Source organism: Megalops cyprinoides, chromosome 6 (assembly GCF_013368585.1).
Source record: "Megalops cyprinoides isolate fMegCyp1 chromosome 6, fMegCyp1.pri, whole genome shotgun sequence".
Classification (NCBI taxonomy): domain Eukaryota; kingdom Metazoa; phylum Chordata; class Actinopteri; order Elopiformes; family Megalopidae; genus Megalops; species Megalops cyprinoides.
Genome location: NC_050588.1, coordinates 37,439,716 through 37,511,187, shown reverse-complemented (window position 1 = coordinate 37,511,187; position 71,472 = coordinate 37,439,716). Strand labels below are relative to the sequence as shown.

Here is a 71,472-nt window from a genome sequence, read left to right as displayed (position 1 = left end):
CCCTGTTCCTGACCAGGGGGCGGTGCCGTTCTTCCTTCGTGCCACGCCCACCGCAATACCTGTGCCGCTCTCCACTCTCACTCTCCGGCCCCTCCCACGGCAGGTACTCTCTCCTGCTGGCGGGACCGTCCTGTCAGGCAGGTACAGAGAGAGGGTGAAAGCTGAGAGTCAGCGGCACTTCCAGGTGCCGGGCTTGCCTGGGGGAAGGGTGGTGGGGAAAATTTGCAGTTAACCTTTGAAAGCTTTCTTCTCTCAGTTCCCTCACTCAGGTATTGTGTGGTCCCCTACACCTTTTACAATACAGTCGGCCATGATAGGGGCATGAAATATATATTGAAAGCACTCAAGTACAATGAATGGGACTCCCTCCAGTAATATTCTAAAACAGCGGCAAGGCATTCACAGATAGTTTTGACCACTTTAAAAGAAATAAGTAAAAGCAAATCGTTTCTTTTAAACTTCCTTTTAAAGCTTTTCATTTGACATTGTCATTTTATCAGATTCATTCAAACCTACACAAGTTCTGCACCCTTATCGATGGGGCAAAGGTCAAAGAGGGATTCCCATGTACCTGTAAATGCATGAACTGTTGCAACGTTCACCTGTGATACTACCATTCACTGTTGCGTGAATAATGGTGACAGTGTCATTTTTTAAATCCCCTTCAAAACACAGGTACAAGTACACGTAAGCTAATGAATGGCTTCCTTGTGCTTTCATGCATGTGGTTTCAGTTATTGTGGCAAGAGTGGCTTGCAGCGCAAGGATTGCTGCACTGTGAAATTGTTCATTGTTATTTTCTATCACAGATGACATTCAGACATTGCAGCTTGCAGTAAACAGTTGTCCTATAATAGCAGAGAGGTACAGTATGTGCAGGAATATGTAATACAGGCTGGGCTCACCACACAGCTCCTATGCATCTGATTAATTTTGCAGCAGTTCCACAGGTCGGGTGTGGAGCTGACAGCAGACAGAGATAAGCCTGTGTGGCGGGTTGGGCGGGCTCGTGGTTCTCATTTTTTCGCTGAATGATCTTACATTAACGCCAGTCTGATCGGCCCGTGGACAGCAATGACATTGCAGAACAGAGGGTCCAGCGTCAAACCGCGAAGGCGTCTGATTTAATCAGGGAGGGTGCTGCGCAACGCGGCAGCCCAGGGAGAGAAACCGGAAAGCTACCACCCCCCCCCCCCCCCCAAACCCCCCCCCAGGGAGAGAAACCGGAAAGCTACCACCCCCGCCCCCCCCCCCCCCCCCCGGAGGCGGGGCTGAGGAGGTGCAGTGCAGGGGTCACAGATACGGGGGTGACCTTTCGAGTGACCCCTGACCCCTCTCCTCTCTGCCGACGCATGCTTTCTTGCGCAGACGGCATATGTGCGGTGACCATTGTGCTGTAATACGGCGACATCACACAGCTGGGAGGAGTACCACACATTAGGGCTGGCTGAGGCAAGTCGTCCCCTTTCACTGCCAGCCTTGAAAGAGGTGATGTAAATGCAATTCATTTTTTTTTATATAAGAAAAAAAAACTGAATGGATGAATCATAGCAGCGCAACAAAGAAAAGAGAAGGAGGGAGAGACAGACTTGAGAGTGAGAAAAGCTTTTTCTCATGAGAGAGAGAGAGAGAAATATGAAGGAACACCCTTCTTTATGGAGGAATGTTTTTGGCACCAATAAAATCAGGGGGGCAGCTCCTCTCTCAGCAGACCTGGGGGCCCGATGACAAGGCTCATGTGGTAGTACTATTGGAAAAATGTGGTGATGCTGCAATTTGCACCTACAAAATGGGCCCTCAAAGGAACGAATCAGCGGCACAATGCAACCTTTCTCGTTGGGTGACCGGGAGCTCTGAGGGGGAAATGTCTCTGTGCATCGTCGCAATAAATCAGCTTTGTCTTTGTCTTCACAGATGTACTAAACCTGTCCTATAGATACATAAACAATGACAGATTATAAGGAACACTTAGGATTCAGCAGCCGAATATGTACAATGCAGAGTTACGCAATCTGGAAGGTGGTATGTGCAATGTGAAGTCAAATGAAAAAAAAAAATCTCCTGCAAAGAAGAGATATTTTGCATGGGTTGTAGTGTCATCAACATTACCACTGTGACCAACGTGGTGCAAACTGGTTAGTGGTGACCTCTTATAGGAAAGGGCAGTCCCATGAAGGACGTCTGGTTTACTGACAGACAGTGATTGAGACGCTGGTTCTGCAACCATTGGACCGCTCAGGAGCCTCTGTGTCCGTATCAGTTATCTCACCACGGGAAACGCATCTCTCCCACATACTCACACACCTTCCCACACTGGGCCACAAAGCTCACATTTATTCAACTTCTGACAATCTAAGAAGCTTCCGGACCAAGGCTGCTGATTGCTGGTGCTGAAACAGAAAAAAGGAAGAAAAAAAAAAACATAAAAAGAACAAAAGAGAAATACTCATTAACAAAGGAACAATAAACGGCAGAACAGAGAGAGAGGGAGACTGAAAGATAAAAAGAGAGAGAGAGAGCGAGAGAAAGAAAGTGCCCACAGTGTGTCTGGGGCCTGGGTGGGGTGCCATCCTGCAGTCTCTGTGCTGGGTGTGCCACACCTTCTTCTTCTGCCGGGATCTCGTGCCGTCCCTCGGGCTTAGCTGGTGCACAGGGCACTCTCTGTGATTCCTCCAGGACCACCCAGATCCTGCAGGTTGGGGCAAAGCAGAGGCGACGGGCTCGGCCCCGTACTCACAGGTTAGGAATTCAGTCTGGAGGCCCGAGACAGTGAAAGCCTTTGGGAGGAAAAGGATTCCCTCGCTGTAGTAAGTGTAACCTGCGCTGGTAGGAGCAGGCACAGCGTGTTCTCATGGTAACAGGCCGTGCCAAAACAATGTGAGCTCAGAGCCCTGCGGGTTACATCATGGGAAAACAGGCATAAAGCAGAAGGAGCACACTGCGGAGAAAGCCGGTCAGAGAGAGAGGAACGGCGCACGGGAGAGCGTAGCTGCATTAACCCCACGGGGGACGAGGTCTCAAAAGGGCGTAAATGCCTCCCTGAAACTACACACTTCTTGGCGGGACTGAGAGAAAAATTACATCTTGCAGAGATGAAAAACAAAGGAGGTGCTGCAAAAACAAATGAAATGAGCTGCCAAACCTTTCTGTCTTCACCTGGTGATTTGCCCAGACAGGTCTGCTGTGAGTGTGTCATACTACGCTTCCACCTCCCCACCTTATGTGAAAAATTACAAATGAGAAACATGATTTAAAACATGATTTTTTTTGTTTGTTTTCATTTTGGGCTTTGTCCAGGCAAGCCTGCTTTATATGGGCCAGGCTTATTTTTTGCCTAATGCACTGCTGCATAAAGGAAAACATTGAAAAGATCAAAACGGGCAGAATGGGGAGGTAGCTCTGTCGAGTGGGTTGGCACTGCGTATGTTAGCAGTTAGGCTTGCACTCCCAGTTCTGGCTTGTGGTTGCAAGTTGCCGTGGGGGGAAAAAAAAACAAGTAATTTATAATCACTTCACAACATTAAAGCAGGGTTGTTTGCAGATACACTGGCACCAGAAATGAAATGGAGTCCAATCACTGCTTCTGCCGTTAATCATGCCCAAGTTTGTTTATATAGAATTGTCACCTGTAAAGAACTTGTTTTTCCTGCCCTCTGAATGCCTCTTTAAAAACTCTGTGTACTCAATTATGAAGTTAATGCTAATCATAAAAAACATGAAAGTTGATGCTAATTGTCAGTGTTTCTGTATCAAATATGCAGGCAAATCAAATGTCATCTAAGTGCAGGCTAGCGTCCCAGACATGGCTACATCACTGCGGGCTTCCATGGCCTTTGGCTTTCCACTATAATGTCAGAGCACCGTTGTCACGCTAAATGACCATCCCTAACTTGAACAACCAGTGCTCTGTGACTGGAAACACAGGCCTGCTTTGGCACGCTCATGCTTACGATGTTACAGTAACCTTTCCACGTTATACTCCTCAACAGATTCAGTACCTGAACTGAAGTGACCTCAGTGGGGAGATCAACGCAGGTGGGGTGGAGCTCACCCACCCTTAGCCCCCCCCCCCCCAAATCTCCTCATTACAGAGACCGTGCCGTGCATTCCCCCTCAACTGCAGAGACCGCGCCCCTCATACCTTTACGAGGTGTATTACCTAATCCAGAGAACCTTACCAAGTGGATCTGATCTGACGAACATAGCACAACGCGTCTCCTCTTCCATTTCATACTGCGCTGTGTGTGCGCAGCATGTCTGTGTGAGCGTGCACATTGCTTGCGTTGTAATGTTTAAAAAAGTCATGTTCATATCATTTACAAAATACTGACAAACAAATCATCTTCTGTAAATTCTGTTTGCACATAAAAATAATGTCTGGCGGCACTCTAAAAACAAACTGCATTTGTTCTACAGTGCAGTAAATGAATGGATGAATGATGATATGAATGAATAGAATAAATAAATAGTTAAAAATTTGAAAATACGACAGCATAACTTCATATGGTGTGTCAAAGATCTAGCTGAAAGTTTTCCACTGTGAACATGTGTAGTATAATGAATGAATTGAATGTGCCTACTGTATTTACCAATCGTATCTTTCCCACACAATAATCAGGAATTGACAGTCAGGGTTTGCCAACGGCTTTTTGCTTTGAACTTTAATTCTTTGATTAAATTTACGATTACCGTGAGGCAGGCATGTAGGCTAACACTAAGGGGCAATCAGCCACACCTGTCTTTTTACTGTGCCACATACACAGAGAGCGATATGCACACATACACACCCAGGCAACATTAAGCAGAGTCTCGACAGCAAAGAGCCCAAGGCCCAGTTTTTAACCTCACCACAGTGAACTCTGGGCGACAAATTTAAACAATGGCTACACATGAAAATAAATCAGTTGTACTTTTCAATCAGTTTGGAAGCTACCAAAGTGGTAGTGCTGTAGTGTTGTGTAGGAGCAATAGGACTGCCTGCCCATCACCGTTACTGTACATGAAACATGTGGCTGTGTGGGAAAAGAACTTGGTTCTTTTAGGGCTCTGTAATTGAGGTGTGCAGGTTTTATATGTGGAAATGTTTAATAAAATAGTTGTTATGCTTTAATCTCGGTGTTTTAGTGATGCAATCTTTACTACACACAAGGGCAGTGATTCCAACAAAAATCATACAGAGTGAACACTAACTGCTGCAGGTAAAAAAGAATATTATTTCTCTTTGAAAGCAACAGGCTGCAAGTCGTTTAGACGTTTGCACTAATCTAGATGGAGGCTTATCGAAAGATCTGGATATTACGTTTCAGAGCAAATGCAAGTTCAACAGATTAACTCCACGACTTTTTTGGGTTTCTGTGGGTGGATCAGCCAGCTTCCAGTGTAGCATATTCAAATTTTTTTTGCCTGTAGAGTAGACAAAGTATGTTTTGTCAAAGCAAAAAACAAACAAACCCCCCCACACCCCAGCCTGTTTAGAATGAACGGCATAGCTGTGCATCAAAGCATGTGAGAACTGGGCGTAGGCCTCGTGACTCATACCTGCCTGGCGCTGATAACAGGTATTCATTCAGAGATAGTCACTCTGCCACTTTATTCCGGAAAGAATGCACCTGAGCACAGGTATTCCCATGCTCCAGTCAACCTTTGGGAACTTCTGCAGCAACAGACACTTGTGCATCTTGAGTCACAACCACAACAGACTAACCTTTCCCTATTGAAAAGCCAGAAAGGCTTGTGAAAAGAAATGATCTTTCGAGTGCCCTTTATGCAGGTCTCTTGCCAAATCCCCCTGTAATTATGTTTTGAGGCTGCAGCAAAGACCTCCTGCTCAGGCAAAGGAGTGGCAACAGCAAACTGTCATAGGTTACATTACGTTATTGTCATTTAGCAGACGCTCTCATCCAGAAAAACTTACACAAGTTACAGTCTCATCCAGTTGAATAGCTGGGTAACTGTGGGATAAGTACCTTGCCTAAAGGTACAGGAGGAGTACCCCAGCAGGGAATCGAACCAGTGACCTTTCAGTTACAAGCCCTGCTGCTAACCATTACGCCATACTGCTGCCTCTAGGTTTTGACATGTCTGTCTGTTTGGCATCATGAAAGTACCATGTGACAGCACTGATGAAAAATAACAGCACACACATAGTAGCATAAGAGAGATTTCCAGAGCAGAGTTGCCTTCAGCAGAGAGAGAGAGAGAGAGACAGACAGACAGACAAACAGGCCTGTCCAGATTGTCTGTACTTCATGTTTCAGGGGCTTCAGGCAATTTAGGGGTCACCCATTGGGGGAAACAGCTCCTTGAGATGAGCATTTCTGCCTCCTGCTACACGCTGACACCTGCTCATCATCCTGTCACCCAGAGCTGGCGCGTGGAAAAAGCTGAATATGGAGAGCGCATCGAATGCACGAATTACGCTGATGTGTAAGCTCACTCGGTGAGGGGTTTTAGGTGGAATGTTACTGAGACGGAGTGGAATATCACTGAGATGGATTTTTATATGTGGCAGAAAGTGAACGTTGTTATTTATACAAAAAAAAGTTATTAATAGGGTCTGATAAGGTGGAATGAGGAAGTCTGACTGTGTGAAAGTGGAGAGTGAGGTGCGGGCACAGAAATAAGATTTCACTCTTTCATTGTTCCTCTTTATCATTTACCTTAACCATTTAACACATGCACACGCACACACACACACACACACACACACACACACACACACACACACACACACACACACACACACACACACACAGACGCACACATGCACAATTACAGTCACACACACACACACACACAGGCGCACACATGCACAATCACAGTCACATGCACACAAGTACATGCTTGCAAAAATAAATAACAACAAAAAAACACAAATCCCAAATTCAAAAAGTCATACATTTCTAAATGTGTAAAAATTGTCCCTTTCATGGATGTAATTTTACATCTTTACATTTTACATTTTTACATTTACAAGGACTTATTCAAAAATATGCATTCTGCAAACATTGCATTCCATTGCATGAATGAAAGTGACAACAGCTGGTCTTTTGGACCCCATATCCTGACCATATATCATGATATGGAACTTTTACAAGGGCTCAAACCAGCAGACCCGGCCAGATGCAGTTTTGCGAGTGAAACGAGTGTTCCGAATTCATTTCACTCAAAGATTAAAGGTTGTCAAGGACCTGTCATACTTTAAGCTCGGGGGCAGACCTGATCTCTGCTCCGTGAATAGATTAGAGAATACCTGAGGACAGGCCAGAGGGAAAAGTCACTTAACAATAGCATAACTTGGCAGAACCAGTCTGTCACTTTGGCTCATTAATGCTACTGCTCCTGCAAAAAAGTCTGCTAGTCACTTTCACCCTCAGCAGTCGGTCCCCCACGAAGGAGAGCACTAGAAAATGTTATGCACTCTTTCTTAACATTCAGCAATTCTCGTTTGCCCACCTTTTCTTTGCATTACTCTGGCTGTGCATTGCAAATCCATTTTCCCCTATTCATTTAAGGCAATCATTTCTGCTAAAGTCGAATAAAGACTGCTGTTTATTGTGTGGTACTAGACAGCTGATCGAATAAAGAAATCGCCACCTTGCTGGAAATAATTCAGTTAAATCTCTAAATTTCTACCATTCTTCCACTGCGGGACTCCTCAGCTTGTGTCAGCAAAGCTGCCTGGCAGTTTACAGCGGTTCATGGTTTTGAGGTAATGCATTTTTACCTGTAAAAGAAGATGAAAATACAGAGAGTTTTTTCTAACAGACTTCACCGGCCGAAGGGTTCCTTTTCGGGCTGCCTTGCAATTTGATTGTGCCCTTTAGTGTGTAGATCATTTCAGCAAAGGTGACACGAGGGTTTGGGACTTTGACTTCATCCTGGCCTTAACCATGAAGATGCTCTGATGTTTAATGCGTGATTACATCCGCCAATTGTGTTTGTGAATGCAGTACATTTGCATTGCTCCTCCTCTCCATTAACCTCTCCGGTCTGCCATGGTCCTGCTTTGCTCTTCTAATATGCTGACACCCACTGAAGGGGGGCAAAGTCACACATATCATAAGCATTATGTTACATCACATTATTGTCATTTATAGTCATGAACAATCTGCCTCAACATTCGCGAACCCTTTGGAATTATCTGCATTCATGCATAAATGTGGTCTGGTCTTTAACTGAGTCATAATGAGAGATGAACACAATCTCATTAAACAAATAACACACAAACAATTGTACTTTCTCTTCATTGAACTTTGGGAGCAATTATTGCAGGAATGCAGGTAATTCCAAAGGGTTCACAAACTTTTTCTCTCAGCTTTATGCCATACAAGGGTTTCCTGGTTCAAAGCGCTTTCGAATGCTTGTGAGCCACTTCACACAATACTCTTCCTGACACAGTTAAAGTTCATTGAAAGAGTCCAATACAAATAACTAAGGCTTTACCTTTTCATAACCGCCAACACACCAGTGATGACAGGGGTCAACTTTAAATAAGAACGCTTCAACCAGCTGGGAGACTCAACTGGTAAAAATGTTTGCAATTCGCCTGCCTACAAAGGCCGTCTCAGCTGCGTGCGGCTTTCCCAGGGTTGGAGGTGGAGGGAGTGACCCAGAGCCAGATTGAGTTATTTGCTGTTTTCACTACCAGTGTGGCACACCCTTGCATTGCATACTGGCTGCAAGTGAAGCATTCAAACAACAAAAAAAAAAAAAAAAATGAAGGTTTGTTTTGAGCCAGGCCGCTCCCATTGTGGGTGTCCAAGGAGCGAAAGTGAGAAAGGTTTTGCTATATGTAAATTATGATTTGAAATGTTTCCAACTGCGAAGGACAATGGCTCTGTGTGTCAGTGCTGAATGGCCCTCCTCTGAGCGTGTGCAGACAGCTACAAATGAACTCAGGACACGTCCGTTTCCTGAAGTCCGTGTGCTCTGCTGAGAATGAATGAAGACCACAGAGTCACAACTGATCTGCTGAAGGTTTTGTGTGCGTGCATGTATATATGCATGTGTGACATACATGTGTGTGTGTGTGTGTGTGTGTGGGTGTGTGTGCATGTGTGTGTGTCCGTATTTGTGCATTTTGTTAACGCATGGATGGGTTTTCAGGAACATTAACAAGGGATATTACCAGGACACTTAAAAATAATTATAAAATTTATAATTATAACTTATATATGATTAAAATCATAAACTGATCCAAGCTCCAGATACCCTGGGCTGAATTTTCCAACTAAATGAGATGCTTATCATTTTCAAGGCCAACACCCATTGTTCTGACTTTCCAACGAGCCACAACGCTTTGTAGTTTGTCCAGTTTTTTTCAGTCTTCATTCTGTGGGAGGGTACTAGGTTAGCAGCATTATAAAAATAATAATGACAAAAGAAAACATTTTTACAAGCAGGTTAATACACGTTTGGTCGATTTTGCACTTACATAAGCAGGGTAGAGAGGAAGTCTTGTGGAGTTGTGAATGTTTGAGATATTTTGCCTGTTGACGGAGGAGGACAAAGTGTGTGTGACCACAGAAACAGCACGAAGAGGATAACACACAACTCTCATTTCCCTCACGCAGAGGTGGGTAGGTGTACCCGGCCTGCAATGTGTCATGCAGTGTTTGTGCAATGAAGTCAGTGTTTGTCAATGAAACACTCACTGTAACTTGTATGGAGTGTGAAACATGAGCTGCTAAAATCTTAACCCCTTGTCAAAATGACTTAGTGCCAAAGATCAGCCGCCCATCAGCATTCGTGGGCTGGGTCTCGCTAAAACCGACCGAGCTGTTGCTGTTTCTTACTCTGCGTTGCCTAGCAACCGTCATAACTGAGTTACGAACCTCTTAATCACAGGCCCCTGTACAGTGAGCTTTGATCACGGGCTAAGCTCAGACTTATTGCCGTTTCACATGCTGCAGACCAACGACTGTCAGACAATCGGGCGTGGCCAGTAAATGTTCTCATCCCCACAAACACCTGTGTTCCGCGAACCCCGCCCTCGTTGCTCAAGCTTGGTAGTATGAGCGTGAGTTTCCGTGAATTGAAGGCGAGGCAAACTTCACTTTGGAACCCTGCCACTGACACCCTGATGTTGAGCGTGGTTTACGCGGGGGGGTGGGGGGGTGGGGTGCCAGACAGTAAGCACAGAAACCACCACCATCCACCAGCATGGGGTTTTCTGTAGCTGTATAAACAGAGGTATCCAGGGTGTGTCCAATCCACCCCTGCTTCTCTCTAATTCTGTGTACTTTCAAGAATAATGGCCCCTCTGAAATGGTTCAAACCTTTAATACCTTACTGCTCATATAGTTATTGTTTGCTAGTTAGACAGACATTTCCATCCAGGCAGAGGAACTCAAAGAGTCAGCATCGTAAAACCTTGTAAAGAAAGATAGAACCCTGTAGTTATGGGGGAGAAATTAAGAAGGATGTTTTCTGGAGCAACAGCTGCCAAATAAACCTTGTTGTTTTTCGCAAATGGTCTGCTCTTGCCCCAGTGACAGATCGGATATTTATGAGGCCTGGACTGAATCCAGTTCAACCAGTAAAAACTGAGACGGAGATAGAGTCACTATAGTATCGGAGTGTTTTTTTTTTTTTTAAATCCTTCCTTATATGGCAGGAGCTCTTTCTCTGTCTCTCCCATCGGTGCACACATGGGCGTAAATTACGGGGGGATGGGGGGGTTTTAACCCCCCTAATAATCAAAACCGGCCAATACAACCCCCCCCCCCCCAAATAATCATATTCATGGAGACATCAAACCCCCCCCCCCCACAATGTCCAACCCAAAGTCACGCCCTTGAGTGCACACACTCGTACCCACCCACCCTGTGCCACACAAACTCAAGGCTCAGAGTGGGCCCGGTGCCAGCCTCCAGCAAATTATTAATGAAGGCAGGTAGGGCCCCACCCTGCCCGTGCTCGGAGTCTGTACGCTACAGGGGGGATGGCAGTGCGCCTACGCAACCCTCACGGAGAAGCCAATCCTCCGCTCCTGCCGACTGAGCGGGGCTGGCAGCGGAGACGAGCCAACCCGCGCCGTGCCCCATCATTCGTGTTAGAGGACCGATGCACAGGTGTACAGGTGTACAGGTGTACGGGTGCGCCAGACACGGAATGCACGCTCCAGTAGTGTGCATGCATGAATGCTGCACAATTAAAAGCATATTTGGACTCTGTTAAGAAAACCAAAGAGAATTACTTTGTAAACCGGGGACATCCTGATTTTAATGAGGCTGTTGAACTTTCGTGGGAGGTTTTTAAAAGGGTGTGCTTCAGACAGGCAAACAGAGCAAGCAAGCCTGATCTATCACATCAGATACTCATTCAAGCTTAACAGTATGCTATTCTGACTGATAGCAATAATCGGTGTGATCTCAAAACAAAACAAAACAAAGATTTGTGAGAAGGAAGTCTGAACTAACCAAAAACAAACTTAAAAACTAAAGTCAGGAACAAATATTTCTACCATTTTAGTGTTTAATGTTATTTTGTATTCTTTTTTAACTTCCCTTTAAACCATTGCATCATTGCATTTTTTTTCCTCCTCGGGTATTTCTCTTTCTTATTGCGCTCTGATAAGTCTGAGCTTCCGAAGGGGCAGCTCCTCCGGCAGGCATGTGGAATTTTGTAATTGGATGCAAATGTCCGCCAGTCACTGGAACTCATTGTTCATTTCAGAACGCCCTGTTCCCCAGCTGGAACTCCAGTGTGGGATAAGGTGAAGCCGACTGTGTCATGTGACTAACACAGACAGCTTGAATTCCGGCCAGCATTTCCTGCATTCTGCAGCTCAAGCTGGAAACGTAACCGTGATTGGGCTGATCGTCATTTTAGTTAGCAAATGGAGCCTGTATATTTTTTCTTAATTGAAGGGGTCATTCATTTATTTTTTTTTATATTTAGCTACACTGTGCTGAATTTACAAGTCAGGAAGCAGATTCTTACATAGAACAGATTTCAGATTCTCAGAGCAAAAGAGATCTAGTCAGATATCAGCATTTATAACACAATTTTATATAACTCGTAGTGCTTAGCTAGCTCATTGATTTGGTTTGAAAATAGTACCTTAGAAAGAGGTGGCACTTGCTGAGTAGAGTAGATGCACAGTGTTGATTGAAATCAGGCAGAAACAATATTAAATTGTACCATCAAACACCCATATCAGACAGTCAATTTGATACACCTGCTAAAAATACAGAAGAACAACACTTGAAATGACCCTTTCAAGGCACCATTTCAAGATCTTCAAGCTTGGCTTTGATCTCAGAAACTCCAGGTCTTCTTTTTTTTTTCTCATTTTAAAGCTTGGGTTTCTTTTTTCCTCAGCAGAGTTCTTTTTTTTCCCCCAGCTGCCCACTTCTGTTTTTTAAGTTCATCCTTTTTGATAACAATACTGCAGGCTGTGAAATGACTTATAGATTCCATTCAATAGAACTGTGCTCTACAAAAACATGTTTTTTCCAAAACAAAATGGCTGAAACAGCTACAGCTTTAGAAATGTCATAGTTTTGCGTTAACGGGTGTATCTTCCATAAACTCTCCATAACTTAACAGTAAGAATCCACATTGAGCATTCCATTAATTGTTTAAGACAAAAGTCAAATCAATGTACAGCAAATACAGATACAAAGAATAAAAAGGAGAAGGAAGAGGTAGGATCACAGCTGACATGAGCTTATTACAGTCTGGTGGGTGCTGAGCAGAGGGGTTATGAACAGGCAAGCACAGAGATGCACCAGTTTCAGCTCTCAATGGGACATGTCATTCAAAGCACACCCAGCATTTAAAAGGCTGACCTGACAGGTTAAAAATGTTTAAAAAGTGCAAGTTATGTCAAGTAAGTCAGTTATACAGTAAGTACTTGTACAACAAGTAACCTAAAGTGGTCTGACCGCCCAGTCTGAGGGAGAAAGTGTCCTGGGGTGGAGTTAACAAAGGCATGAAGCCATTCGTGTTCCAATACCCATAATCCCTCTGGTACAAACCCAGATGTACAAAACTACATAGCAGTTGAATTCAAGAGGCATTTTAGCAAGACATGAGTGCTGAAGTGTTTCCGTTCAACTGTTACACTCAACCCATTGTAATATACTGAGATATATGTTGTTCAGCACAGGAATATTTTGAATATACAGTGAAAATACATTAATGCAAAGCAGAAGCGTATTTCTATATACCAAATAGCAATAATTCATATATTTTAAATATAGTGATTGAGCTAAAATATTTTCTAGATTGTCAATATATTATTTTTGCACGGCAAATGAAATCTTGTATCTGAGCCAAAACAGAGAGAGGAAAAACTGATTTAAATAAACTGTTAAGCGGAGTTACACCCAGGTTTTTTTCCATGCATGCAAGCATTTGCTGGGTGTGTAACCACAGGAAAGCACTTCAGTGCCTAAAGAGAATAAAACAATAAACATGTTTGAGATTATTCTCCCTATGAAGAGAAGTGCTCCTCAGTGTGACTCTGCCAAAAAGGCTGTGAAGTACAATACACCCTGAAATTAAACAGGCTTTTATGTCAAACAGAAAGTCAATATATTCTTTGATATCAAATACAAATGCTCATGTGTTTAATATATCCATTCTTTCAAGTAGTCAATAAGATTTAACGTAAGTAAAACAGCACTCTAAGAACTATATTGAAAATAGAAGTGTGTGTAAAAGTAATATGAAAAATTAAAAAGACTGATACACAAGAGTACATAACAGAGTAAAAAATTTAAATCAGAACAAAAACAGCACAATCAGTGAAATCAGTAAAATCTCAAAACAAAAATGTAAAATATTTGAACAAATTATTTTAGCCACATTTTTTTTCATTTAAAATTCTATTTTGTTACACCTTAGCTGTTACATCTTAGCTAATGTTAAGTAAACTTAATACAAGCATATTACAGAATTGGGAACTTTTACAAGGACTATATGTTGTGGAGGAGGGATGTCTGTCATATGATTAATGTCTGTTTAACACCTGTGGATCTGTAGTATATCAGGAATACTCCGGCTTTCCAACTACACACCTGGGCATACCAATTCTCCTAATTTACCACGGTCTTTTGTTGTATTGCTTTAACAGTTTTAATTAATGCATCCAGCTTATCAAAAAGAGGAGGAAAGAGCTATCCAAAACAAGCAATTCAACAACAAAGGGAATTGTTGTATGACATTTTTGCTTCATGAGATGTCGACTGAGAATAAAATAATAATAAAAAATAATAAAAATAATAAATAAATAAAAAAGGAAACTGTGGAGCCAGAAGCGTGGTGTAATGCTAAGGGACAGGGCTTGTAACCAAAAGGTTGTTGGCTTGATTCCCTGCTGGGGCACTGCTGTTGTACCCTTGGGCAAGGTACTTAACTCACAATCGCATCAGTAAATACCCAGCTCTGTAAACGGATAAAACTGTAACCTATTTATGTCAGGGTTCGAGTGTCTGCTAAATGACAACTATGTAATGCAAGTGACTTTTGCTGTATCTGGGTCAGGGATGATTCCATTAGATCAGCGTTTCTCAGCCCTCTCCTGGAGGACCTGCCCTGCATGTTTTAGATCTCTCTATGCAATGTCTGCATGTCTCACGTGGTGACTGGGGGTGCAGTCAACAAGTATAGGCTACTGCAGTGTAACAGCATGCAAACCAACTGATTTAAGTGATTTAAACATTCAGTTACAGCATACCAAAAACAGGGGGGAACAAAAATAAATGAACTCACTAAACACTGGATTTTTAGAATAGGTCAGAAACCATTGGCATTGTCTTCCCTCATTTGAATCAGAATTGCAACACATTCCGGGGTCTAAAGCATGTGTGCGGACACTTTAGACAGCATTTTGATGACACCTGATACAACCTGTTTTCTTTATGTTAGTAGCAATGAAATCACAATGGTATAAATGGCCTCTTTCTTCCTAACTTGAAAGTTGGTGTGACTGCTAACTGACGGTACACTACAAAGGATTACATCATCTGACATTCAACTCTGATTGAATTTGAGCAAAAAAAAAAAAGAAAGAAAGACCCAAAACACCTTCACTGACTTCAATTTACGCATATCAGATTTCTTTTCTGGAAAAGAAAGAAAAGCAGGAATACAGAGTGTTCATGGCAAGTGGAGAAGGGTTTGCAGAAAGGGTGTGGTCCCTTAATCATAGCCTTGTTTGGGTTTGCACTTCATGTCCATCAACCCTCTCTCCTGTCTAAACACCCTCTTCTGCCTAAAGGGGTGGGGGGAGGGTTGGGGGGGGGGGAGTGAAGTCATAGCCCCAGCCCTAATTACAATGTGCACACCGATCGACAGATAGGTAGGTGTTGGAAATTAGCCAGGGAACGGGTAATAATACACCATTTTGTCAACCTGCAGCGGCTCAAGGTGAGGAATTCCAGAACGGCATGTTTAACGCGTCCTTGTGAAACTCACATAAAAACAGCCTTGTGGGTGAAGCACTGTCACGGCACCGGAAGGTTGTGGGTTCAGCAGGAGCCAGGACTGGATTGCACCGGAAAAAAAAATTTGCGTGCAGCACCTCTCTGCTTCCCACAGACAGGCAACATGTTTAAGCCTTTCGAAACCAGCATCACCAAAAGATTTACATAATGACCTCTACATACCAGTAGTTACATTTTACAGAGTATCGCATACCAGCCATATTTGCGGAGCACAAAGTGTAGGAGGATTTGTTTTTGACTGTGATTGGGAGGTTGTTCTCATACACATAGAGCTCCAGGACAACATTCAACCCATAACTCATGGGATTAATGGTGATTGTGACTGGCCTATTTTCTACTGTCAGTCCAATGTAGAATCTGAGAAAACTTATAACAACAGGCTAATGGGTCCCTACAATAACATGGTAATAAAAAAAAACTTACAGGCTGTGTGTAACATCAAGGGGGAACACATTGTTACATAACTTGGCCATTGCAAAATGCAATTACATAAAGGGTCAGGGTCGGGTTGGGTTAGGGGTATAGTATCGGATTGGAGTTAGGCTAGGGGTGCAGACTTGAAGTCGAGGTTAGGACTAGGGATATTTATATAATTTATGTGATTATGTAAACCCAAAGATTTGTGATTGATACATGCAGTTTTTATATGCATCTACTTGGTAGGCACAATGTAAGCACATTGGTGAATTACCTATCCAAATATACATATATAAAAATATAATTCCAATATAGGTATATAGGTCTAATACTGTATAGTAGGTATATTCTGACATGCATGCCTGTTTCCACGGTTTCGTAGTTAATCACTATTCCAGCCAAGTGATTGCTTGTTGCCTGAGTGTCAGGGAAACATGCACATTGAGTTTCCTTAAGTTTCCTTGAGTTTTCCTTACCTCTCCCGGACTTAATGTGTGCTTGAGATTTCTAGAACCATCCACAGGCTCTGAAACAGGCAGTACAGGATGCGTAAACCAGCGTGCTGGCACTTGCACTACAGAAAGTCCCTGAATTTGGGGGTGTTAGGACTGGCAGTAGATGGGATGGGCGTATGTGGTTGCTTTTGTATTCACAGAAGCGAAAGCATTATACTGGGATTTGCAGGGATTTCTCTTTCTGAATGACCGATTGCCTTTTGGTATCCATATTGTAATGTAATTAATTAACATGACAGGTGATACATGACCTTATTCGCAGATGAGGCTGTCATTTCTGATCATGGGAACCCAGTTTGCAGTCACCTGTGTGTCCAGCCCCGGTAGCCGGTGAGAGCAGGTGAACATTATTTACCTTGTCAGTAACTCTTTATCAACCCCAGCAGCAGCAATGGAAGTGGAGTAGAAGGAACTGGAGAATGGGGCTGCAGGGAGGCAGAGGGGGTCAAGGGAGTAAACACCCTGCATGTAGGAAGGACTCATTGTTGGGAAGAAGGTCTGAAACTGAAAAGAGGGACACTTTCAACAGCCAGAGGAGCGAATGCTTAAGATCCTGAGGAACACCTTCGCCTGCCTCTCCCTCCCTCCCTCTCCCTCTCTCCCTCTCTCTCTCTCTCTTTCTCTCTCTCTCCCTCTTTCTCCCTCCCTCTGTCTCTTTCTCTCTCTCTCTTTCTCTCTCTCTCCCTCTTTCTCCCTCCCTCTGTCTCTTTCTCTCTCTCTCTCTCTCTCTCTCTCCCTCTTTCTCCCTCCCTCTGTCTCTTTCTCTCTCTCTCTCTCTCTCTCTCTCTCTCTCTCTCTCCAAGCCTCTGTTGGATTTAGAGGCGTTAACTAAAAAGCTGGCAGTGGCATTATACATCAGGCAGTGCATCTCAGCGCCAGAACTCTTCCTTATTTTCTGAACTGGGTGGGAAGTGTTATATGAGAGGAGCTTAGTCCCGGTCCTTCACAACTGTACTCCAGCACATTGGTTAATTTTACACTTTAAATGCAATTTAAATTTTATATTTCAACTCACATTTCTTTTTCAGAATTGTAGCATATCTTTGCACTGCATGTTGATGTTGGCCATTTATATATTTTTCTCTAAAGAAATAACCGCCCAATGTTTTCTGTCTTGCTCTATTTATTGTGTCTAAACAGACCAGGTCTTTGCCTTACCAGATGCCAGGAAACAGTCCCAGCCACAGAAGTGAGGGTATATGTCACAGGAAGCTAACTTGTTGTCATAGGAACTAAAACATGTTGCAGAACACCAGCCGAGCATTGAAAGATTGCTTAAATAAACAAAGTTTTCCACTCCTCCCTTTTGGTTTTGAATAGATACAATCCACATCTTGACAAGATGTAATGCAACCTTTTTTTGCTCTGCTGCTGTTGTATTAATGTTGCACACCAACTCCAAACAAAGAAGAAAAACTTGCCCTGATTGCAGGTGGGGGTCTGTTCTCAGGGTTGGATCCATATGGCTGCACAACAAAGCTTGGAAAATTTAGAATGCTCTGAACATTTAACATGTTATGTTTCGCTATCTGCACGACAGAATATCTTTGCAAAGTTATATGGATATATAGATAGAACAGATATAATGGAGTATGGATAAAACTCAACAACTTGCATACTCACCAAGTTATAACATTTTCTTCCAACAGTCATTGCTTTTTAACACACGCTGGGACTGGTCAGACACTGGTCCGCTAATCTTTCAATTACATGAATGCATCAGTGAAATTGTCGATCTGCAGTACCAGCCAATCCACATGATATAACGAATGATGGTTCTGCAAAACCCCTGGAAAGAAATGATGGTTGTATACTTCATCTGTAAGACCACGATAATGTACTAGTCATCACTTCACAGACAAATCTTACATGCAAATCTCAATAGGGGTGGTTTAGTGGGTGTTGCCGTTTTTGATGAAAAAATGTCAAAATAGCCATGAAACATTACGATTTACATTTTTATATATCACTAAACAATGGTAACTGCAGTTCCTTTTTATGTTTTTTATGCATCAGTTCTTCTTTTTGACATATTGACACTGTAAACGCTCTTTTAAAATTTAGTAATCGACCCTGGAGAGTGCCTTGGACGTTTTGTACAAGTGAGCTTTTTGAAAAAGTTTTGTATTTATTTGGATTTCTACTCATAAAGCCATCATTCATACTGAATTTATTAACGCAGAAAGTCTGCTATTATATACTAGCATATAATACTATTCAATGTAATGACATTTTTATAGAGAATAGCAGTCATTGCTTTTTATAACTGTCTTTGCTATTCAATGACCAGTGGCTATGAGTGATTTAAGAAATAGCCTTATCACGGTCAATTATAAGATCCAAAAATATCTATAGTTAAAAAATATAATGTAATTAGCACACTAGGCTAAATTACCAGCTAATGGGGGAGCAGTAGTATAGTGTAGTGGTAAGGAGCAGGGCTCAAGGTTGCTGGTTCGATTCCCTGCTGGGGCACTGCTTCTGTACCCTAGGGTGAGGTACCTAACCCAGAACTGTGTCATTAAATATCCAGCTGTATAAATGGATAACATGTAAAAATTGTAACACGTATAAGTTGCTCTGGATAAGAGTGTCTGCTAAATGCCTGTAATGTAGTGTAATGGGCTGCCGTGTGTGGCAGTAACCTGACACAGGGCACTGAATCAGGTTTGGCAGCTTTAAGGAGGAGCTGAAATACCTGCTTTCCTGTTCACGCTGGGAGATTAGCCACACCTCTTCCAAGCATCTACAGCAGCTCATGGAAAGTGATCGCGTGTCTAACTGCTGTGTGACCACAGCAAACACAAGGATTCAGGCGCCCAAGTGTCAATCCTGTTTTCCTGAGACACCACGAGAAATTAAGCCCTGTCTTACTGTGTGTTGATACTGGAGACCACAAATAAGGAGAGGAACTGGGCCTGGCTTTCTTAAAACTGCATTATAAGTGTTTATGCAGTGTGGCATTTGTCAAAAGTAATTCAATGGAACCTTGGACAATTCTGATTGGTTGACTTCTCTGTTCAGTCAGCTCCCAGAGTCTCTGACCTGGAGAAGCTGCTTACATACATGTCTGTGGCAATTATAATTTAAACACCGCCTGTCTGCCAGCATGCCAGTATAGTGCTGTGGTCTGAAAAAGTGGTCTCTTGAGATTCAGTTGACGTTTTTACTACAAAAAAAAAAAAGGATAACAGAAGCTATTTCATTGAGAGATCTACCAACAGAACAAGAGGGTATAGGCATAAGTTAGTTAAAGGTAAATTGCACTCTAGGAAGGTTTTTCCCCATCAAGAGGATTTTTAGTGGTATAGTTTTCCAGCATTTGCGAGAGAAGCACAGGCACTTGTATTGGTCAAGACAAGGTTGCCGCAGAGCTGAAGACGATATGCAGAAGACATCAGCAGAAAGAGCAAACATGCAGAAAACAATAATGCATATAAAGATTTAAACAAAAAATGGGGGGAAAAATAACAACGAGGGCCACAACTCAGAGTAAAACTCATCAAGAGGCCTCCTGCTTTTTGGCCACACCTACATTTAACAGGCCTTCAATTGTGCAGGTGCAGCCCATTAACCAATGGCTGGCTTTGTTCAATTAAACACACCTACACACAGACAATGACGATTAAAAATTGACCAATCAACAATTAATATGCTCAGATGCCATTGAACAAACAAACAACTGCAAACAGTTTCTGGGAAAAGCTGAATGCTCTCTTTCAAAGTTATGAATCATGATGACACAGCACAGAACAAAGCATAACACAAAATTTGCTACAGGATATAATAATCCTCAATACTGTGATAATACAAATAAGTTGCATTGCACGCTTCAGCAAAGTAGTTAACCTAAAATGCTTATCCTAAATATCCAGCTGTATGAAATGAATGACATGAAAACTAATCTCTGGAAAAAGCAATGATGCATACCAAACCAAAAAATGTCCTTAATTTTTAGATAATTTTCTTCAAAATACATTCAAATTGATCTCATTAAGCTATGTTTGGATGTATGTAAACATTGATGAGAAGGTATGAATAGATCACTTTAAGTGGTGCACTTTAAGAGGCATTATACATTTACACGGCTGGAGATTTAAAGCAATTGTGGGTCAGTACCTTGCCCAAGAGTACAAACAGCAGTACCATAGCGGGGAATCAAACCAGTGACCTTCTGGGTACGAGCCCTGCACCATCCCGCTACACTACATTGCTGCCTCTTTTGGCCCTTTAAATGCACCTTAAATCACCTTAGGTTTACGGTGCATGTGGTTCAGTTAAGGTTTCCATCTCTTGCTTAGAATTATGTTCAGTAAACCATGGCACACAATTTCTTTAAATTCACAAACAACATTTGATTGCTACTGTGGGTAGAGTTGAGCAAAGGTTGAGCATGGTTGAGCATGGTTGTTTACGTCAAAATCTTAACTGTAGACACCATGTGGCATTCATAAGCTCTGCTTTTCTTATAACCAGGAATTCCAGCAACACTCATAAATATCTATAATATTAAAGCACTGTGCTAGAACCAGTCCCAGGTATGAGTTAAAGAGGACAGTCTATTGTATGTGTTCAACAGAACGATACATTTGTGGCATGGCATTTGTGGCATCTTTGCCACTGGTATGTCCTGGTACCCCTCCCTCTGTCCTGGTCTCTGTGGTAACAGCAGCTGATGGTATCAGGTCCTACGGCATCAAAGGCTGACAGAAGCTGATAGAAGCTGATAGACAAATACTAGCCCCAGAACATGGAGAGCACCAGGCCTGTGGTCAACCTGCATGCCTGCCTCTAACATGAATGCTCACATTGGTCCCCAACTTGGAACATGCGAGGAAGACGATCCACAGGTGCTGGAAATGAAGGAGGATTTCCTCCCTGCCTGTGATCCAAAAGTGGCCATGGCTGAGGGCCTTGCCAACTGATACTGTTATGCTATACAATTTTCTTTTCAGTAAATGCTATACCTTGAATGGGCATAACTGCACCAGTGTGGTGCAGTGGAAAGGAGCAGAACTAGTAACAAAAAGGTTGCTGGTTGTATTCCCCCCCTGGGTCACTGCTGCTGTACCCTTGGGCAAGGTACTTAACCCTAAATATCCAGCTGTATAAATGGATGAAATTGTAACCTATGTCAGTTGCTCTGGATAAGAGCATCCGCTAAATGACAATAAGGTAAGGTAAAGTTAAGCGTCAAGCTGCCCAGGAATATTATGCTGGTTTTTCTACATAGTACTGAGATGGTACTGCCTCTCTACAGAGCTCGCATTTGCATGTAACCTGATGTACTTCTCCCTAAGGCACATTAATGACACAGAATCCTGATGCAGAAGCTGATTGTCTCAGAATGCGAGAGTGAAGCACTCTTTGTGCTTGTACAGAGTCTGTCTGGAAGGACTTCATTTTTCTGCTTACCGTTTCTCCGAGCCCCCCTGCCTTCCTCATTGGACTTCTCAGTCTTGTCTCAGACCCTGACAGACTTTGCATTTCTTTGCATGCCAGGCGAATGGCATGCTTCGCACTGAAGTATTTGCCCTGTGGACTGGGAGCTGCCGGGTATTGCTGTGGCAGTGAATCGCCACAAAAGCCGTGATGAGAGATGCAAGGAAAGTGGCTCCAAATTAGTGCATTCCACAGTTTGCATTGGTAGCAAGGAGCAATGCGCGGCATCTGGTTTCGGGGCAGTCTGGAGGGTGTGGGTTTTGGCATCAGTCCCCCCTTGCAGACCGAGAGTGCATGTGAGTCGTTCTTGGTGGAATGGAGGTGGCATTGGGATCCAAGCTCAGGTGGGGCTTGGTGTCCGGCCCGCTGATTGCCTGCCTGCAGAACCTACAACATTGATCCGTTTCCCAACAGCATTTGTAAGATTTTACATTAGATTACATTATTGCCATTTGGCAGACGTTCTTATCTAGGGTAACATACATATGTTATCCACTTATACAGCTGGACATTTACTGAGGAGATTGTGAGTTTATTACCTTGGCCAAGGGTACAGAAGTAGTGGCACAGCGGGGAATTGAACGAGCAACCTTTTAGTTATGAGGCCTGTTCCTTACCACTACATCACACTGATGCCTATTCTCCCTTGAATTCCATCATCACCTAGAAAAACATCATTGAGTTGTCATTGTTTACCAACACAATACATGTTCCAGCAAGTTTATTCAATTAAATGCTGTCCAAACAGTTACTGAAATTTCTGAAAAATAATCTGCAACCTTTGGAAATTAGCGTCATAGGCATCTGCTTGCCATGGTCTTATAAAGGATAGGGAGCACTGGCAGTCTGTGTGCCCATGTGCCTTGCCTGGATGCTTATGAATTGAGAGTGGTTAGCTAATCCTGGACACATAGATATACAGATCTTCAACACAAATACATGCACATCCTTAAAATTTGTTATAGGTGCAGAACTGAAACATAATGACCTCCCTGAGAGTTGAAGTGATGCTTTGTATTTTGTAAATAAAATAATTTGGGAGCATTTCGGCTGCATGCAGACAGCATGCAACTGCCTTGAAAGCAAGCCAGCATGATTCATGTCTGACCACAGCTCCGCTCTGGGTGAAACCACATCCACTGGTGTTTTAACTGCATCATCAAGCTTCCAGCTAACAAAGGCTTCAGTTCATTTCACACAGGTCACAGTGGACACACAGCATTATACAACAAGCTTCCAGCTAACGAAGGCTTCAATTCATTTTACACAGGTCACAGTGGACACATGGCGTTATACAACAAGCCGTGCTGAGAGCGTTCCTAACACATAAGCTACGAAACTTAATTTGGCAGTGAAAAAATAGAGATGAAAACATTCACATTCAGACATTTGTCACTGTCCTTCTTCAGAGAAACCTACAGTGCAAATGGCACAGAAACACATACAAGGCAACACAAGGCATCGATGCTGGCAAAGATGGCCACTGTGCCTGGTGGTGATTGGAAAAGAGCTCATCCAATAGGAAGTGAGTTTTTCTGGAGGCCCTTTATCTTTCCCACTCTGGGCACAAGTCAGAGGCAACATAAACATGAAATAGCCAGTGGGAATGAAAACAACCAAAACTAAACATTTTAACCAATGAGGATGAAGGACGCTGTCGAACAGCGGTCCACATGGACGAACATTTGGGCCTATACTACGCTACGCTATATTACACTACATCCATGCTACTTCACCGCAGGCCCCATTGGCTATGCCTTTATAAAAGGCCTAACAAAAGCAACAGGCAACACCTGGATTGATAAGCGATCAGTCTCAGCTGAGCAGGTGCCTCTCTGTGAGGCTGCGTCTGCCCCATCTTATGTTTTAGATTCTTCAAAGTAGCTAAAAAAATATTTTTTAATAAATTTTTTTTTCAAACATAGGCATCAACGTCACTATTTATATTTGCCTAAGAAATAAATTTCAAGCATCATCAAGATGTCTTTGAATGTGTGTTTCCCATTATCTTAATCAGGTGTGTCCAAACTTTTGACTGGTACTGTATGTCATAATCCACAGGTTCATGTATAGGTGAAATATAAGACAGCCATCTGTAAGTATGCTTGTTTAACCCTGTGCCAGATGAGATTATTTCATCAGTCTGAGGTAATGTAATAGCAGCTACATGAGATATTTTGCACCATAGCAACGGATGGTATTAGGTCATTCAAATCTCCTCGTCATACAGCCAGGACAGGTGTTGGAATGCAGACTAATTTTGGCACTTTAACCCTTAAGAACCCTGTGGAATTTTCACAGCTGTGACTGGGAGCAGCCTGTCAGAGGGTTGAGTCTGCACAGGTACAAGAGCATTGTAAGGGAAAAAAAAAAGACAAATCTCAGGGAATTCATCTCACCATGTGTACTCTGCGAGAGCTGAGGCTGGAGGTTCATTGGGTGCCTCTCTGCTTCAGTGGAACACAGTGGGGAAAGAGCCTGTCTGAATATGCAATATATCAATGTCTGATCGGAGTGGACTTTTGCTACTCACTCACTTGCTGTCACTCTTCAGCTAGGACACAGCGAAGGGAAATCCATCCGGTCAGCTTGTACATAAAGAGACACAAATGAACGGCAAATGGCCTCCATCTGATGCCAAGTAATGCCTTGCGCTTTGGTTATCTTTTTCATAATCCTTTATTTTTACTCTCATTCATCTTTTGTCTCCCCAGCTCTGGTCCATTTCAGGATGTAGGCCTCACTGTTTTACCTTCCACGTAAAAAAAAAAAAAAAAAAACGGAGGAAAAATGAAAGTCGATCACTCTGTAAGAATAAGGCAGCATTCGCTACAGGGCCTGGAAGGACTGGAAGAACTTAATTTTTCTGCTGTTTCTCCGAGCCACCGTGCTTTCTGCATTGGCCTTTGACCTCTCACTCTTGACCCTGCTTCACTTAGCATTTCTTTGCATGCCAGGTGAGTGGCAGGCTGTGCCGCAAAGTATTTGCCCTGTGGCCCGGGAGCCGCTGGGTAGGGCCGTGGCAATGCCTCTCCACAGAGCTGTGAAGGGAGAAGGGCCAGGGATTCTGGGAAAGCGCCTCTGTGTCAGTGCGTTGCACAATTTGCATTGGCAGCAGGGACAGATGCGCGGCATCTGGTTTCGGTGCAGTCTGGGGGGGATGTGGATTTTGACACAGGTGTGTGCTTCGGCGCAGTTCTTTTGAAGGATGCAAGTGGTAATATCTGAGCTCAGGTATAAATGTTTATCACCCCCAGTATCCAGAGAAAACATTAAAACGGAACAGCCTGTTCCAGCCTGCAATATGTCCAGGAGGCTAAAGTTTGAGAGCATTATTGAGTGTGTTTTTCTGCAGTCTACATATTATGGTGCACCTCACTGAAGCTGACAGCAAGAACAATATATCTCCCCTGGCAGTGCTGAGTAGTACTGCCATTTTCTCTTCTGAATGGCAAATTATGTCATTAGGCACCTTTTGCTGTCTGTGTGTTATAAATGTCCCCTCCTTGTGTGCTCTGTGTTCAAGATCCGCATGCATCAAGAGCCAAAGCAATCTGGAAAGAAGAAGACAGTTTCAGGCACAGAGATTGCCAGAATGCGCTAGCGGCAGGCTTTGATCGAGCCGAGCCCTTATTGTTTGTCAGGTACATCTTCCACAAAAATCAGCAGCTTCAAACGGAGCGCAGCCCACGCGATCTGGAGGCTCCACAACACACAAAGGGAATGTGTCTCCCACACGCATTCCCACACATGCTTTAAAGTACACTTTAAAACCACTAAATGACAAGCAATTCATTTTGGTGTTATGATATGAGGCATGCTGAGATTCTGACATTTTGGAGAAATTCCTTGGCATTTAATCCATTGCCTTCTTCTATCTGTCAATCAGTAGTGAATCGTTGGTGTACACCTTGGCTAATTGTAGGCTGCTGAGCTCTCAACAGAAGGGATTACTTTTTTTTAATCTAACCTTCTGATTGTTAAACTTTGCCAGGTCCGGGCTTGTTAGTGAGTGTGCAGCCTGGGATGGAGTCATGCATTGCTGTGCGTAAAGCGTCTGGACACCGTAGGTGATTTCATAGCTTCTGCACTGACTCAACTATGGAGAGAGAGAGAGAGAAAAGGGGAGGGAGAAGGGCGTATGGGGGAGGATGGTGCCAAGCCTAACATTGTTCAGCAGTTGTCAAAATGATGAATGGTACCCTGAGGTGGCCTGAACTACTTGTGGAGGGCAGTTGAACTGAATTTTTTTTGCATATAGCTACGTAGCTTCTCGTTTCTTTTTTGGCTTGCAGGTCATGCAGACAGGACACAATTCTCCCATCTCCAATCACACTAAAGTCAGCCCTACCTTCTTTTTCATGAGCAAGTTATTAGTATCAACAAGGACCAGCTGCACCTGGGCTGCAGATTCCATTTCTGCATTTCCTATGAAAATCCTCACAGCACTGTAGCCTTTCATAAAGAAATGCTCCGCAGAGTTACCGTGTATTTAATATTTTGAAAACATACAGCAGAGGGGAACACAGATTGAGCACAATCTGGCATAAACCTGATATAGATAGTGCTGAAGCTGCAGACACTGTGATAAAGCCATTTCGGACTATCATCAAGCAGAGTGAAATGGAACAGCATAGGCCAAAATACGGCAGACATCTCCGTGCCTATGTGGAGTGTCATATACCACCCTCTAGTGGACTAAAATAGCATTCCACTCCAAACCGCAATAGTGGCGTGTGTTATCTAGACGCCAATCGAATGATCCACCACGATGTTGTGTACATACAGCTAAGACGGCCCTTGAAATAGCGCCACCAACAGCTTGATGATGGTTATGGTTGCTATAGTGTAATGACTGTATATGATACAGACAGCTGGATGCTTCCTCCTTTTTTCGACACAATGCGATCACTGAAATGCGGTTAGGCACCCTATTACAGGTGAGTAAATCCTACTACTCCAGAGATGCGGTTTTGAAAGCTTAGAATATTTTCTTGAACACTGGATAGAAATCAAGTTTTTCAAATCAAAAGTTGGGATAACTGTGGGATAAAGTCAAATATTCATGTACACAGCTGTCCTTGTGCATTCATTTACAAACTATTCACACATGATTTTTTCCGAGTACAAAAATGGTTCGTTACGATAAAAGCAAATATTTAAAGTGACTAAAACACTTAAAATAGGTATGCCATTAAAAAAATGGCATCAGAATGAAGCCAAATTATGCCAAACAAGCTGGGCGACACACAATCTTGAAGGACAAACTTTTTTGAAGAAAAAACCGCCATTACTGAAGGTATGTGTAGTTGACTGACTTGAATTTTCAGGACACACAACATATGTTAAATTGCACATGCACGTACAAATTGCCGTCACACACAGCGGAATGTGCACACTTAAATGTCACTGTAAAAAAAGTTTTATTGCTTTAGAACAGCACACTACAACTCAAGAGTGTATGACAATGGAGGAAGAGTTTCCATCGACAGCCATGCTGACATGAACAAAATACAGTGTTGGCATCAAAAAAAAAAAAAAATTGAGAGACAGACACTTGCGTGTGCTCTAGGAACTTTGCAGGAACTTTGCAAACTGATCTCCAGCTATGGGTGGGCAGAAGAGGATTTGATTTAAGATCACGGCTTATTATTTTAGGAGATACCGGTTAAGAGTCTGGGAGAGACATAGCTTGGGTCATAATCAAACGCTACGAAATGCAAGGGGGTTACAAATATCCACCTGTGCTTTGAAAATCAGCGGTAAAAAAAATAAGTATCAACGAATCTGTTTAACTAATCAATGACTCAAATGACAGGAAACATGGAAGGATGATTGCATCGTCCCCTTCAACCAGCAGGTGAAGCAAATTCTTTGGACAGATTCATATTCGTTATCGTAATAGAGATTGTTCAACTGTAACCAGTGACTGTAAACACGAGCATCGGAGGTAACCAGGCAGAAAACTGCTGTGAATTGGTCAGCTGCATCTCATCAAATAACCTAATGCGACTTGGGCAACATTAGACTTGGACTCCATCGTGTGTTCTGAGTCATGTTATAATGTTTCGTTAAAATTGTAACAAGTTAGGGATGTCTTTAAAAAAAGTCAGCAAGCCAGATGACTCATTTGTAGGAAAATGTAAGGAATACTGACCATATGACCATATTGGGTGATAACATTGGCTTTGTTGTCTTTTGTCTGAACTACAAAAAAGTCAACTAGACACTTTACTTTGCACTTCAGATGCAAAATTGAATATGTAAACAAAACGTTGCCGATGCATGGAGTGTCAGTTGTGAAACACTCCCCGGTGATAATACTTTGAAATAGAGAGTATGAAAATATGTTAGCGCTATCCAGGGCTGTGAGGAAAACATGACACCTGTACGGTACTACGTCACTCGGAGTCCTCGATGACGTCGGAGGACTCGGACACCACTTCGCCATCCTTGGTCTCGATCATCTTGACCACGATGCTCTTCTTGGTCTGGGCGATGCTGTAGTCGCCGCCCTCAAGGCCACTGCTGACGCCACCTCCAATGCTGCCGCTAACGCCGCCGCCAACCCCGCTGCTAAAACCGCTGCTAACTCCGCTGCTGAAACCGCTGCTAACCCCGCTGCTAAAACCGCTGCTCACCCCGCTGCTAACACTGCCCCCATAGCCGCCGCCGTAGCTGCTGTAGCTGCTGTAGCTTGTTCGTGCACTCTCCATTGGGAAGGGGCTGTAGTTTGCTGTAGGAGAGAGAGAAACTTAGAGTGACGGTCACAGGAGGACAGAGGTCACTAATCTGAGTTAGGGAGGCTCAGACTTACAGCTGTAGCTCTGTTTGGAGATGTTGATGGCCTTGATGCCACTGGCCAGCCTGTTGGAGACAGAGACAAAAGAATTTAGGTTATGATGTGCAGAGATGCTCAACATATCATTGGTAATTATAGTATAAATATTGAGGCCCTGTCACTTAAATAATAACAATAATAAACATAGCTGTAAGTAAAAATTACTGGGGCAATAAGCTGTTCTTACGGTAATAATACTTATGGTGATAATGGTAGCAAGCATGGTTATACCTGTAATGCTGAGAAAGCATTTAAATATGGCAGTAAGCATTATTATTGCCACATAAGAAACATTAATTGTAATTAACAACTAATCAAAAATAATAAACAATAAACAGTCATGCTAAGCAGCTCTGGAACTCAGAGAGGCTTGAGTCTTTAACAAGTTGTTGCTATATTTTCTTAAATTCTATATGTACTGGGGCATCGGTTTTCAACTTAGTCCAGTCCGTCCCCTTGTGGTGCAATGGAAACTACTTGCGGCAGTAATCTGTATTGGCTGGGAGGTCTCCCATCCCAGCACTAACTACGCTCAGCTCAAATCAGTTTCAGCCATTCGGCTGGAGAAGGTTACAGAGTGGTATACCTGCCTGTGGGGTAGAGACAGAGGGAAAGCCTAGGCTCTTTGAGCAGTATGGTGTTAAATGGGCTCACCTGTCCTCCTCTCCTTCCAGCAGCTTCCTGTAGGTGGCGATCTCGATGTCCAGGGCCAGCTTGACGTTCATCAGGTCCTGGTACTCCCTGATCTGGCGGGCCATGTCCTGCTTTGTTCTCTGCAGTGCGTCCTCCAGGTCGTTGATGCGCATCTTGGCGTCCCTCACCGCGAGCTCCCCGCGCTCCTCCGCCTCGGCGATTTGGTTCTCCAGGTTGCCGCGCTTCGGCACAGAGACATGGCGACCGGGTGAAACTCCAGTCCACAGACCTGCTCTCTGCATATTGATCCTTTCCTTTGGTTACTTCAGTTTTCTAGGCCGTCTAGTTTCAGATTAGCACAAATTAACTTGTGGCAGTGCTTGCACTCAGTCTGGGAGTGTTGTTAGCCTGGTCTGACACTGTTGCCCAGTTACCTTGAATGGATTCACTTCCGTTCTTTTGTGTTGGAAGTCGCTCTGGATAAGAGCGTCTGCTAAACGAATGCACTGTAATGTAATGTGGTGAAATGTGATGTAATGTATGTAGACCACTGCTACACCATGTTGTCATTTGCAGACGTGAAGACACTAGCTGCTACTGAAAGCGTGGGTTAGTAAGTTGCGAGCTTGAGTGTTACCTGCCCCTTGATGATTTCAATCTCAGACTGGATCCTCAGGATTGCTCGGTTCAGGTCGCCTATCTCCTGCTTGGTGGTCCTCAGGTCATCCCCATACCTGCTAGCAGATGTCTGCATCTCCTCATACTGAAAGTAGAACAGCAAGAGCAGCACAATGTGCTTTAGTGTATGAGTCTTCAAGCTCTGTTAAAGTCACATTCTTTGATGGTGATTTGTGATGCATTAATTGAAGTGGTAGTGACTCAAACACATATGCACGCAAGTACCGCAGTGACCGGTCTGGTTTTCTTTGGTGGTAAATGTGCGCTGTATTATGTGTGACACAAAAATAAGTGGTTCCGTACATACAGCCAAATTGATGTGGTCAGGTCGGGGTGGGATTAAAGGTAACGATCAGACCGAAGGCCCTCACCTTGGTCTTGTACCAGGACTCGGCCTCGGCGCGGCTGCGGTTGGCGATGTCCTCGTACTGGGCGCGCACTTCAGCCACGATGGCATCCATGTCCAGCTTGCGGCTGTTGTCCATCTCCACCACCACGGAGGTGTCCTTGATCTGGGCCTGCAGCTCACGCAGTTCCTGAAGGGGCAGGAGGAAGAAGATGGTATTGGACACTTACGAACCTGTCGGGCTTTTTTGTGGTCTTGCATGCATATGCACCATTTTTGGTGTTTTCCCGTCATCAGTGGACTGGTGAGACTGCAGCAGATTTTAGCCTGTGTGCCTGCGTGGAGGTGGTGCTTAGCTATAATTTGAAGTGCTTTTAAAAGAGAAAATAAATGATAGAAGAGGTGTTTGCGAGCTGTAGTTGCAGCAGGGTCGAACCTCCTCGTAGATCATCCTCAGGAAGTTGATCTCGTCTGTGAGGCTATCCAGCTTGGCCTCCAGCTCCACTTTCAGCATGTAGGCCTCGTCCACGTCCTGAGAAAAGAGAGGGCAAGAGTCACGATGGCCTTATGATTCATACGCTTAAACGCTGCCTCTTTTGAGTGGAGCTGGGAGACTGCAAAAATGGAATAGAGGTTCAATAGTTATAGGTAATTCAGGTAACCCACCTTCTTGACGACCACAAATTCATTTTCGCATTCTGTGCGCTTATTGATCTCGTCTTCATATCTGAGGGAATAGAGAGGAGAGATATGTCAATCAAAGGATGCTCTTAGTGTAATTAAACTTAATGAACCATGGTCCCTGTGATCCTCAAAAATCACATCTGTTTACAAATTACTCCACGTCAGTTGTTGCAGCTGCTAAGCACCAACGTGTGTGAACAGGGTCTAAACAATGACAGAAGCAGTTCTGTCAAATGTTATGATCTAACCTGATTTGTGAGCTAGTGTTGAATATTGGATATCACAGCATTTAGATATGCCTGCAAACATCCCATCAAAATTTGTGTCAGCACCACCAATACATGGAGTTATAGCAGGGTTAAATAAATCTTTTCAGCAAATCTTTTTAGCAGAACCCAGCTTCAGCTGGTTTTAATGTGGGCTGGGTTTCTGAACATCTTTGTGAATACAAACAGCTTTGCTGTTCTCCTTGCCAGGGATATGTTCTATAAATTGTACACTAGAGGGAGACAAAACTCCTTTGTACAGCATGGCTAAGAGTCAGGGGTGTGGTTCACTTTCACTCCAGGCAGAAAGGGTTCTCTAGAACATGCTTGTACATCTTGTAATTTGAAGCTTGTAAATCATGTAATGTTGTGTTACTGCGATAAATCTTAGAACAAACTTCTGAGGTTTCGCTTTTTTATAGTACCTCTCCCTCTGAGCCAAGACAAATTTGTTAAGACCAGAAGGCACAGTGATGGGTATAGTTTTGGCAGAGAAGTTTGTGTAAGCTTTATGTCTGTCTTGTAGTCATGTGTAATGACTTCCTTTTTAGCCTGCTGGATCATAACTCTATTTACTTTTCTTTAGGGTGCTCGCTTCGTTAGGAAAGCCATTTGTCAAAATTGGCGGAAGAATGCAGCGGAATTCAACCCTATTTCTGCAGACAGTAGAGATTTTTATAGCGTGTTGCAGGAGGAGCAGAAGGTCGGTCATTGCTGCACTTCCCACATGGTAACCTTAACACGATCACTGATGAGAGATCTGACTTCTGTTTGGCTTCGACTGGCTAACCGAGCACTGCGGGACTCACTTGTTCTTGAAGTCCTCCACCAGGCCCTGCATGTTGTACAGGTCGGACTCCAGCTTCATCTTGTCGTTGCCCAGGCTGTCGAGCTGTCTCCGCAGGTTGGCGATGTAGGCCTCGAACATGGAGTCGATGTTGGAGCGGGTGGTGGTCTGGCCCTGGAGGAGGCTCCACTTGGTCTCCAGCATCTTGTTCTGCTGCTCCAGGTATCGAACCTACAGCAGAGATAAAATAGCAGGGAAGGGCGTAGCAATAAGCTTGTGTGGATTGTATGTCCGTGACTTTGCCTCTTTCTCACAAGGGCATTTGCCCAAGCTAACACAATAGCATAATTAAGATAGGAGCTTGTGCATGGCTATAACTCCAACTTAATATTTCTGCACAGTGAAATCAGGGTTATATCAGATAGTGATTCCTCTGGTTTTCCTCAGCTAATCTTATGTGCAAAACTGCTGCCACCATAACTCTTTGGGAGTTAAAAGGCACCCAGTTATTGCTAGTAAAACTCTCTATAAAGTGTACATTTTGAACAGAGGTGTTTATATTCAATCAAACAGACGGCAGAGAGAGATAAGAAGCTGGCAGGAATTACGCTTAGCTTTCCTGTTTTACTGATATGATTTACAGGTAAACAGTAAAGAGCCTAATGAAATTTTCAGCTTCCAGAGGGACTCTCTTGTAAATTCCTTAGGACTTGCGAAAGAAAAGGAAGACTGATAAGGTTAAAATGAAAAGGGCTGAAACGAAAGGAGATTGATTCATGACTTCATGTTAACAGTCCTCCTTCACCTCAGGCGTTTCTCAATCAACGGGCCACAATAAGTAATGTTTAAGTTCTTCAAAATCAATGCATCAAACAAAATAATTATTTTCTGAGACAGTGGGCCACTGTTATCCTGATCCTGTCCGGTTGTGCAAGGGGCATAAACAGTACTCCTTTGATTCATCTCCAGTAAAGTAAACACAGACCCTCACCCACCTGTGATATTATGTAACTGTCTCCCACATGTAGACTCTAACATGACTCTGTTAACCTCTTTAAATATTAACCCACTCATTTTGTACCGTCATACAAGTGTGACATTCATGGTCCCACCAGGTGCAGATAATGCAGGAGAAAGCAGAGGCTCTAGCTTCACATACTGTATGTCCTCTGGCTATAGGACAGTATCAATACGGTGTGTGACACCAAACAAAACGTTGGTATTTTGACACCTGACGGCAGCTGTATACATTCAACAGGTGCCCCCACCACGCGCCCCGCGAGAGCTGTGTACTCAACAGCGACAGCACACGCCCCCCTCACATGCAGCTCCTGCCGTTCTGCATTACCTTATCGATGAACGAGGCGAAGCGGTTGTTGAGGGTCTTGATCTGCTCCTTCTCCTGGTTGCGGACGGCCTGGATGTTGGGGTCGATCTCCAGGTTGAGGGGTGCCAGCAGGCTCTTGTTGACGGTTACCGCGGTGACGGGAGTGACCGCACCAGTACCCATGCCCATGCCCATGCCCATGCCCATACCCGCCCCCATGCCCAGGCCAATGCCACCCCCGTAAGCCGCAGAACTGGAGATGTACCCCCCAGAGACACCCAGACCGGCACCCCCCAAACCAGCCCCTAGTCCCCTGCTGGCGCCCCCATAGGAGTAGCCAGCGTAGGACCGGCTGCTGAAATTTCGGGGTGCCGATCCAGAGGTCACCACTGAGTAGCTGGTGGTCTTCCTGGTTCTGGTCGACATCTTGGTGCGTGGAGCTGTAGCTTAATAGAGGCTGGTTGTGAGAAATGCAGGGAGCCCGGTGCACTCTACTGGAAGGACTCAGAGCAGACTGAGTGTTGGCCTCCGTCCCACTTTTATCAGCCTATAGGGTGGGGAGGAGCCAGAGCCGTGCTGATTGGTCGGGGAAGGGCCCGGAGGAGCAGGAGGCAGAGCAGTTCTGGGACACTCCCATCCTGGAAGGCTGGAAAACCTGGCCTTCTAATCTCCGGCCTTTCAAAACTCTGTCTCTGCTTTACTCCCCGGAGAGCCCATACTAGCCCTGCAGGGGGGCTTTTGAAACAGTCTGCCGGGTTTATTTTCAGCTGTGTATCACAATACATGTATTTTTAACATCATCCTTATATACTCTGCAGTTATAGGATGGATATCAATGTTTATCAAAACTTTATGATTTTTTTAATGTGATTATTTTAGGGTTTGAGGTAGACATTCCAATCTTCCATTAATTTAGTAATGCTGTGAAGCAGACAAACACACAATTAAGACCAATGAAAAGCCAAACCAATGAATTTTTAACTGGTTTAATTATGTTTTGTGTATATCCAGTACAGTAGAAAAAGCACTTTTAGGAAAGACTGAAAGCATAGGGGAATGCAGGTGATCTAGCATTCACAGGAACTCTAAATGTCCTTGTCGGAGTTACTGATAGCGAAAGCATTTTACCCTGCATTACTGTCAGTGAGTCTTTTTGATGGATTTTCTACATAAGCTACATTTTTTGAAAGTGACTACAAAAAACTGAACAGCACACTATTGGACACTTTGGTGACCAAGCAGAACTCTGCTTTATGTGTCTTTTCTTTTTGAGCAGGAGTGGCTGCATCCAGAGAGAGGTAGTCTGAAGAGAGCTCTTTTCAGGGAAAGCTTGGGGTCTTTTTTTGAGGAGCACTTTCACCCCCCCACCCCCTTCCAGAGCATTCTGCCTCCTTTGCTGCATTTTCCCAGGGTGAGTCACTCTTTGGTCCGACCTCTCTGTCCTTCCCCCTTCCCCCGCTGTGGACTGCCGGTCTTTGTTACAGTATGTGTTGGAAATTATGATAAAGCTTTACTGCTTTCCTGACTTCCCTGGACTTTTTTGGAGAATGTTTTGGCAGCTCCATAGCTACACTTCCTGTTGTAAGGATTCTCCTTACTGAGGGAATTTAGTGACAAGTCAGAGGTGACAAGCCATCATACAAAATGTATTTTTTATGCACTCAAAGGGGAAGAGGTAATGCCCCACATTTACACCAAAAAATCCATAGGGAAAAGAGCAGACATTTGGTATTATAAGGTTAAGAGCCATTCATATGGCAGACAGCTTTTTATACATGCAATAATTAAGTCAGTTCAGCTATTGAGTTGATCAAATGAGTGAATTAAGTGATTAAGTGAATATTATTATATTCCTTTTCATAGTGGTTTTCTTATATATATATATATACATATCATATATATATATATATATATATATATATATATATATATATATATATATATATATATATATATATATAGTGGTTGGCTTTGTCTCAAAAAGGCCAGTGACTGACATTCTTCGGTTATCTGCAGATTGAAGAGCAGACACCACTTCTGCCTCTGACCCACTGTTGTGTTTCCCCTGACCTCTCTCAGGTATTTAGCCTGACAGCTGATTGACTTACTGCTTTGTTTGCCGGGTAATGGGTAAGCTTAGCACTCAGGAGGCTTAAAGAGTAAACCTAACCTTGATAGTCATAACAATCTTGATAACTAAGTGTCAGATAATATGCATGTTTTCGGGGGGAATACCTTTAAACCGGAGAAGCTGAGTGATACCTCTGCTACGTGTGGTGCTGTTTGCGTGAGCAGACCCTTGTACCTTGCCATAGGTGTGTCACTGTTAAACAATAGTCTAAAGGTGAGCTGTATGTGTATAACTGTAGGAATTCAGCAGGACTGGAGGACACACGTTGCGTGTTTGTGTTGCGTGTTTCATGTTCATAATCATCGCATGGAAAGGTCAGTGTGTCCTGATTGATTGTGAGAATTCAGTGGTCATCACCTGTGGGTTGGTCTGCAGAGTCTCATGTGCAAAATTCACCACCCCTATGGCTATGCATGATTCACCCATGATACAGCGGTGGGGTTTGCTCTTTCACTGTGTGCCGATATTGAAAGAAGCTTCTGGAAGCATATCACCAGGCTGCCTTTGCTCAGAGATAACGCTGAATGTAACTTCTCACTGGACTGAGTAGCGGAAGTCCCAGAGGTCAGCCTGAGGTGTGGTCCTCTCCTGCTGCCAGCTCAATGCCAGGCGGAAAGTGCACAATCCCATCGGGTCCCACCTGAAACCTTGGAGAAAACAAGACGCAAGAAATGATGTCAGACCCTAATCCAGCCTTCAAGGTCACAGTGAATGCTGCCCTTGACTGATTGTAGGGTTCCTTCCCAGAACGAGGAATGTGGTCTTACAGCGCCATTCTGTTCAGATATAGGTGTTAGTGCATGCACACATCTGCCTCTTATGTGTGTATGTATGCGTGTGTATGTGCATTTGTGTGTATATGTGTGTGTGTATTTATGTTAATGTGAGTATATGTGCGAATGCATGTATATGTATGTATGTATATGTGTATGTGTGTTCATATGGGTGTGTGTTTATTTATGTTCATGAGTGTATATATGTGAGTGTATGCATGTATGAATGTTTGTATGTATGTACGTGTAGGTTTATATATATGTGTGTGTGTGTGTGTGTGTGTGCTTGTGTGTGTATACCAGTGTGTGTGTATGTATGTGTATTTATGAGAACAACAGTGCAGAAACTCGTTGTTCCTCTCCAGCCGAGGGGGGGGGGGGGGAGCGCTGGCTGATGCTGAGGGCTGGGGATCTTGCCTCGCTGACAATGTGGTGGAGTCCTTCTTATTGGGTTCTGATATGTTAAACCGAGTAAATGCATAGACCCCATTGTTCAGACAAACATTCTCAGTTTATAATTTTCACTGTTTGTTTTTTGTGTTTTTGGTCTTTCAGTGCATTATGCTACTGTAAAATCAAATTACAGAATAAAGCAGTATTCAAAACTTTCATTCAGCAGTATTCAACACTTTTCAACACTTTTTTGTCTTGTGTTTTTGCTGGTGGAAACCCAGCTGATGTGTGTAGTTGAAAGCATTATGGCAACACCATGGAGAGGATCAATGTCAAATAGATTTAGATTATTAATTACATTGAGTAACCTCTCACAAAGTTTAGGAATAGAGCAATGACTCGTTCGTGTTTGTTTTAAAGCAATGCATGGCTCATATAAGGAGTAATTTTTATGTCTGTAGTGGGTGGGCTTGTGTGCTTGCATGTGTGTGTGGGTGTGTGTGTGTGTGTGTGAGAGAGAGAGAGAGAGAGTATGCGTGTGTGTGTTTGCATGTGCGTGCATGTTTTGGTGTGTGTGATTTTAATCAGATAGTGTGGGGCTTGATTTATGGCTGTTGGGGTACCTGTCCAATCCTTAAAGTCCTCAGAAGAAACGTTCAGCCAGACTCCATGTTCGGGCTGTGCGTTGCGTAACCATGCTGAAGCTAAATTATATGGTGGTGTTTTCTTATTCTCAATGCACAGAGGAATTTCTTACAGAGGTAGGATGTTACCCTTTTTCTCCACACAGACCAGCAACCAACATGGGCCTATCTTCAGAATAATCTCAGTGATGATCAACATGGAGCTGCTATGAAAACAGAAGCCATGCTACTGCTTCCTGGCTGCTTCCACTTGTGAATACAAATATTCTGAAAGGTGCCTTCACATTTTAATCATAAGTGGGCTTATGGGAAGAACGTACAGGTTAGCTATTCCTGTGTTTTTTTTTTTTTTTTCTCAGATTCTGAAAAGGCCCTTTCTAATTTCTGTCCATTGTGTTCCCACAAAACAACTTGATTGTGTGCCAAAGCATTACAAATAAAGAAATGTCCTTATTTTACAGAACGCTGTGATTTTTAAGATTTACAACTTCTCTCGGGCTGAGTCAATATTTGTCACATCAACCAGAATGAATCGCAAACTAGTGCTCTTTTAGATGAAGTGTGTGATTACTCTGTGTGACCAAAATTGCAGATTGTTCTTACTACTTCAAGAACTGTGCAGGGCAAAAAAAAAAACCCTCTGGTGAGTAAAAGAGGGCAGACACAGAAACAGTTTGCGCACAGGCATAGATGGAGAAAAACACGAAGACTCTGCGAAATACTTGAGCGAGCAGTCCGTGGTAGCCTTTGTGCCGCCAGCCTAGATTTGGGATGTTTTTGCACGGCTCGGTCGGATGCCTGCAAGGGGCTGAAATATTTGAACACCAAGCCTTTTGTCCCGGCCCGGTGGAGCAGCGAGAGGTAGGGGGTTTGGTTTGTGTGAAAAGCTCGCAGGTATGACCCACAGCGAAAGGAATGTGCTGAGACGGCCAGGCGTGGCGGGAGGGGAGGACAGCGAGGAGGGGATTACCGCGGAGAAGAAGCAGACCTGCAGATAAAGACGGGCCGATTGGGGAGCGCACAGGGCGTGTCCCTGTCCGCAAACGGACACCGCTGATGATGTTATGATCGTTTAAAAGTCTCTCGGCTGAGCTTGTTGCGTGAGACCTGCTGCATACCACCAATGTGATCCTGACATTGTGTCAGCAGGACAAATAAACTGTGGAAGAAATAGTGTGATTCATTTTTCATAAGTTAATTCATTACGTTCCCAAGTTTTAAAATGGTGTTTACAGTTATGTTCATTTATGAGTCCATAATTTACTAGACTGATTGGTTTATAATACTATACAGTCTATATGAGATGTGGAGAAGTGGTTAGAGTGTGGGTTTATGGATCAGGGGCCTCAAAGTTTGGAGGGACAATTTTTGTCCCTTCAGAGAGGTCTACCTGAACTGTTTCAGCTCTTCATGCAAGAAGAGGTCAAAGGCTTCACAGAGTATGTAATGTGAAATATTACAAGCATTGCACATTATATGTACATATGCCTGACTAAGGCTCTGTTAATCGTAAATGAATGTACTTGTTTTTTACTAAAATGGAAATTGATTTGTTTGTAGATGTATCCTTTTTAGGGCTGCAGCTGTGGACAATTTTGATATTTTCTTTATTCCTGTTTAGAAGGCCATGCAAAAAAAGCCCTAATGTATGTGGTCTTAAATTTCAGTTAGTGTTACCCTTTTAAAGTGGCTGAATCACTTATTTCATCTTTTAAAAATGCTGCTGCTTCAGCAAATAAACTAGCGCTTCCAAGGAAGAAACTGGAACAGTGACTGCTTTCAAGCTGTTTTTCATGGAAGGAGAATGGGTTAACTAACCAGAGAAGAATGGCTAAGAGACTGTGTGTGTGTGTTTGCGTGCATGAGGAGTTTGGACTGAGATCTGAGGGAGAGGGAGGGAGAGTGAGAGAGGGATCGTACCAGGAGTGAGAGGGATTGTGGGAGTGAGAGGAAGGGAGGTTACCGGGGCAGGGGGAGTGGGTAGGTAGGGTGTTTTTCTTGCTACAATAACGTGTCATGCAGATCATATCTGTAGTGACCTGTCCCCAGTTCATTTTACTTACAACATACATGAAAACACGTTGAAATATCTGATCCCATTCCCAAAAAAAAAAGAAAACGATGCGGAATATCAGAGATTTAGGGCTTTGATATCGCTGACAATAATCAAAGAGAAGTGAAATTTATCAGGTGAAAATGCCTCCCTTTGTGTCAGGTGATGACTGAGGAATGAGCTGCTGTATGATGGTACACTCAGGTGATGATGGAGTGAAAAAAGGTAAGGGGAGGAAAGGAATGTTGCCCACATGTAACTTTCCTGCCACGCCCCTCCCACTGCACTTATGTAACGAATAACAAGAGATTTAAGCCCCCTGCTGGTCCAGAGGTGTCTCTGAAAGGTCTCCCTACAGAACATGGCTCCGGTATGCGAGTGTGAGCGTGCTGTTGGTGGTTATGTTGAAGTTCACAAACAAACCCAAAGCCAGACAGTAGAACAGGCACATGGGTGCTGTTTCCCCAGGCTTTTGAGGGCTTTAACCTCATCTATTCACATACAGAAGCAGATCTGTGTAAAATTTAACTTTTTTATATTGCTTCCTTTTTAGGGCTCTGTATTTTTGGGATCCTCTTTGCCACCTTTGTCTTTGTTTTTTTGGTTCTTTTCATCCTCTCTGTCCTACGCAAGTTTGACCCATGTTTTCCAAAGTACTTTTTGGCAATTCACTTTTCATTTTACTTTTTTATATGACTTCCATTCGAGAGCTCTGGTTGTCTGGGATCCTTGTTGCTACGTTTGACTCAATTCCTTTTGATGTTTTCATCCCGTCTCCTTGCATTTTTGAAGCATGTTTTCCGTAAGCACTTACTGGAAATTCTCTCTTCTTTGGATGCATTCCTGTTGCACCTTTTTCCTCAGCCACAAACATGACAGAGCAGATGTCCACAACAGACCCAAGAACAGCAATCAGACACTGTGGGTGGGCCCCGCCCATATATTAACTGAGGGATTATATTCCCAAGCATCAATGACTGTGTTTGGGTCAGAGCACTGGACCCTCTGTGTAAGGGGTGTGGGCTTAGATCTCTGATTGCACTACAGTTCATATCCTTATTTCTTTATTTATATATATATTTATTATTTAACTCTTTATTTAAATCACTCCAGTAAAATCCAGCTTCAAACGGGTGACACCAATGTATCCAGTTGCTCTCTATCAGGTCATCAGTGTACGCATACACCCTGGAATCAAACTGTCACACTAACGCATCACTGTGGAAAGGAAGACCACAGAGCCACAAGGACTCGTCAATGAAGGTCTGACTCAGCCAATGAGTCAATACATGCATCTCTTGCGTCACCCAGCTCATTTTATACTTACCGCTTCAGTGTAACTGCAACCAGGTGAAGCACTGCTGAACTGGGTCTGAAGTCTACTGTAGGGGAACCTCGTGTCATTCCACCTCACGTACCAGAACAACAACAACACAACAGTTATTTAATATGATGTATTTTACTACCAAGGTTATTGAAAAGGTGTACAGAGGGTTTCCAGAGGGATTCAAATAGTCAACAGAAAAAACATGAGGACCAATTGGAAAAACTGAAAAAAAAAATATTCCTTGACCCATATCAAAGAGGGAATTGAATGAAACTACAGGAAAATATTTCAACACAAGAATGAATGCTACACACATACATGTTGAATGTTTCCATTCTGTAATGGTCGTCATGGTTGCGGGTGACTTCATTGTGGTGGTGTGGTGGTGGGTTGATGTGATTCTGGCAGCTGGACACCTTGGCAGTGGAGTATGTTCAGGCCTCGGGCCTCTGGGTCTCTCATAAAGACCACGGCGGTTTGATTCCAGTGTTTTATTCATGAGTTCAGCATCAAAACTGAGTGAGGAATGACCAGAAACTGAGGAAAATGAGAAACCGCACCTGTATCAGCTTGAGTAGGATTAGGCCTATTCTCAAAGCAAACACACAACCGGTCAGAGAGTGGGCAGCATCGGTTACAGAACACAAGGTCGCGGAAGGTCATCCCTAAGCATCGGTACCCACAATCAACTTCTTTTGACGCAGTATTATCTGTTGTGATACACAGTTCAACAATTAATTAATAATTAATTCCAGTTTTCCAGCCTTTAGTTTGACAAGCAAAACAACAATGCGTTCCTCTCAGTTTGCGGAGGCCATGTGTCTCTCTATCACAGCTCAGGACGTTATCCACTGGGTGGCTGGAATGTAGTTATTTCAACATTTTGATATGAAGGAATACTCCAAGGACAGGAGTGTAGATGCAGTGGGGATGCCTGATTGGCTCATAAGCTTGTTAATTTGTCTCTTAACTTGTTTTGGTTGACTCATTCCGGCATTCTCTGTGGTGCTTGTCCTGTCTATTGCCGTGCTTGTGTAAACAAAGCACATTTTTTGGTTCTTACACAAGGACCAATGCAAGGTCATAGCAATGTGTTAGCCCCAGGTCCCGTCCCATGCTAGGACAAAGTCCCCCTCAAGAATGAGGGGCCTCTTTGGAGAGGAGAGAGGGAGAGGGAGTGTCTGTAGGCCCTCTGGACTGCAGCCATGCCTTAACACGCACCAGATCCCCAGGTCAGTGCCGCCTCTCGCTGGTTAAAGGTCACCGCTGCGGAGACAAAGAACAGCTGGACTCAAGCTGTTCTTCCCACAAACACATACAGGCAGTCACACGCATGCGCACATACCACATAGAGGTATGTGTGCATGCTCATGCACATGTACACACACACACACACACACACACACACACACACACACACACACACAAATGCAGATGCAGATGATGCACACACACACACACACACACACACACACACATACACACACACACACATACACACACACACACACACATATGCTGTTCTCAATCACAGTATTGCATATTTGCTTCCTGGTGAAAGTTAGTGTTATTTTTCCTAACAATGTGTTTTCGGAGTGAGTATGTACGGGAAAGGCTGTAACTGGCTCTGAGGTGGCTCACTTGGCCAGGCGCTCATCTCGAGAGCATGGCTCTGAGGTGGCTCACTTGGCCAGGCGCTCATCTCGAGAGCAGGCTGAACCCTACAGATCAGGGATGATCCCGTCCGTGTAATCAGCCCAAAATGACCAGGAGCCCACAGTGGCGGAATAGATTAGATTTGTTCCGCCAGGGATAGGGGTGGGTATCCTGACTGGGCTTTTATTCTGGGGCTTATTCTGAGTGAGTAAACATATCCAGGAAGGTGTAAGAAGGAAGAGCTATGCTGCTGGTGCAGGGTGACTGTGACAGGGGAAAGCCTGTGAGTGCTGTCTGGAGGTCAGGCCCGGCGCTGCGGGGGTGCTTAGGGGTGCATTGCGCACCTGGACGGACCTCAGTGTGCCCCCAGTTGTCTCCTTATATTAATGATGTCTACACAGTATTTATTACTTTTTGTGCTCCCCCCTGGATTGCAATTGCACCCCTCTGTACTTCTCCTGGCACCGAGCCTGCTGGAGGTCCACCCTGGCAGAGAGCCCTGGGAACACACACTCTCCTCGGGTTTCTGGGAAACTGCAAGATTTTCGGTTTTCTGCTGGCTTCCTAATCTTGGGCTGTGTTCTCTTCTCTGTGTACCAAGCCAAACATGTTGCAAAAAAAAGACTTGCATTACAACTTCCAGTTCCTCACGTATTAATGACCTGAGGCATTTAGACTGATTGCAGATTCAGTACCAAATTTCAGTGTTTTACTCTTGAGAAGGGTAGCTTGAATTAAATTTAACCTGAATTAATTCACTTTAAAACAATTGTATAGATGGGTCTTTTGCACACAAAAAAAAAGTTGGCGAGAGAGTCCACTTTTTTGGAGTCTTTCATATTTAAGCACATAAATAAAGAAAAAAAATTATTTCAGGTCCATGGTAAAAACATGCCATCCTAAGACACAATTTTGTTTCTCTTTTTGTGCTAAAGGCTACTGTGGATGAAATGCCCCAGAGAGAAGGCAGCTATCCTCCTGCCTCGCACACTGTTGAGGTGTAAGTTTCACAGTTTGCCCTCTATGAAGGCGGCCCATGGCAAACGCACAGGGAGCGACTGTCGGCACCGTGGGAGGAATGGGAATGCGTTCTGCAGTGAAAGGCCGCGGCACCGAGAACATCCTTCCTCCTGTCATTCCTTTTCCTGCACATTTACCTCTGCATGGGACTGGCTGGCACCATTTCCACTGGGGGGGGGGGGGGGGTCTACATATGGACTGGATGGCACCATTCCTGTACAGGAAGGGGTGGGGGGGGGGGGGGGGGGGGGTTTCTCCCTATGGACTTGACACGTTACATTACATTATTGGCATTTAGCAGATGCTTTTATCAAGAGCCACTTACATTGGTTACAGTTTTTTTTTTTTTTACAACAACATCCATTTATACAGCTGGATATTTACTTATATTTACAGTTAAATACCTTGCTCAAGGGTACAGCAGCAGTGCCCCAGCTGGGAATCGAATCAGCACGAATCAGTTACGAGGCCTACTCATTACCACTATGCTACACTATAGCTGGCACCATTCCAGCTCAACAAGAGGCAAGGTCCTACCTATGGACTGGGGAGCACTATTTTTGCCCAGGGATAGGGTGGGTGTTCCTACGTACAGCCTGGCTGTCACTATTCCCCCTCAGGTCAAGAGTGGGGATCTACATGGGACTGGCTGGCACCATTCCATCTCAAGGAGAGGGGGGTTTTACTTGGTACCGTTTCTCGCTAAGTCTCCTCGTGTAACATATCTGCGTCGGTTACGTATTCACCCCTGTGTGGACCCTATCCAGAACACTCCCCCTGGTAAGCCAGCAGTGCTGAAACTGTCCCGGCAGGAATACTGGAGTTATGGTGATGTTTCCCTCAGGTCCCAAAAAGTTCCAAAGATCAACAAGAACTTTAGCAGAACTCAAAAAAAAAAAAATTCTCAATGTCGAGTAGTAATGGTTCAAAGTATTTTGGAAATTGCAAATTCCAAAAACAGACTTTTGGAAAACACAAAAATGCACATCTTTGCATTCTGTGTACACTTCAGTAAGTTGCTTCATTTCACATAGATGTTTTCAAGAAGTTGATGCCAGTTTCCTATGTTTGCACTTCACATGTGTAGCAAATGCAGTTGTCTTAATTTAACATTCAATAACCTGACCTTTATTGCCAATAAAAGGCATAACAGGTAAGCGAGAGTTTCTCTGTTTCTCTCTAACAGAGAGAAACAGAGCTGTTTTAGGAGAGAAAGTCTGGTGCTGGAAGAGGGAGTACATTTTTTTCAGATGAGGTAAGAGCAATCCTTCTACTCTGGCCCATGATGGATTGAGACACACCCGTTGCTCGTCTGACCCTTCTCTCCCTCTCTCCCTCCCTCTCCCCCCCCCCTTCCCTCTCTCTTTCCCCCTCTCTCCCCCTCTCTATCCCTCTTTCCCTCTCCCTCTCTCTCTCTCTCTCTCTCTCCCTCTCTCTCTCTCTCTCTCTCCCCCCCTCTCTCCCACCCTCCATGCATGTCATTTTTTAAATCTGTGACGTGCACTCTCCTTCCAAACATCAGGGGACACAGGCAATTATGAATAAAACAAGCTTTTACTCCAAGAAATTAAGAGAACGTCGGTCTGCCTTTGGCCTTAATGACTGCTTCATGGAAGACTGTCTGTTAATTTTGGGAAGAAATTTACGTTCCTCCTTTGGAGCAATAGTAAACTCCACAGGGGCTGACAGGGGCTGTCCTGGGCTCTCCCTAATTCTGCATTCCAGCTCATCCCAAGGATGTATTATCAGGTTGAGGTCAGGGGTCTGTGCTGGCCAATGAAAAGTGCCGATGTCCTTCTTTTCAAATCATGCATAGTCACATCTGTAACCACACCCATTGTCCTGCAGTCAGATGGAGTGTTGTGTGCCTCTTGGCAGGACAGTGTCGATGAGAAAAGAGATAAGATGTCCTGTCAGAAATCAAATGCTGAACATACAATTAAATACTCCATTTAAATTTCTTTCCTCTGTCATTTACCGCATAGCAAGCTGTGATTTAATGTGAAAGTCTTCAGGATATTTATATATAGTGGTATTTAATTTCTTATAACAGCTCTGCACGGCTATGCTAAATTGCTGTTTCTGTAAATTTCTGAGAGTTCTAGTTTAGCAGTTTCTTAATTTTGAATTCTGAATCAGGTTTTCAGTCTGGACTGTTCCTTGACTGTTAACTGCTACCCAGCGAATGTTATTAATTTGCAAATACACTAAGCAACACCATCAACTAAGATCTGGTCCTGGGTGTGTTCTTTAGCATTGCAGTGTCAGTGCTAGTTGTGTTTATATGATGACCTACTGCCAAAAAGTTGCCTTGTTATTCGTGTGTGGCAAACTGCACCTTTAGTTAGCAGTATTAGCTAGTTAGCTAACAACTTGATTCCAAACTTAACAAAATTCAAGTCCAGACAGCAATTCTTTCAAAATCTTATTTTCTGCCATTCAGAGACCAACCCATGGTTTGAGAGGTCAATAGTTCACTTATGTCACTATCAGAGTTATCACGGGGAGATAAACTGAAAAAGTGCACCTCATCTTTCCAGTAATGCTTTCCAGAATCAACTGGCTGAAGAATGCATTGTCAGGACTTTTCTTTGCTCAGTCACCCCGCCCTCCTACTCCACAGGCCAATTATCCTGTGCCCTGTGCATCTCCTTCCAAAACCACACCAATAAACATGCAGAACTCAACAAGTGGGCGGGACAATGGACCGACACGCACGGCTTAACCAGGGCTCCTGCAGCTGTGCACATTAAAACAGTTACCCTGTTTGTTAAACTTTACCACCTCAAAGGGTAGTACCAAACTCAAAGGACAGTTTCATGTCCTAACATGTAATGATGCCTAACACAATGTCTAGGGTCTCTGCCTTTTACTGTATGCCATCTTCCACTTTTCCCTAGCTCCTTAGTCCGTCAAACAGGCGATGGGGAGAGGAAAGATCGGGTGGATGCACTGCCAAAAAGGATTTATTTCCTCTACTCCTTTTTACACTGTGTGCACTCTAGTTTTGGCCTCGTTCAGAAATCTGCCTGGTGCAACTGTCTGAAAACACACAATAAAGGACAGAAAGCTTAGCCCCTTTCCCCTCCTCTGGCCCTTATCTCCCAGGAATGCAGTATCAACTTACTGGCAAGAAAAAAAGAATGTGAGGAGAAAGAGAAGGGGAGAGAGAGAAAGAGAGAGAGAGAGAGAGAAAGGGAGGGAGGGATAGCGAGAGAGAGGGAGAAAGAGAGAGGGAAGGAGAACGAGAGAGAGAGAGAAAGGGAGGGAGGGATAGCGAGAGAGAGAGAGAGAGAGAGGGAAGGAGAACGAGAGAGAGAAAGAGAGAGAGAGAAAGGGAGTGAGGGATAGTGAGAGAGAGAGAGAAAGAGAGAGGGAAGGAGAATGAGAGAGAGAGAGAGAGAGAAAGGGAGGGAGGGAGAGCGAGAGAGAGAGAGGAAGGGAGGGAGAGGAAGGGAATGGGATTTGAGGGAGATTGTGTTGTACTGGGGTATTCTGTTTCACCATGTAAATGCCAGGTCTTTTCTCGCAGGAATCTCTGCACATTTTGATTGTCCTTGCAGGATGTTATTATTCATTTGAAGAGAAATCGGTAGTGAACTGATTTACTTGGTACAGTTATTCCGTTCATAAATGTGCTTTGCATACAGTAAACATTTCCATAAGGCAGTAATTTCCTTGCTTGTGGGATTCGGGCTCGTGGTTTTACCACGATGAGTAACAGCGTCCTGTATTTTCCATCCCCCCACAGCAAGAGCGTGACTCGGCCAAAATGTTCTTTTTTTTGCCTGGGAACTGCAAAGTCCACTCCACTAAATGATTTCCACTTTCTCCTTCAATGGGGAGGGCAGCATATCACACATCCAGACATTCAACTGAAAAAAAGACAGAAAAAAATGTAACTCTCAAAAGAAACCCTTATTTGGACACAAAGTTGGATGTGGACAGAAGCTGTTAAAATATCCAGGGTTCTCTGCAACAAGGTTAAATGTGCAAGTAAGAAAGTCTGACATCAGCTCTAGATTAGGCTTTCCAAAACATGATACACTATCAGATTCAAATACAGTAGCATTAAAGGGCATGTTTGGTTTATATTGCATTGCTGAGGCAATAAATTTCTCAAACTCCCGTTTAATCAGCATCCTGAAAACCGGTGTCAGCGATTCTCGTCATTTTCTGTTAGTTTGTAATCGTTATTGAACGATCAAAGTTCCCCTCCCATCTGGCCTTTTTGTGGATGTGTCCGTAGTTCTTAGAAGAAAATCACACTTTTAGGACATAGATCTTTAAAAACAAAAGATAGAAAAAACATAATTATATAATGTTATAATGCATCCTTATCTGCTGTAACTTTGTGGTCTCTTCCTTTATCTGTCATCCTTTTTATTCCTTTATTCACTTTACTATTATGTATCTTTTCTATAGTTTGTTCCTTTGTCTCTGCTTTTTATTTATGACAAACGCTCTGTGAAAGGTGAACTCATATAAGTTACAGGTCCAGCCAATTCAGAGCAGGATAAAAAAAATACCTTTATGTTTGTCTTTTGTTACTTGTGCAAATGCACTTCAAGAACAGACACAATGATCTGCATTGTGTACACAAAAACTGTACCGGTTTTATGCATATGTACAAAAAAAAAGCGTAAAATATCAGCACTGAATCTGTTACATGTGCCGAATCCTTTGGAAGGACACACACAAAAGAGCGTCAGGGAGGTTGAAAGGGGTAGAACATGTGAGAGGGGGGAGGAGGGCAGGAAACAGGAGGGGCATGGTGGGTGTGTGGGTGGGGCACCGGAGCCCAGCGAGGGAGTAGAAAACCTCCCGGTCTCTCTCTCTCTCTCGCTCCCTGTCTCTGCCTCACTGCAGTCCAGTCCTGACCGCCCCTCTGTGTGCTGCTGTGTTAGCTGTTAGCGCTCCCTTCTCCGGCGACATGAGCATCAAGTACAGCACCTCTTATTCTGTGCGCAGTGGCGCCGCCATGCCGTTTGCTGGCATCTCCGCCAGCCGCGCCGTGCCCGCCTACCGGGCCGCCAGCATCCACGGCGGGGCCGGGGGCCAGGGGACCCGGATCTCCTCCGCCTCCTACTCCGGCCTGCGCAGCAGCGTGGCCCCCGGGGCCTCCTTCTCCTCCTTCCAGCTGAGCGCCGGCGGTCTCGGCCTCGGAGCAGGGGCCGGGGCCAGCGCCGGGGTCGGCGGCGCCGGGGTCGGCGGCGCCGGGGCCGGAGGCGTGGGTTTGATCCTGGGCAACGAGAAGGGGGCCATGCAGAACCTGAACGACAGGCTGGCCAACTACCTGGAGACGGTGCGCAACCTGGAGCAGGCCAACAAGAAGCTTGAGGTGCAGATCCGGGAGGCCCTGGAGAAAGGGGGACCCGACGCTCGCGACTACAGCCGCTACAACACCATCCTGGAGGACCTGCGCAAACAGGTGAGAGAGAGAGAGAGAGAGAGAGAGAGAGAGAGAGAGAGACAGAGACAGAGACAGAGAGAGAGAGACAGAGAGAGAGATACAGACAGAGACAGAGAAAGAGAGAGAGAGAGAGAGAGAGAGACAGAGACAGAGAGAGAGAGACAGAGAGTGGGGTGGGGCAAGCCCAAGCTGAGAGGATGCAGACGGGTGACCAGGATTCTAAGAGGAACTTTGGCACAAAGTAAAAAGCATTAAAATAAAGTAATAAGAGAATAAGTTTTGAATGCCCCACATGCAGGAAGAGGAAAGGAGCCACGGGGTCTGAATCTACAGGTTGTGAGATGGACTAACTGAGCAAGCAGCAAGTAGACAAAGTATAAAGAACAGATTTCGCTAGCACTGGGCAGAAAGGAAGTAAAGGGTAAAATGAGACTGAGGGAATGAAATGACATGGGACCCGTTTCAAATACATGGTTACAGCTCAGTAGATCATAGTGTTTTCAGACTTTTAAAATATCGGGTGTCCTTTCCCTTCTTTCAGTTCCGTGTAACACATTTACAGTCAGGTTAACTGTATCTCTGTCTCGGGGGGGAAGGGCTGGGTGGATTCTCTCTGGCAGACAATGGGGAAAAAAAGCTTTTCAGCAGAAGCAGTGTTTCACAAAGTCTTCACAAAGACTCTATGTTTAAGTACCCGATCCAACTGCAAAACAACTCGGTTAATTTTGCACGTATTTTAATGCCATGTATGTGGGAACGTAGGACCTCTGATAATTATCTATGTTTACTTCTTTGCTATGAGTTTATCAGTACTTCATCTGTGGAAGAATGTGAAGAGAGTTGCTATAGAGACAGTAATGCAATGCAGTTGTGCAGACCATAAGGAGATGATGTTCTCCTTGTGCGTTGAATCTGTTGGGTGGGACTTTTGGGAGGGAATTTTCCAGCGCCCTCATATACAATGAGATAAATGTTTGTAAAAACACAGAATTCAATGTTTATTATCTCTTTAAGCCTTATAGCACAATGTTTTGTCAACAATGTTCTTTTTCTATTTAAGGAACACCGTAATTTCAACCAAGTGCATTTACAAAATTGAACATTTCACCGCATTATGGTCTTATCTTTAAAAAACAGTTTTTAAATTCTAAAATGGGAAATTTTATTTAATCATCACTGTATAGTATAGTTATCTCTTTATGAAAAGTTAAAAAACACACACGCTTTGCAAAGGGAATAGGTTTATGAAAATACAACATTTTCTCAACCAAATAAACATTTTCTCAACCAAACCTAGTGCTGAAAATGAAAAAAAAAAACAGGGCCAGCAGTCACCTTGAACCATGTGTAAGGATATCAAAGACATTCCATCCTGCCAGTTTACTTTTTCTTCTGGTCTGTTGAGCTCAACTCGGAAATGACTGATATGATTACAAGGAGGAAAGCCAGTGTGTATACAACAATAAGTTAAACATTCACACCTGTTTAAAATTCAAAGGTATGGGAACCTGTGGGTATTAAGTCCAGATTATTGTATGCAATTTCCACTGGCTGCACTTATATACTGCAGACACATACTGTACCAACTGTTTCCTCTGTTTTAGTCCAGGACATGATTCATAACTAAGAGCACAGTTTGGAAAAAAAAAAAAACATTTCCCATGCTTGGAGCGGCAGGAAACCCAACCCTGCCCATGACTAAGACCTGTTTAAGGCCTCATTCTGGGCAGAGAATCCCAGATTTCCAGCTGGAACGTTTTTAAGCAAGCAGTGCAGGAGAATACTTATTGCATTCATTAAATTTACCATTTTATTTGCAGTTGTACATCTGTGCCATCGGAGCCTTAATTACACCACTGAATCAGTTATCACACTCGTTTGGCCACGGAGGCCTGGATATGAAAAGCATGTGCCACGCAGCCCACAGCCAGCAGCTCTTCTTTGAAAGTTCCGATACGGCACAGTGAGCACTGATTGGAGGATAAGCTCCTCTTTCACTCCGAGGAGCCACCCAACCCAGTGCCTACAGGACCCCTGGGTGAAATAAACCTCATCCCAGCGGAATGAGGCCAGTTATGTCCTAGTCTAAGTCCCAGATGGCTCATGACACAGGCCGTCTCTGGATCTCTGATGCATGCATTACATTACACTGTATTGTCATTTAGCGGATGGTCTTATCCAGAGCAATTTACACAGGTTACAATCTTTACACGTTATCCATTGATACAGCTGGATATTTACTGAGGCAATTGTGGGTTAAGTAGCTTGCCTACAGGTACAACAGCAGTGCCCCAGCAGGGAACTAAACCAGCAACCTTTCGGTTACGAGCCCTGCTCCTTACCACTATGCCACACTGCCGCCCCTCCGACAAGAACCTCTTACAAGAGCAACAAACAGTGCTCTAAAAAGTCTGTTACTAATCCTGTAGCAAGGCACAAATTAGCGGTTCAGTGGCTTTTCAGACTCATATGGAAACATTTGCTCTTAAAGTGAGCAGTGAGTCACGCTGGGGTGTGTCAGAATAGGGTTGGAGACTTTGCAAAACGAAGCGCCTCACATTCTACACGTGCCCCCCCCACACCCCCCACCCCCCTTCTCCCAGGCCTGCGCAATTCATTCACTTTCCAAAACCCACTGTGCGTACTGACTGCAGAACGCCATTTCTGAGCACTTAGGCACTGAGGACCTGTGCCGTCTGCAGCTCACCGTATATGCTGTGAATGTAGGCAGAAGAAAGGTCATAAATGAACAGTCAAATGATGTTAGGTCACACTATTTATGATTAATGTCACAGTGGGGGGAATTTTTGTGACCATTTGAGGTGTTTGAATCATGTTAATAATGATAATAATAATAATAATCTGAATAAGATCAGAGCATCAAATAAGATAAGCATCAAAGATTCTGCTGTCACTCAGAATGCCTCTTCACCTGTCTTCCAGGTGTTTGATATGACAGTAGACAACGCCCGCCTCGTGCTCCAGATCGACAATGCCCGCTTAGCCGCGGATGACTTCAGAGTAAAGTGAGTAATGCCCGTAACACACACCCCGTAACACACACTACAAAGAATCACTGCACACCTGTTACAAGCGAGTGTGCTGGAGTGTGACTGTGTCTGCCCGCGTGCAGGTACGAGTCAGAGATGTCCATCCGGCAGTCGGTGGAGGGCGACATCGTCGGCCTGAAGAAGGTGATCGATGACACCAACATGGGTCGCCTGAATCTGGAGAGCGAGATCGAGGCGGTGAAGGAGGAGCTCGTCTTCCTCAAGAAGAACCACGACAACGTAAGCAAGTGTTCGGCATTCGGGCAAAGAGCTTTTCCACTCAACTTTACTCAGCTTCTAGCACAGTATTACAACAGCCCAGGGTTCATTTCACGATAACAATGGGGATTAAAATATTTGGTGGTAAAACCACAGACAAAAGACTGAGTGCTTCACCCCCCCGTACCCCCCCGTTACCCCCCCCCACCTCCCCCCGCCCCTCCTAATAGGAAGTCATGGAGCTGCGTAACCAGATAGCGCAGTCAGGTGTGCAGGTTGACGTGGACGCCCCCAAAGGACAAGACCTGAGTCAGGTGATGGAGGACATGAGGGCGAACTACGAGAAGATGGCGCTCAAGAACGCAGAGGAGCTCAAAGCCTGGCACGAAACTCAGGTACCCCTCCTCCTCTTCTCCCTCCTCTGTTGTTATTTTTCTTTATTTTTGGCTTGTTGCGGTAATTTTATTCCTTGTGTTTGCGTACCAATCCAAATTAAAATGGAGACTAAACGAATATTACTGAATTTAATGTCAACTCCTCTGTATATCACTTAGAAATGATGAAATGGAAACGATTTCATACTCATGGCCTGTAATGACCTGTTTGGGTTTCTCAATGCCTCCCTTTCTCTTCCCATCTCTTTCCACCCCAGATCTCAGATGTGCAGGTCCAGGTTTCTCAGAACACAGAAGCTCTTCAGGGGGCCCGAACAGAGATGGGTGATCTGCAGAGACAAATACAGACGCTGGAGATTGAACTCGCATCACAGAAGAGCTTGGTAAGACACTTCAATGAAACAGAGGCACTAAAAGCAGACAATATGACACAGGACTATAAACGTGATACCCCTGGCTTATTATTTTTGTACTCCTTGTACTTAGGGGTATGAGATAGCGTACTGTGGTTATGTCAATGTTTGCGACTGATCAGTGGGACTCATGGCTCACCCCTCTACTCCACCCCCCCCTGCAGAAAGCCTCTCTGGAAGACACCCTGAGGGACACAGACCTGCGTTACAACATGGAGATGGAGAAGTACAACTCCATCATCCTGCAGCTGGAGGCAGAGCTGACCCAGCTGCGGGCCAGCATCCAGCAGCAGGGCAAGGAGTACGAGGCCCTGCTCAACATCAAGGTCAAGCTGGAGGCCGAGATCACCACCTACAGGAGGCTGCTGGACGGGGGGGACTTCAGGTGAGGCCCGGACGAGAGAGAGAGAGAGAGGGGGGGGGGGGGGGGGGGGGAGAGACAGACAGACAGAGTGAGAGAGAGAGAGAGAGCGAGGGGGAGAGAGAGAGAGAGAGAGAGAGTGCGAGAGAGAGAGAGAGAGAGAGAGAGCACTTGCAGCGGGAACTGTGGGACAGGCAAAGATATTCAGATAGAGACACATAAACTGTGGAGGGCGGCAGTGTGGTGTGGCGGTAAGGAGCAGGGCTAGAAACCAAAAGGTTGCTGTTCCATTCCCCGCTAGGGCACTGCTGCTGTACCCTTAGGCAAAGTACTTTGACCATCCAATTGCTTCAGTAAATATCCAGCTGTATAAATGGATGAAAATGTAAGTTGAGATAAGATAAGAGCATCTGTTAACGGATGATAATGAATGAATGACTGACTGACATACTGTAAATACTGTGAAGTACTATGAAGAGACAGGAGAGCTGGCACCAGAGGACCTTCCACAGTGTCACTGACTTCACAGCAAACTACATTCACAGACTGTAACGTAACATTTATTCATTTTGAACTTTTTTGTTGTGTCCAGGCTTCTAGATGCTCTCGATGAGGTGAAGGCATGAGGGCAGTGAAGGGGAAACTGATGTCTTTTAACAGCAAGCCTGGTTGCCTGGACAACCCAAAAAAGCAAGCAGAAGAATGTCATGAGCTTCTGTAACCCTTTAACTCCCATGCTCCAGAACCCCTGCCCACATGTCATACCCTCCCCCGCTACGCTGCGTCCAATAAAATTGGATTTTCTTTTTCACTTCAAACCTGACTCCTGTCTTTCATGTTTTTTTCTGTTTTTTTTTTTATTTAAAGATAATATGACTGACCACAGAGAGCTCAGCTGTGCAGACGCATCTGTATAGCTCAATGGACAATGAATGAATGGCGGATCATTTCTGAGCATACAGAAAACCCATCGGTATCATTTCTAAAACACACCGAGGCAGATGCTACGTATATGAAGATATACAGAGCATCCAGGTAGTTCTTTTGGATCTGTTAAGCACTGCACTGGTGTTCCAACAGCTAGGACATCCTTCTTTTGTATCTCAAGAGCTTCACGGGAGTGGTAGAGTCGGTGTGTGCGAAAGAGAGGTATCAGGTGATGTTCGCTGTTTATGGCTTAAATCACAAACACGACCAGTTACATGAATGGCTTGATCACGTCACAAATGTGAAGGAAAATGAACTCACATTAATATTTCACAGCAGGAGGCTGTCAAGGAAACAAAGTAGCAATAAACAGAGTGCAAAACAGCACAGCAGTAAGCACTAAAAATAGTGTTTTGCAAGGGGAGCAAAAAATAATACTGTAGATATGATGGAGAAGGAGACAGCAGGCTTCTTCAGAGTTATAGAGTTGTAGAGTAGTTGGGTGCTGTTTGGTTCTTGGGACAACAGCGTGGTGTAGTGGGAGTGGAGTAGGTGTGTAACCGAAAGGTTGCTGGTTTGATTCCCTGCTGGGGCACTGCTGTTGTACCTTTGGGCAAGGTACTTAATCCAGAATTGCCACAGTAAATATCCAGCTGTATGAGTGGATAAAATTGTAACCTATGTAAGATGTTCAGGATAAGAGCGTCTGCTAAATCACAATAATATAATGTAATGGTTCTTATAAAACCTCTCTATCAACAAACTAATGACAGTAATTGGCTCATATTTTATTTATTTGAAATGATTTTATTGGTTGTAAATGTCTGCACTCTGGAATTTGCTCCTCAACAGGTCTGATGTGTTTGTTTCAATATTACGATTTATTGTGAACAATAAGCAAGTATGAACTCTTTATAACAGCTAATAATGTCATTACCCTTCATACAGGAGGCAATAAATACAACATATTATTTAAATGTAACATATATAATGAATTTATAAGTTTTTTAAAGCCTCCATATTTTTATATACAAGCAACAAAACATTGCCAGTTTTCCCTGGGTTATAAATATTGGCTTTTGGGCAAAGTTCTTTGCGGTTTCATCTTCTGACATGGTCAGGTTTTTGTTTCACTTGTGTTTATTGGCATCTTATCTATTGCACACACTGCGCCCCGGTCAGTGCAGGGTCTGGTCAAAGTCTGGGAGACGGAGAGAGTCAAGGTACGGGGGGGGTCAAGGGACAGAATCGTGGAAGAAGGAAGGGGAGGGGGAATCCGAGTGAGGGGAAACTCAGGGCCTCTCTCGCCCCCCTCTCTCAGTGGAGGGAAGGGGTGGAGCCGACATGTGCTTAATGCGCCACTCATACGCCAGGTGTATAAAAGCCCGGCTTACCTGTATCTGTCTCCCAGTCCGTCCATGCAGCTCTGCTCAGCCCCTGTGACCTGGACTCAGCCTCGTGTGCAATATGTGGTCCGCGGCATCTCTCCCAGCTACGCCGATGAGACACAAGTTCATGTCCAAACCACCCCCCAGCGCGGGGGGCGAGGAGCCCGCCAACCCTGCTGACCCCGCCGACCCCGGCCCCTGCTACCTTCCCCTGGACGAGGTCTTCGGGGGGATCGGGAACGAGAAGCACACCATGAGGCAGCTGAACAGCCGGCTCACCGCCTACGTGCAGCAGGTCAAGAAGCTCAGCGGGGCCAACCGCAGGCTGGAGATGAAGATTCAGCAGACTCAGCTGAGCAGCGGCCTGGAGGAGGAGGATTTTGAGCACTACTACTCCATCATCGAAAACCTCCACAAAGAGGTGAGATCAGTGCTGTGCTGGCCCTCTCACACCTGCAGCTTCAGCAGGGGAGTCAGGGTATCAGCATCTCATAACACACACTGTGCGCCCGGTGCACGTGCACACACAGATACATTTATTAATATGTTGATGTAAATCATTTAGAATGAATTCATTTGAATCTAAGATTAAAAAAACATCCACATTGCACTAGTGGAATCATCTACCCTGGATCCAGTTATAAGACAAAAATTATTATTATTTATTATTTATTATAGTTATTTCCCTCTGTTTTGTATAGTAGCATGAATGTAGTTTATTTTTACAAGGATTACTTTTATCTTAAAATAAAGGATATCACAGCCCAAGTTCTAGATTGTTTGTTGATGCATTATTAAATTATTAATGGTTCTAATCATATTAGGAATAGTACTCAATTGAATGAGCACATTCCACAGGTACTCCTGGGCTCAGTTAAAATCTGTCCTTAACTTCCACTCAGAAATGCCTTGCTTTCTGTTTTCACAAATTAAATTACATTACATGCATGAATGCAACTGCTGCTTACATTACATTATGTGCATTAAGCAGATGCTCTTATCCAGAGCCACTTCCAGCACAAGAGAATGTAAGTGTATTCATTCAAGTGTATTCAAGTTAAATGAGCAACAGCGTCAGGCCAGGGTAACAGCACTCCTACAGCAGTGAGTGTGAGCATAACGTTATTGAAGCCCTACTACAAGTTAACTTATGCAATCTGACTAGGCAACGGAAGCCAAGTACACTACAATACATCAGTCACTAGAACACACAAAATCTAAAATACATCACAATACTACCCACACAATAAATATCAAATACTAAAGGTAGCAGGTGTTAGGGGACAGGGATTAAGGCGGATATTTCATCAGGTGCATGTTGGTAGATTCAGTGACCACCAGTATCTGTAACATTAATAAACAAATGTAGATTATGCACTGAGAAAAGTTCAACTTTAATTTACTCACAGATCAAAGCTACAGTCAAATGTTGAGTTCATTGAATCCACTTGTGTGCTGTACTTCTGTGTGATCTGTGCTTGGATTTGAGCCTCTGAGATTCTGGTATAACTGGAAAGGTTTTGTTAGCTTTTAGTAAATGCAGTAAAACTGTCACCACCACTGAAGAAATCCTTCATTAATCCAGCACTAAAAAAAGAAACTTTAACAAAAAAAAAAAAGTCAATTCATCAAAGTTCATCTGCAACACCTTCAAAGTCCTTCAAAGTCATCAAAGTTCCTTCAAAGTACTTCAAAGCCACCTCTTTTAGGCTGATGATGCCGCTGACCATGACATTCATCTGTAACATTATGCTGTGATCAATTTTAATACTCTGCCCAACTATGCAACTCACTTATCATAAATTAAACCTTTATGGCCATCTACATTCGAGAATATTCTTTATTGTACCATTTAAAACTATGTGTGTAAACTATGTGTTTATCATCACATAAATACTAGTTAAAATGTACTTTTAAATATCTTTATCATTTAGCATGCGAAAACATTTTCAATAACCCTCTCCTGTACACTGACATTTGTCTTAAAATCCTTCTCAAGATGCCTTTCTCTCTCGTCCAGTTCCTGGCCAGCACCATGGCCAACGCTCGTATTGCTCTTGAGATTGAAAGTCAGGCTTTCGCCCTTGAAGACTTCAAAAACAAGTAAGACCTCCGTTACAAATGACTACCTTTTCTGACCTGCGAGATAAGATTGCACTACACAGTTGATTCTGATAAGTGAGATGTGCTGGTGCATGCTAACATGCGTGCGTTTGCACGTGCTTTTAATGCGTCCTTGCGCTCACGCAGATATCGCGCAGAGCACAAGCTTCGCCAGGAAACGCAGGCTGATATCGCCCAGATGAAGAGGTTTATAGACGACAACACTGTCAAATACCTCAACCTAGAGAGCGAAGTGGAGCGACTGACCAAAGAAATCATAACCCTCAAGAAGACGCATAAAGAGGTGAGCTTCGCGCCGTCAGCGGCAGCAGAAACGTTTACACCGCACACACGCGTAACGGGTGCAGAAATGCGACTCTTTGTGAATGTCTGCATGATGTGACAGTTGCTCCTCCTCTCTGAGAGAACAGGAGCGCGCAAGAATCCGTGCTGAAATCAACGAGTCGATGGTGGAGGTGAAAGTGGACGGCCCGACGCAGCCGGACCTGGAGGAGATCATGGATGAGATGAGGGCTAAATATGAAAAAATAATCCAGAGGAACACGGACGAGATCCGACGCTGGTACCAAAGCCAGGTCCCGCTCCTTTCCCCTGCACTGCCGCTTAGCTGTGTTTTCACATGTGTACATTACATTGTTGTCATTTAGCAGACTTATCCAGAGTGACTTACACAGGTTACAATATTGACATGATATCCATTTATACAGCTGGGCAATTGTGGGTTAAGTACGTTGCCCAAGAGTACAACAGCAGTGCTCCAGCAGGGAATCGAACCAGCAACCTTTTTTTGGTTACAATCCCTGCCCCTTACCACTATGCTAAACTGCCACCCACATACTGTTTACAGTATCAAAAAAGCACAACATACTCAGACAAGCTGCTATTTATGTCACAGATATTCAAACATATTAAAGGATTCCTGCACAACGCACCACCGTTGTTATCTGCAATGACACAAAATTCGCAAAAGTGCAGTCATTTTCCCCCCACACAGTTCGAATTTCTGGGCTGTAATGGGTCTCAGATGAAGTGCCGAAGGAGTCAGTGGCTGAGCGTTATACATTCAGTGCTGCTGTTCCTCCCTCCTCAGCTCTCAGAGATGCAGCAGCAGATGTCACTGAGCCTCAAGGCCCAGAAGGAAGCCAAAGTGGAGCTGAAGGAACAGCACAGGAAGGAGCAGACCATGCAGGTGCAGCTGCACTCCTGCAGGGGTCAGGTGAGGTGCCGGCAGCTACACCACTGCACCTGCACGTACCTGTAGCTAAAGCACACCAGGTCAAGGACAGCCCCCCTCTCATATCCCAACACGTGGCTCTCTATCATAGGTCCATGTGTGGTAGGAAAGGAGAGTCAGCCATTGTTTGTGCAGAACAGCGCATCACATACCAGTTTTGGAGAAGCATAATTGTACTCATGGCAAATGACTATAAAAAAAAGATTATCCAGGGATAGATCCCAGACTCCCAACTGGGTAAATGTATACATTGTGGGCCAATGATGATGATAATGATTAGGGCAATTTTTAATTCTACTTTTAATACTACTATATCATACTATTATTATCATTTAATTTCCTTTTCCAGGAGAACATACAGTGCTAAAACAGTACTTACATGTTTTCCATATTATACCTTGAAACTAAATGTCATCAGATAAGCCCCCAAGAGAACCAATGCCCAGAAGCACCTATAAATGGACCTGTATGAATTCAGAAGTAGTCACATTACATTACTGCCCTTTATCAGACTCTCATCCAGAGTGACTTACATAGGGTAAAATTTTTACAATGTTATCCATTCATATAGCTGGATATTTACTGAAACAATTGAATGTTAATCACCTTGCCCAGGGGTACAGCAGCAGTGCCCCTGCTAGGAATCAAACCAGCAACCTTTCAGTTATGCACGCTGCTCCTCACCACTACACCACACTGCGGTATTACCTGTAGGTCACCTGTGAACTAAGTGAACACCGGTCTTCCAAGAGCAGCATTCTCATGATTATCCCACTGCACCCCCCCCCCCCCCCCCCAATTGGGCAGATTTGCGCCCTGGAGAGCTCTCTGGTTAAAGCGCAGCGGCAGAGCAACGAGGAGATGGAGAGCTGCAACAAGGAGATCGTGCAGCTGGAGGAGGCGCTGGCCTCCGTGAGGGACAAGGCCCGGGATCAGCAGGAGCGCTACAGGGCACTGCTGCACCTCAAGATCAAGCTGGAGGAAGAGATCGAGAACTACAGGAGGATTCTGGGAGAGGACCTCTTCACGTGAGTCAGAGCGGCTTCTCCTTCACCAGCCATTAAGCAGGGGAGCACAGTATCGCAATGCAATGCTGTACTTATCTTACACGTTGTATTGTAGTACCAACTGTATTGCACAAGTTAACTTGTGGTAGGGCTCGAATAGTGTTATGCTCACACTCACTGGTCTGGAGTGTAGTTAGCCTGGTCTGACACTGGAGCTCATTTAACATGGATGGACACTCTTCTGTTATCTTATGCTGAATAAGAGCATCTGCTAAATGAATATATGTATATATATATGAATATTTTACTCATATATACATAAATTTGTGAGAAGTGTCAGCTTCTCAAAAAAAAAAAAAAAAACAGAAAGAGCAAACATACCAAAAAAAATTTTTTTTTTTTTTTTTGAAAACCCAACAACCAAAAGGGATCAGCCAGCAGACACAACCAAACCAACTCAATATCTCTGGCTCTGCAGCCACCACACCTGTATTTAATAGGCCTGATTAGGCAGGTGTGGCTCGTTAACCAGCGGCTGCCTCACACACACACACACACAGTTACAGATAGACACATAACAATGAAACAATTGACTGGTTAGATACGCTTGATGTGAAATGAGCTCAATTACTGATGAGCATGAACGTTGAAAGACAATAGCCTTAGACATTTAAACAATTAACAATGGTTTTGGGGAACAGGTGAAGGTTTTCCTTTATGCTGTGTCATAGCATACATACTATATACTAGCATACATAGCTTAGCTGATTAGACAGCATTTTGATGGTGTAAACTCATTGGTGCCATGTGGTTTTCTGCTGTAAGATCAGTGTTGTAAGGGGGTGTATAACCAAGTAGGACCATATAGATTTGGAAGAAGGTATAACCAGAAGTTATATTAGTAGTGTATTTTCCTCAAATGGGAGCACTTAGCCTGGACCCTATATTTCTTGAGTAGCTGTGTCTGGCATTTTACCACTAACACTGTTGTTTAATATTAACAATGAACTAATTCTTCAATGACACTGCAAAAGTGACATGGCAGTCTTTGATTAACATGTGTTTTGTATTGTTTGCTACTCTGTTTTTACTTAGATGTCTGCGTGTTTTTTGGTGTGAAAATGTTCACGGTTAAACAAATCTCCCCCGCTTTCCCATTACCTTAGGGACCAACAACCACCTGAAAGGACAGAGAAGCAAAGAGAAGAGTGGGAGAGAAGAGAGAGAAAGATAGAAAGAGGAGAGACAGAGATAATAAGGAGAGCAGAGCTGGAAAAACAAATCATCGTAGAGAAGAAATTGCTTAAAATTGTAAAGGAATTTGTTGGGGGAAAACTGGTAAACCAAAGACAGGAGATTGAGCAGTTGGACTCCACTGTGGAATCTGAGGATGTGAATGAAGTCCTCAGCTAAGCAGGTGTACTAAAGACCTGTAATACAGGTAAATGACAAAAAGTCAAGAAAAGGGATAAAATAATAATTTGAATAAAAAGATTCACAAATGGGGAGCACAGTGTGTGAAATTGTAATTTGGGTCCATTAAAGGATGGGTTTAGCTACAACAGCACTGAATGGTCCTTGTTTGTGATATTACATTTTTTTCTTTTTTAATGCATCCTTACACTGTTTTTAAAATCTATGAACAACTTAGACTTTTCAGGCAAATGCATCATTAAAATATATGACCTTTGCCTTTTGCAATTCTTAAGACAGTAATTCTAATCTTTTTATCTGTGTGCACTTCATATCACCTCTGATATCCATCAGGGGTGTGTCTCACCAACATGTGCCTTAAAATTGGCATAAAACAATTTAATTATTAGGATATTCTGGAACAAAATGTGATCTGACTTTTGTCAAACAAGTCTCTTTGACAAAATTTAAATGGCTTGAATTACATTTTTCCTTTTAATGTGAAAATGCAGATGTATGAAACTATACTTATATAATCATGTATTCATGGACCTGTTAGTTTGGAAGCTAGATTTAGGTTTGTTTAATAACATGCAGAAAATATTGCAATACTTCTATGCTATCTGTCTATATATCTGATATATCTGTCCTGATTTTTGCTTTCATGGTCAATAAATAATGGCCATGAGACAGTGTCTGTCATGTCATCTTCCTTGTAAATCTCTCATAGCTTACAGCTTCTGTAAGAGCAAGGGCAGTGGATACTGTGTTACTGTGCCCAACTTACGGTCTGGACGTACAGCCTTAGCACCTTTCTCAATTCCCAGTTCTCATCTCCAAGAAAAATGACCACAGGGCATCAGCTGTCCTGAAATTCAGTAGATATGAATTCCATGTGACGCAAATATGCATGTTGGAGACTGTGGAGGTTGGTGTTTTATGTGGGGTACTGGTCTTTGGCTTGGAGTCTGGTGGGTCACACCCAGGCATGTTTTCAGCACCATCAGAAGGAAAGAATCAATCAGACTGTAATATGACCAGTACGTGTGTCAGGACTTTGAGCTGTAGAGTTCTGCGCACAGTTTAACTCTGAGAGCTTATCATCAAAGCACGTATACTACCAGTCAGAACTTTGGACACGCTTTTCTTTCTTTATTTTTGCCATTTTCCACATTTTAAAATAATAGTAAAGACATCAAAACTATGAAACAACACAAATGGAACCATGCAATGACCAAAAAGTGTTTAGATTCTTCAAAATAGCCAAAAAATATTTTTTTAAAATTCCTTTTTTTTTTTTTTGGAAAGAAATTCATGCATAGGCGTCAACGTCACGATTTTTCTTCTGGTATAATCACAGTGATTCATAAAGTTGATAGGGCTGATAATTATAAATAGATCCTCACAGTGCTGTTAATCTGCTGATCTGCACTGTGAAGATTCTAAAGGCAGTCAAACGCAGAGCTGCACAGATGCGGTGCGTTTGTTACAGGAACTGGTGCATCGCGGAGCGTATCACAGCACCTCCATACCGAATACCTGGCATTCCTCAGTGCTAAAGGATTTGGATGGGAGATTACATTCAGATGGACATCCACACAGACGGGAGTCATTTCAGCTTTAAAATGGTCTGTTTTACCAGAAGTTATGGGCTCACGGTACAGCATACAGAACTGTTTTAGGAAACAGGGTATTATAACGGAATTATAATAACGTACCATCATAACGTACCGGTTCTTCCCCATTGATATCTCCACTACAGTACAGCTGTGTGCGCATAGAAATGCTGGTCTATGCCCACAAATATGTGTGTGTGTGAATGTGTGTGTCATCAAAAATATATCTGCTCACACAAAGTCAGGTTGCCATTATCTTATCTTAAATTCACGTCCTGCTGTATCGGAAGAATTAACTCATACCAGTGGAGCACCAGCTCTCTATGTTCCAGAGTCCAGACTTATCACTCTTCGCCCTCCCACACAAACCTGCGGGGATGTTCCTCAACGCTATGACTAGTGTAGGCCCAGAATTTCTCTCATCTGTAGATATATGGACCGAGGGACTGAACCACTGAGCGCTGAGCTGGCATCTGCCATCTTTATTTTGCATTATTTGTCTCTTGACTGTCTGCCGATACAGCTTAAGAGGTACCCCCGTTGGGTTGACCGGTTTTGGGCTCTTCGACACTGCAGCCATTCGAAGATTGCGCAAAAGATACAAGGTAAGCTAGGAGCACCCAGTCCTACAGCATGAGCCAAAAGTCCAGCATACACCCCAGTGGAAGCTGATAGCTCTACAGTTTAATCCGTTAGCTTCAGGTGATGCATTAGCCACCAAGAATACTTTAATTTTTATTTGTACAGTATGCAGACAGCTTTGACTGTGCTTGATTCCACCTTATCTTATCTGGTGTATGCGCCTCTGTAATGCGTGCACCTCTAGCCACAGAAGTAAACACTATCATGATAAGAAAGTAATAATATCCTAATAATGAGAAGCAGTGATGATTAAAAAAACCACCATAAACAAGGCTCAACAACTGTAAATACTATAGCTGCTGTCACACCCCATATTACATATTATGTAACTCCACTACACTGTAACTAGTATGCCCTATACATCTGTGTGCAAGCACTCTTACATAATTGCATTAAAACTCGGAGCTCACATTCAGCATGCCTTTTGGAGTAAATAAAGGTCCTTACTCCAAGCTGAGAACAGAGGTATGAAGCTTCATAAATAGCTCCCTTTGCCTACTCTGAGGTAGGACTATTTTTTACTCCTGAAACTACTCTTAGCAGGACTCCTGGGAGTAATTTTTAGATGCTTGATGAATATGGGCCCAGAGCGATGTGTAGGGTTATGTTTCAGGTCAGAGTATGGGCCAAGGGTCAGGGGAAGACTAAGGATGCTCAGGTAATGGCTGGTTACATTAACCACAAACCTGTCTTCCATACTGGTACCGTATTGCTTTGGGAAATTCCCTGCTTGATAGTGTTACTTTAAGAGACATGGATCAGCCCCCTGACACATACAGGACATGATCACGGTCTTCAAGCCAGTAAGAGCGTTGTGCTCTGCTACCTCGGGTCGCCTCTGTGTCCCGAAATACAAGGGCAGCATCTCTCAGACCTGCCACCTCTCAGTACTTGCTCCACACCGGTGGAATGAGCTTCCTGCTGAGATTCATACAACAGACTGCCTGGGTGCCTTCAAGAGAAAGCTGAAAACTCATCTCTTCAAGCTTTATCTCTAGTCTACATTCCTCTCTATCTATCCTATCTATCCCTATTTTCTATTAAAAAAAGCACTCTTCACTAGTTTAGCCCTTAACTCAGTATTTTACTGGCTGTAGTACTTTTCGATAACTACTCTTAGCGCTGTTATGCACTAGCTAACCCTGGCTCAAAAACAGCAGATGATACATAGATGTAAAGGAAAAAGCTGGAGTAATCTAAGTGATTGTTGTGCTAGTGGACAAAAAAGTAAAAAAAAATGCAGGCTTGCGACTCCCAGAGAAAACAAACAGCAGAAACAAAACGAGCCAGTGGTGTAGGCCCAAAAAAACAGTATCCACTACAGTACTGGCAAAAACAAACAGCATATCCAAAAAAGACAAGATCTTTGCAGTCCCCACAAAACTGACTACTGGTCTCACGATCAAAAGAGCAATTTGCCCGCTCCCGCTCCTGCACCAAAACAATAGCCACCAATGTCTCTCTCACATTCAAGTTTGCTGCCACAGTTCTCTTTCTCCTCCTCTACCGGTCAGCGGTGAATCTGTTTACGCTTACCTGGAAGGAAGTCTGCTGCCTCTAACTGTGGAGTAATGCAAGCAGCACATGTCAAATCAAGAAACGCAACAAAGCAAAGCAAGTGTATGATCATCTGTGACCCATTCCTAAGAATGGTTAAAGATGACTGTTCCTGGTTAGAAAGACATCAGAATCCTCTGACCAAAAACAGGTAAAATTTGACTTGGTACCCAGAAAACTATTTGGAACAAAAAGCAAAAAAGCAAAAGTCTCTTCAGTTCATTCTGTGAAAGAGTACCATATCATTGGGATCTTCAGTGTGAATGATTTGTGGTAAGTCGTAAAACTTATCTTAAAACTTTGGGGGTCTATGGGATCTGCATTTAAACTGTGAGTGAGATACATCCTTCAGGACATGTTCAGACATCCTGAATGCAGAGGAGCCAAGAGAGGGGTCACAGCAGGGCACCCTGCCGAATTCTTTGCCTGAGGCGTGACAGAGAGAAAATGCATTTCTGTGGACCCTGGCTCAGGTTTCACCTGCATTTAGAGCTCCACAGGTTCCGTCACACACATGTACACACACACACACACACACACACACACACACGCACACACACACGCATGTTCATACACACGTGCATGGGCATGTACACTTGCACACACGCACACACACATGCGCGCATGTACACACATGGATCACAAAATCGTATTGTGACAATTGTGTGGGTAAATATCTTCGTAAACATTTAATTAAGTTAGTCTCCATACATTTGTTCACACATATCAAGCCAAACCTACCTCATTAAATGTAACTTCCCACCTGAGAAAAACAAGTCTAAAACCATTGCGTGTAAGTCACTGAAGCCATTCTTATTCATGTTCTATTTATTTTTTAGTAGTACTGTACTACAGTACTATAGTGCTGACCTTTAGTTGCCAATATTTGGTAGCACATGTGAAATTCTAGATATCAATAAACCTGCTTACATAACTTGACTACTCGAGTTACGGCTTTGTGGTTATCACATGCATCACCTCTGCCAGGGGAATTGCAGATAAGTGGATGCCTTAGGTGCTCACACCTGAAAGGGCAAAGGTCACACTATTCGCCCTTGAAGGAATGCTGGAAAGATAAGCACTCCCGGGGACCCGGGGGGTCTCACTGACAGGGACAGAGAGCGCTGTCCAGGCCTCTCTCTGTGCTTTTGAGTTTGTGGCAGTGGACCACATATGTGCTTATAGTGCTTCCTTGGACACGTTATAAATGGCTTGAGCCATTCATGTTGAGACAAAGGAAACCTTTTGTTTCAATTAGCTGAGTTCCACAGTTTTGCTACACCTGATTTCAACTGCCAGTTGGCAGTTTGGTTTTTTCTAAAGAAAGCATCTTAAAAGGAATCGGTGAATTTTGGAGCAAATAAAGCAGATTACTATGTCAACGATCCTGAAACGTTGTGATGTGTGAAGCTATGTGATGGCTATTCTTCCGTGAGGATGATGATGGTGCGATTTGTGTTCTACACCGCTGTAGCCATGGCGCAGCACAGCCAACCTCACACCAGCACACAAGGAAGCCCTCTGCACTAAGCCACTCTCATTTTTGCTACACTCAGGGGCAACTCTGGAAAATATGGGCCCTGTTCTCATGCCACTATTCCCATGGAAAAAAAAAAAAAACGCAGCTTAGAGATGACTCATTCTCACCAAGAATGTGCATTCTGTATTTAACAAGGCTCTAAAGGGTAACACTCCTTTCTAATTCAGAGAGGCGGTCAAACTTCACCTGAAACTTGAAATAATTTATGCAAATGTCATGTAAGGGAGATAGTCTCTGTTTTTATTGTTCTGCAAGACTGCACACAACAGGCACTGGCTGGATGTTGTGCGGACATGAAAATCTCCAGCTTACAAAGATTGGCAGTGAATGGACCAATTTCAAGGCCGATGAAAGAAACAGACACACTATCTCTAGCTGGCTCTTGTTTTGTCTTTTTTCACAAAACCTAGATAATATTGTTTCACTGCAGAATCTAAACCCCCCGAGTCCAGCATAACAAGGAAGCAGTCTGTCCAGTTAAAACAGACTTCCTGACTGTGTGCCCTTGCTTCCTTTCCACAAGTTTGGCCCCTCACCCCTCTTTGCTTGAAATATGACCAAATAAGGAGACTAACGGCAATCAAAACAGAGGCAATTTCAGTGCCCCACACATACGCACTGAGTTAAAATGATTAACTATCTGCAAGGCGCTGAGGAGAAAACTCTAAAACAAAGTGCACGACATCAGAATTAATATCTTTAAAAAGTTCTTAGCATACTGATTTGTCAAAACAGACACCAGGGAAACTATTTGTTTGGATGTATCAAAATATTTATGAACCAGCTTTGACTGGCATGGGGTTAGCTGGGTATGGCACATCCAGCTACAACACAGCTTCTGGTTTGAATTTTATATAGTTATTGGTTAACTGAATTTCAAGCATACTAGTTATGCATTCATGTAAAATGATAACTGTAATGTAAACATTCTGTTCACAGAAAATTGTGCCAATCATAACATAAGGACATTCTGTGTGCCTGTATGAAAGGCTATAGGTTTCCTTTAAAGGTGAAATGCCGGTGATTGCATGCTCATGAACTCATCTCCAATCTTTCCTGTCTCTGCTAATATGGGACTACATGCAGTAATGATTTATTGCGTGTTAGTTTGGCCAGCTCATGCATTGCTGTGATGTGCTTTTGATGCCTGTGAATGGTCTGGATAAACACAGTAGGTCTACCCATGTGATGAGTGCTTGAATTTGTCAAAAGTACATTATGGAAAATGAACTTTGTGACATCTGTAACAAAATTAGCTGTGTGCCCTTGTTCACAGAGAGACACAACTGACAGACAGACAGACACACCTAATATATAACAAAGGAAAACTATGATTTGCCTTTAAACTCTAATAGCTGAAGCACTAAATAAGTAAGACGAGAAGAAATAAAAATGTCAAGGAATGCAAATAATAAAATCTGGAAAAAATATTTTTTGTATAGTGTAGAACTAAGGATTAAATCATTATATTATGGTCAGCACACAGCCAGACTATTTGACTCCCAAGGAAAAAAAAAATATGCAGCCCTTTTGGTTACATATTTAATTATGGAAAATATGAGTCATCATGAAACTTGCATCTTTCACCCTGCCCCTTCATAATTCAGATCATATTGCAGGGAAATGAAAGGAGCTAAGCTCCTCCTACGGCATGTTTATGGAAGTCATTATAGGAGCGGGGATGCCTGTTGTTAAAAAGCAGCTAAACTCATTACACAATAAAATGACAATAAAATAACAATAAAATCAATAAATCTCATCTTATCACATACTGTACCTCATTATCCCTCAGTCACAGCTCGGGAAAAGGACTTAAAATCAGAGGGTTGCAGGATCAAGAGAAGTGCTGCTGTATATTACCCAAATGGCTTGAGTACATATTCTGCTACATTATCTGTGTAAAAATATAACTTATGAATGTTCACCTGGATGCAGTATTATAGAGCCACTGCCTTGTTGCAGTACAAAATATTTCACTTTAAAATTTAAAAAAAACTTCTAATAATGCAAACTTACAGCACTTCGGGGAAATTACCATTACAGCTGAATATTCAAATGTTTATTAATAAACAGAACTAAAATAAAGTTACATTCACAGGCTGTAAATATCACAGACAGATATATTGTAAATAAACCGATTTGCTCAGTATTTCATTATTAGTAATCTGTTACTGTTAGTGGTATTGTAATCCTCAGTAAATCTAATTACATTCAATACGTTATAATAAACATTTTATATGAAAGGTAAGAACCTGTGTTGAAGACTTACTGGTTACATTAAAAGTGCTTGTTGAAACGTGAAAAGTATCTTACGCTTATTAAAGAAACAAATTGAGGAAAGAAAAGTGCGGTGTTGCAATGTCGCCATCTACAGGACTACTAGTGCTAATAACAGCACTATTTCGACGGCTAATGAAACACTTACAGAACTTACTGCATGTTGTTTAAAAAACAAAGCGCAGTACTTCTTAATGTGTTGGAATCGGTCATTACTTGCCTATTCGTATATTTTAAATTTTATAGTTTTATCCTCAGATTTCAGCATCCCATGTAGTTGTCGATATTTGCATACGGACATTTTTGCATCTGTGACCATAAATACAAAAATACGGAGAAAAAGCTGGCAGTGGCGGGAATTTCAGTGCGCCGGGTGGGCACGGTTTCGTGTGCACCGGTCGATGATGTCATGTCTGAGGTCACAGTACAGTACAGTCAGCCGAGTTCAGCTCCAGAATAAAAAGGCCCAGTGCGGCCAGGTGTCACCACCCTGCACAGGACTGGTCCTTTAGAATCACCTGCACAAAGTGCCAAAGAGAACGCAGGAAGTCACTATGGCCACACACAGTAAGCTGGCTGTAGGCAGAGAGTGCCTGGGCTGGCCACGCTGAGAGCCCTCCCACAGCTGCCCCTGTGTCTGCCTGCTGCCGTCTTGAGTGGAGAGCAGGATTAAGTGGATTTTATTGTGTTAGCACAGAATCTACATTACATTACGTTACGTTACACGCATTTAGCAGATGCTCTTATCCAGAGCGACTTCCAGCATAACAGAACATAAGTACATCCATTCAATTTAAACAAGCAAAAGTGTCAGACCAGGCTAACAACACTCCCAGACCAGTGAGTGTGAGCATAACACTATTAGAGCCCTACCACAAGTTAACTTGTGCAATCTGACGGAAGGTAAGTATGCTACCATACAACACTCCCTAGAATACAATCCAAAATGCATCACAATACACAATACACAATTCTTTGCACGTTTCTTAAAAATGATTTTCATCTTTGAAAAGAAAACATTTCGTTCAGGATCAGTCAGCACTGCTTAGTGAGTGTTTATGTACTGGTGTTGTTCTGCGGATGGGAACTGTGCACCCCAGATGACTGTCTGTGAGATGCCAAAGAAAGCAGAGATGTTCTTAAACTCTAAACCTAGATTAGAAAAGTACAGCCTGTTCAACAGCAGGGGCTTCAGTCAGAGGAACCTATTTTCAACAGCATACACCACAATAAAGTAAAACCACAACAAGGTATTGGTGACAAGCATTCTTTGTGGTTTTTTTTTATTTTCATCACACTGCGAGTGAGTTTTCAGGTGTTGTACACCATGGCCAAGCACGACATTACCAGCTGTGCAAGGGGAACAGAAACAGTTCAATTCTGCGTCCCACCATTAATGCAAAGATTTCAATACAGCACACAGGTGCAACTTGATTAGTGATATCTGTGACATATCTTCTCTGCACCTTTAAAACAATAACATGAAAGCAATATGATTTTTACTGCATAACACAATAGTCATGACAATTAACAAACTGTACCTGCAGCGAATTAAACATGACCACCAACAGATTATTCTGTCAATTTTGTGAGGCTTGTAAATTATCTCTTGGCTCTCAGTGAGTGAAGAACATCATGGCAATCTGAGTTTTCTGTTGCTGACAAATAAGTACGATTTCTGCGGCTGCCACAGTAAACGTCACAACGTCGCCCTTGTGTTAAACAACTTCAGTGAACAAATGTAACTCGCACAGATCTGCTACCAAGCTGATTCCCACCGTCAAGCAGACATATGAGTTGAAGGAGACCACCAGTGAATTCAGTGCAATGACTGAATGTGGCAGATTTACCTCCCTGTCGCAAGCAAGTCACAAGGTTTAAGCCTAAATGAATATGCTGGCTAATGTTATTTTAGCTGCAGATACAATTCTCTCAGCTTTCATTATTACCTTGCCTACAACGTGATGCTGGTATGTTATATCACTACAAACGAAGAGCATATCAAATAAATACATCCATACTAAGTGCATTAAAATAGTTTATCACCTTTCATAGGTGCGGAGGGAAAGAAAAAATGCTCTCTTCAATCACTCAAAGCCAAGAGATACCACCCAAATATAACATTTTACATATTTTTGGTCTTAGTGTAAATTATTTCTCAGAATAAATAACAAGCACAACATGTTTGGAGTATATATGCATTCATGTGCACAGAATTAACAGGGAATGTGACTGGTAAAACATAACTCATAACTCAGTGCCAATACAAAACAAAACACTATATATGGTGATAAGAAATTTGTTCTGACTAATAACAACACTTCAAATTATTACCTCTGTAGGGGGAGAGCTCCTATTTTATGAAGGACAATCTGAAAAAATACCGAACGGCATGTTTTTTTGTTTGTTTTTTGGTTGAGTTCCCCTTTAAAGCAGGCTTCATACAGTTAATTCCACGTATTACAAAATCATACTGCAAAAGAATATGTACATACATCAGTGTAA

General features: G+C 43.5%; 3 protein-coding genes across 3 annotated transcripts; 2 read left to right on the top strand and 1 right to left on the bottom strand.

Moving 5' to 3' along the window:
• Nucleotides 1-27,343: 27,343 nt before the first annotated feature.
• LOC118779069 (keratin, type II cytoskeletal 8-like) lies at nucleotides 27,344-33,890 on the bottom strand. The gene is made up of 9 exons (XM_036530933.1): nucleotides 33,416-33,890; nucleotides 32,090-32,298; nucleotides 30,997-31,057; nucleotides 30,767-30,862; nucleotides 30,356-30,520; nucleotides 29,944-30,069; nucleotides 29,328-29,548; nucleotides 28,650-28,699; nucleotides 27,344-28,568 (listed from the first exon to the last, which is right to left on the bottom strand). Exons 1-9 carry the CDS (start codon nucleotides 33,818-33,820, stop codon nucleotides 28,234-28,236), a joined length of 1,668 nt encoding a protein of 555 aa, XP_036386826.1. The 5' UTR covers nucleotides 33,821-33,890; the 3' UTR covers nucleotides 27,344-28,233.
• A 14,352-nt stretch (nucleotides 33,891-48,242) lies between these two features.
• LOC118779165 (keratin, type I cytoskeletal 18-like) lies at nucleotides 48,243-54,020 on the top strand. Its single transcript, XM_036531115.1, has 7 exons — nucleotides 48,243-48,822; nucleotides 51,748-51,830; nucleotides 51,938-52,094; nucleotides 52,304-52,468; nucleotides 52,726-52,851; nucleotides 53,046-53,266; nucleotides 53,835-54,020. Exons 1-7 carry the CDS (start codon nucleotides 48,325-48,327, stop codon nucleotides 53,866-53,868), a joined length of 1,284 nt encoding a protein of 427 aa, XP_036387008.1. The 5' UTR covers nucleotides 48,243-48,324; the 3' UTR covers nucleotides 53,869-54,020.
• A 1,649-nt stretch (nucleotides 54,021-55,669) lies between these two features.
• Nucleotides 55,670-61,335, top strand: LOC118779633 (keratin, type I cytoskeletal 18-like). The gene is made up of 7 exons (XM_036531809.1): nucleotides 55,670-55,978; nucleotides 57,578-57,660; nucleotides 57,808-57,964; nucleotides 58,092-58,256; nucleotides 58,772-58,897; nucleotides 59,723-59,943; nucleotides 61,089-61,335. Exons 1-7 carry the CDS (start codon nucleotides 55,670-55,672, stop codon nucleotides 61,333-61,335), a joined length of 1,308 nt encoding a protein of 435 aa, XP_036387702.1.
• The last annotated feature ends 10,137 nt before the right edge of the window (nucleotides 61,336-71,472 follow it).

What these genes read in the sequence shown, in the direction of transcription:
- LOC118779165 (XM_036531115.1), top strand. Translation starts at nt 48,325, where the DNA reads ATGAGCATCAAGTACAGCACCTCTTATTCTGTGCGCAGTGGCGCCGCC. An exon ending in AAGCCTGGCACGAAACTCAG is followed by an intron (nt 52,469 to 52,725) that starts GTACCCCTCCTC and finishes TTTCCACCCCAG; the next exon opens with ATCTCAGATGTGCAGGTCCA. An exon ending in TCGCATCACAGAAGAGCTTG is followed by an intron (nt 52,852 to 53,045) that starts GTAAGACACTTC and finishes CCCCCCCTGCAG; the next exon opens with AAAGCCTCTCTGGAAGACAC.
- LOC118779633 (XM_036531809.1), top strand. Translation starts at nt 55,670, where the DNA reads ATGAGACACAAGTTCATGTCCAAACCACCCCCCAGCGCGGGGGGCGAG. An exon ending in TCGAAAACCTCCACAAAGAG is followed by an intron (nt 55,979 to 57,577) that starts GTGAGATCAGTG and finishes TCTCTCGTCCAG; the next exon opens with TTCCTGGCCAGCACCATGGC. An exon ending in TGCACTCCTGCAGGGGTCAG is followed by an intron (nt 58,898 to 59,722) that starts GTGAGGTGCCGG and finishes CCAATTGGGCAG; the next exon opens with ATTTGCGCCCTGGAGAGCTC.
- LOC118779069 (XM_036530933.1), bottom strand. Translation starts at nt 33,820, where the DNA reads ATGTCGACCAGAACCAGGAAGACCACCAGCTACTCAGTGGTGACCTCT. An exon ending in GTGGAGGACTTCAAGAACAA is followed by an intron (nt 31,058 to 32,089) that starts GTGAGTCCCGCA and finishes CTATTCCCTCAG; the next exon opens with ATATGAAGACGAGATCAATA. An exon ending in TGAGGATGATCTACGAGGAG is followed by an intron (nt 30,521 to 30,766) that starts GTTCGACCCTGC and finishes CTGCCCCTTCAG; the next exon opens with GAACTGCGTGAGCTGCAGGC.